This window comes from Lissotriton vulgaris, chromosome 2_1 (genome assembly GCF_964263255.1).
Source record: "Lissotriton vulgaris chromosome 2_1, aLisVul1.2, whole genome shotgun sequence".
Classification (NCBI taxonomy): domain Eukaryota; kingdom Metazoa; phylum Chordata; class Amphibia; order Caudata; family Salamandridae; genus Lissotriton; species Lissotriton vulgaris.
The window spans coordinates 859,626,946-859,699,034 of record NC_141687.1 but is presented as its reverse complement, the minus strand read 5'-3'; positions in this window follow the sequence as shown (position 1 = coordinate 859,699,034).

Sequence of the window (72,089 nt, the reverse complement as noted above, 5' to 3'; positions counted from 1 at the left end):
AAATCTTTGGCAAAACTCAATGTACTATCCTGGTATTCCTGCACGCCAGCAATGCGCATTATTAAGCTGTCCATCAGCTTTTGGAACACGCTGGCAATAGACGTGAGACCGAATGGTCACAGTCAGTACTGGTCACAGGTCTTTCAGCTACTATTAGTCAAGGTGCCTCTAACTGAGAGGAACTGACGGGAAAAGGTCTTGCGTATTGCTTTGTCAATGTTTTTTTTAGTGGTGTGTTCTATTGTGGTGTGATATGTAATGGCCTGTCATTCCCTAGTGTTGTATGGTATGGCCTTTCAATCTATAGTACAGTATGTGAGCAGTGTGCCCATATGAGTGCAGGGTGACTGGTGTATCTGTATGAGTACAGGGTGAGGGGTGTGTCTGTATGACTGTAGGGTGAGTGGTGTGCCTGTATGAGAGTAGGTTGAGCTGTGTGCCTGTATGAGTGCAGGATGAGCAGTGTGCCTGTACAAGAGCAGGGTGAGCGATGTGCCTTTACGAGTGCAGGGAGAGCGGTGTGCCTTTACGAGTGCAGGGAGAGCGGTGTGCCTGTATGAGAGCAGGATGAGTGGTGGGCCTGTATTAGTGCGGGGGACTGGTGTGCCAGTATGAGTGCAGGTTGAGCTCTGTGCCTGTATGAGTGCAGGGGGACTGGTGTGCTTGTATGAGAGCAGGGTGAGCACTGTGTCTGTATGAGTTCAGCGTGAGCACAGTGTCTGTATCAGTTTAGCATGAGCACTGTGCCTGTATGACTGTATGCTGAGTGGTGTGCCTGTATGACAGCAGGCTTAGTGGTGTGGTGCCTGTATGATTGCAGGGTAAGCACTGTGCCTGTATGAATGCAGGGTGAGCACTGTGCCTGTATGAGTGCAGGGGGACTGGTGTGCCTGAATGAGTGCAAGGGGAGCACTGTGTCTGTATGAGTTCTGCTTGAGCACAGTGTCATGTTCGAGTTCAGTGTTAGCAATGTGCCTGTATGACTGCAAACTGAGTGGTGTGCCTGTATGACATCAGACTGAGTGGTGTGTCTGTATTTTTGCAGGGATTCTGCACATATACAGAACTATGCGCAGGAAACCAGGACCTCAGTGAATAGGGGTATACCAAACTACCACATTAGTACCCCAAATCCCAAACCAACTAGCTAGTGTCTCATTTGTTCTCTGACTAACAGCAAAGCTACCAATGAATAGACAACCCAGAGCACGTCACTCCTAACTTGCTCAATCACTCATACTTGTCCTCAATAAGAATAATCAGAGTCACGGTATAGTTTAAAAAGTTCCTTTTAACTAACGCTCTCTATGGTACAGTACACGTGCCATTACTAGCAGCAAAATGCATAAACACAATATAGTCAGCATTGTCACGATTCCATAGAATACAAACAGGGATATCATTTTATAAAGATGGTGCAAAAGGGCTACAATGTCTAACCAGTCTCCCTGTGATTATAAGTAGTTTATTATAACAAAGAAGACCTCTGGGCTTTGTCAGCAGACCTCATACCTCAGGGCCTAGATGAAAGGTTTACATCTCAGGTCAAGCACAGCTCTTCTCTCTGGAAAGATCTCTCTCCAAGTGCATGAACAACATGCTTAGCTTGAAATATTAAAGCATACGATTTTCAGTGGTGCAGCTGCTTGTCATGTCATGTTATGTCTAAGTGCAAGGGACTGACCAGAACAGAATAACAAGGGGCATTGTTTATCGACCTTGTATATTGTGTGCAGACTAAACCTCAGAGCACAGCAGAGAACGCCAAAAGTAGACAGTTATCATGTGAAAAGGGCACAAACAAAGTCTTGCAAAATAAACGCATGTTGTGTTGTGCGCAAAAGCGGCCTCATGGCAGCGAAGCTCTTGCTAACTTAGCAATGTCAACAATGAACCCGCTATCCATACTACACTCTTCCCCTGGTAAGTCCATAGTACATAGGCAGTTTTCCAAAAGAAGTTGCGATGGAGTAGGAGGGAAGTCCGGGGACGCCGCAGATAAGGTAAGGTGTTTTCAATTCTTATTTATAATGTTTTAATACTGCAGGCGGGAGATGGGCGGAAGGCGGGTGGCGCGTAGCAGAGCTACGCGGGGTGTGCAGAGATTAGTTCCGTCTCCGTGGCACTCCCCGTAGCCCCGCTACACCCACTAAGTCCACCCCTAGTCTGAGCATGGCATATTGCAGAGGCATAAATCCAATGCCCATGTGAACGGACATCGCAAGCATGAAAATACTGGTTGCACGCAAGTGAGGTACGCAAAACCGAAGGACAACCCATAAGACACACTGAGAGTAGTCAGTGGTAATGTACCAAAGCATCCATTCATATTGTCACGAAGCAATTTCAGCCGGCCCGGTCTGTGCAGCCAACACAGTAGAAGCAGGATTCCAGCAGCTAATGCCAGTATTAACGCAAATCCTCCAAAGACGCTGGAAAAGATAGAATGAATGCATGCAGGTATTACACCAAATATTGTCTGAAACAAAAACAGAAGGCCCGAGCCGACAGCTTTTCAAAAATGTGCAAGGTCTTGAGTATCGGATGCATTAAATATGTGGTGTATTAGCTCCCCAAAATGCAGTGGGAGGTTAGTGTTTAAAAGTGTTTGAATTTCGCTTGCAGAGCTCGCCACCTGCAGATTGAAAGTAAGCATGGGCGAATTTTGCGAATTTGCGATTCGCGAATTTGTGTATTTACGAATTCGCAATCCGCAAAATTTGCGAACTTTCGCGAATGTGCGGATTTTTTTGTGTTCGCAAGGGTTTCTGCCAGTTCGCGAGGGTTTTTTACCAGTTTGCAAACGCGAACTTACTTGTCGGGTCGCAACGGTCGCGACCATGTTGTTTCTACGTCTGGTTCATCACAGGACCCTCTAATTCACCACTGCCACCCTCTAGTTCACCCATGCCACCCTCTGGTACATCACTGCCACCCTCTGGTTCATCACTGTAGATTATGGGGGGAAAAGCACACCTGCCCTGCCTCAACTGACATGAATAAATTTGAGGCTGATTAATGTGTCACTGAATTTGAGCTGGCACCTGCTTCCTTAGCTGTAAGTGCTTCCTGATTAATGATGAGCTTGAACTTTTGCACCTGCTAAGTGCTTTCAGTTTTGCAAAATTTGTTAGCACACCTGCCCTACCTCAACTGACATGAATGAATTAGGGGCTGATTATTGTGTCACTGAATTTGAACGTCCAGTCTGGCACCTGCTTCCTTATCTGTAATTGCTTTCTGTTGCAGTGTAATTTTTTGTAACAGGACCTTTGTGGCATACTTGTAGCTATTCCCTGAGCCTGCTGTGAGGGTCAGAGCAGGGTCATAGAATAGTTGCAAGTAGGCAACTGAACTCTGGAGGGGCCCCTCAGGAAGCACTACAGGGAATGGTTACTAATGATGAGCTTGAACTTTTGCACCTGCTGAGTGCTTTCAGTTTTGCAAAAATCGTTTTTCTGCAATTTCGCGGGATTCGCGGGGCGCGAATTTGCGCAAGATCGAATTCCGAAGTCGCGAATTTGTGCGAATATGTGATTTGTTTTTTTCCGGCGTGTTAGTTCGCTTGGTTTTTTGCGTTTTCGCAAGCCGCTCATAGCGCAACAACGCGAAGTTACCCTAGCGGTCGTACATGGGCGCGGCCATCTTGTTTGCGTGACGTATTTCCATTTCCGGGCGCTATGTGTAATCTCGCAAAGTGTGCAACTCGCTAGTACAAGTTCGCGTGTGATAGCGGGGGAAATCTCGCACAAACTTACCCACGCGGTCGTGAACGGGCGCGGCCATCTTGTTTTTCATTCATTGCTATGGTTCTGGGCATGCTTTCTGTATCCTCTCTCAATCTCTGCCATCCTTTGCTTGTTTGAAGTTTTTTTGATCTATTTTACTTATTATCTATCCCTCTATTTTTCTAGCTCTATATTTTTGTGTTTTCTGCTCCTTTTGGTTAATTTTAAACTACTTTTCTGAACTCTTTTCTTTTCTTCATCCCTATTCTATTTATTATTTATTATTTACCTACCTTTCTGCCCAGACCATGGTAAAGGGAGCCAGAAAGCAGCCCGAGAAGGGGAAGGGTCCCGCACCCCGTGCCCGGCTCCCGTGCGGGTGTTTGAGGGGGGAGCTAGTGATGCCACGGGAGATCTTTAGCGCGGAGGAGGTGGCCGCACTAGTGTACTATGTACAGCGCCGCCTCCCCAGTCCCATCGCGGCAGGCGGCAGGATCGCAAGCGGCTACGGGCTCCGGGAACGCCGGAAGCCGTGGGAGAAGGTGTGCCGGGCCATGTATGAACACTCTCGGGTCCGGCGCACTACAACCAGGCCACCCACCGTTGGACGGATCTCCTGGACTGGGAACGCGACCTGCTCGACCTGCTCGGCATCGAGATCCCCGGGCTTGGTGAGTAGTAGTAGCTATTTCATCACTACTCTGTTTTCTCCTGCTCTGTGTGTTATTATATTGCAAATTTTTTTTTTTACCAAGAGCAATAATGCTGCCGATTGCATTGTAGGTAAATTATATTTCAAAATCTTCTGTGCATTTCAGGTGCACTGCTCTCCTTCTCAGTAGCGTTGCTACTATGCTTATTTGTTTTCGATTTTGTGTTCATTTCATTGGCCTGAGAAATTATGTATGAGTGTAGTTTACAGAACTGCGTAATGCTAGACACTAAGGGGCAGATTTGCAATTACCGGCGCATCCCTGCAAAGTAGCAGGGATGCGCCAGTAATTGTGCGCCACGCCACCACTACCCATGGTGCGCCGTATTAACAATGCAGCGCACCATGGGCCCAAAACGTCACCGAAGCGTTACCCATCTGTGCCGTAAAGGCGGCGCATTGCTGGAGTTGCGTCGCAACGATGGCGCAGCTCCAGCAATGCTCTGGGGTGCCCTCTCTCCCCAATGCTGCGTCAAGCCGTATGTCTGCTTCAAGCAGGCGCAGGTTTTGAGTGACGCATCATTGTCCTAAAAATGACTGATTGAAATCTTGTGGATTTCCCTCAGCCACTTTTAGGATGCGTTCCTGCGCAGGAACGCCCTCCCTTGCGCCGGAATGCCCCTGATGGCGCAGGGTTTACAACGTGATGCATCTCCCATATGCGTCACGTTGTTAATATACGCCGCACCATGGCGCCTCCTTTGTTCTGCTGCTGCGTCACAAAAGTCACGCAACAACGGAGCAAAAGAGCCGCAAGGGGCTTGTAAATCTGCCCCTACAGACTCAAGTCCAGTCCTTCCTTTGTACACCTGGCAATAAGAAGAAATAGTGGTGGTGGATTGATAGTTTGAGTATTTTAATGACTGGTTAATGTAGTAGGAAACTTTTTAGTGTTGTCACTGATCTGCAATCACAATGGAGTTTGTCTGTCACTTCGCGTGCTGCGGACTGCTGCCTGCCAGTCCTAGGCGAACCTTTTTAGTAGTTTGTTTAGTGAGTTACATAACTTTCCAAGTCGACGGTTCGCAAATCAAGCAATACTAATATATCGTAGTAGACCACATGAGATAGGTCAATATATCCTGTGGAATAGTTGTCTATTTGCTATTTCGCCAAAATATTTTGTTATTGTTCTTTTGAAATGTTTGATTTGGTTGACAACAATCATCCATGTTTTCGGGTCTTTCTTTCTTTCATGTTGTACATCAGCTCCCCCCCAGGGGCAAGAGGACAGAGGAGGAGGTGGTATCGGCTGCTGCTCCTGTAGAAAGTCAGGATCGGTCAGGCGAGGGCTCCTTTGCTGGCCCCGGTAAGTTTTTATTGTAATCTAGAGTACCTATTTTTTCCTAGCGTTCCTCATTCGATTATTTCTAAATTGTCTTTGATCTTCTTGTAGACTGTATCTAAATTCTTATCCTGCCTCTAGTATGACTCCATGTTGTATTACTAGATTATTCTTATTAGTCTGTTTGTGTAGCTAACTAAGATTGCACATTTGGCAAAAGGTGTTAAACGAAACTCCCATTCTAGTCAGCAATACCTCTATGCACTGAGTGCAGTCCTCTGGGATTGTCCATAATCTCTTTTCAAGTCTTTTAAATGTTTATGCTTTGACAATTCCCAACAATAAAATGTGAATGACCACCAAGAAAGAATAAGATACTACTTTACTTTTGGTTTGGATAGGAGGACAATCCATACTACTACTGTAGTGTAGTTCCTATGTTCCCTATTGGCCCTGCGCATTGGAATAACATAAACAGCAGTGTAGACGTAGGACTGAGGTCTTCTAGGTCTCTACTGACTATGTTAGACTTAATTTAGGTTTGCGCCAGCTCGCTCAGAGGTCACTGGGAACTTTCTTGACTGAATAGGAAGTGATCAGCTTCCCTGGCTCAGACAAGAAGGGATTCAGCTTCCGACAACCGCATAAACATGACTACTTTGCTCCCCAGAATAAGAGTCAATCTCTAGAGTCGTGTGAAACAATAGACAGCTATTTCACTCAGTCAGACGTGCGTTCTTAGTTTCACCAGGGTGTAGAGAATAGAGAGACAGGCGTTTTCAATAAAAGATATTATTTATTGAGCAGTCTTCTTTCTCATGCAAGAGAAATGAATTGCCACAATTGCAAGACTTGTTATAATGAAAAGTGTGTACAGTAAAAGGAGTATTACGAAATAATACTGTAAAAGCATTGATATGGTTTCTTAGCCATAAGATAGTTAAAATGATTAAAATATATACATTCATATATACATTGGCTAATGACCTCAACTGGTGCTTCTAACTACGCCTACCCCGGTGTACCTGACCTTAGCCTAATACGTGGGAGGGAGTAAGTAAGTAGCAGTTTAAGTTAAGTTGGTTTTGCCAAGAGTTTGATTCAAGAATTCTCTCTAAGGGTTTAATCAGCACCGTACCTCTGGAATAGAATGTAGGAGGTCTGGTATCTCCCTCTCAGGACCCGATATCCCAGCCACCCGCCAGGGTAGGCTGGAAACCGTGGAACTGGATTTTCTCGGCAGGAGAAAAGACAGCGTCTTTCTCAGCATGTCAAAGCAGAGGGGCAGCGTCCGTGGGCTTCTCGCGTCTGCTGGGCTTTCTGCAAGGGGACAGCTGTTCTGCTCCAGTATTCACCACCACTGTGTGTTTGCTTAAGGCAACGTTGGTATATTTATACCTGAAAGGTGACGAGTTTGACGTAAGTTTTTGGACGTAAGACGTCAATAAAGATGTCACTAAGAACTGGTCATTCTTACAGTGTTCGCAGGAGTTCTATTACTAATCAAAACTAAGCATGCGGGGCTTTCCCAGGTTGCTGGGGGTTTGGTATGTCGAAAGAACTCGGTGTGCTCTCTAGGAATCTAAGGAAGTGGCTTCTGCTGTGTCATGGACTGCAGAGGCGAGTTACTGAAATATGGCTCTGATTATTATGCCATTATAGGGATATGTATTGATTATAGCCGTATAGGGGCATGAGGTCACAATATTGATCGGGTTCCTAGATAAAACACATCACCCACTCCACGAATTTATGTCCATCAATTACTAAAAACTTAAGCAATAAGATGCACATGTATTCCTACCCACCCCAAAAGACATTTTTGCATTTGAAATGGTGTATATGAAATACATGAAAATGATAATAAGTACTGTACGTTTTAAGCAGAGTAATCATTCAAAAAAAGTTGCATATATATTCAGTTGAACGATTTTGCGAAAAAATAAACATGAAATATCTTTTAATACAGAAAAGAAGGGCGAGACTATTTCATCACACATAAATGCAGTTGCTGAAAATGTGCTAGAGGCTGAGGTAAAATTTTGTCTCTAGATGTACTAAAAATAGAAGCTCTGTTCTATATGAATAGTTCTACTTTAAGCAAAGTACTTGTGCCAGAAAAAGGTAAATATTTTCGATTTTTGGAAAAAATAATTTCATGATCAGCGGAGCAAAAATAGTTCCAAAACGCTTTTCGGTAGCTTTTGTTTATCATAGCTGAAGGCCGAATTCAGAGTTCATGAGAACGCTGTGTGCCGGATTGTTTTCCAAAAGTTATTGTTTCTGTTCAGGGGAGAACATCATTTCAGACAGGCTCGCAAAGAATTGGTCTACATATTCAGGTGACAGTTCGACCAAGTTCGATAATGCTGTAACTTGGCAGTTGTGAGAATGATCGCTATCATCAATTTCAGGATCAGCAATGCTCACAGAAGGTCGTACCTGGGTGATGTTGCTTTCATTTCTTGCTTCACTGCCACCACCTAGTCGTAGCGCAGGAGTCTCAACGAATGCCGTCATCAGGATTGGTAACCACTGGGGACAACACGATGCGTGAGCCGTTACTGGACTTAGCAAAGTATCGACATCCATTGGTACTGCTGATTGTAGTGCAAGACAGGTGTCTAACACGCATTCCTCTCCGCATAGCATACATCGAAGCACAGGTAAGATGCAGGTCTGCCATATAGGTCTGAATGAAAGAAACAAGGTCATATTCAGATCTCTTAGTCCAAGGACTTTAGTTATGCGGTCCCGGTAGCGTATTGCTAGGATCGTTTCTTCCATCCTTGCCGGAGTCATGTCTGCATTTTGGCTTGCCATATCAGAGCAGGAGGGTCAAAAATAAAATACCTGCTACGAGTCCCAAAAGTAGTGGGAGGCCGCCAAAGGCCGAATGGACAAAATTGGGAAAGATGCCCAGGACTGCTTCGAAGGGTGTTAACAGTCCCGAAAAAATTGTCTTAATACATTCGAGATACCACTGGCATTCGACATATTTAGGATTTGGCTGAGCATTTCTGTGAAATGCACGGGCCAATTTGTTGATAAAAGTGTATGTATCTCTGCAGTTGTCCTTGCAACTTGGAGATCATATGTCTCTTTTGATGACGTTATGGGCACTGTTGTCTGCAAAAGCACAGACTTCATTCTGCTTAAAGTATCAATTCGTATAGAAGAGATATTCAAAGGAGGCCAAATCGAAGCCACTGAGTCTCCAGGGCCATTTGGATACAATGCTTGCATACAGCAAGTGACCATGGAGCTGACGCTTAAGAGATATGCTTTCCCTGGCACCAAGCCACAACAGCTCTGATCCGTTATTAGAACGTAACTCCCGTTAGAAAGTTGTCTAAAGAATGGCTCTATTTGTGCTGCAGGTGTGCCGTGCTGGTGGCTTGAAAGGTTATTTGAAGTACCCTCACAGGCCCCATGCAAGTTAATACCTTGGCACAAAAGTATACCGCTTAGTGATTGTTTACATTCATTACCACTAAGAATTAAATTTTAGTTGTTGTCACTATAACATGTATGTGTATAAGGTAATTTCCATGATGCCTTAATGTATCCTTTACCCAACCTTTCATACTGGCCTGCCGGTATATACTCAAGGCAATTTTTAAACTGGAAAGTTGTTATCGGAATTGTGATAATCCCGAGTATTATCCATTCAATGACAGGTCTTTCTGACATTGTCAATGGTAATCTCTCAAGTTTTTCGATGCTCAGGATTGTATAGTCTGCTCCTTTTTGTGACAAACTGATTTGTTTATCAGTAAGGTTAAAGATAGAAAACAATGACCTTGTGTTGATTAAACGCCATGGCACATAGCCCGAACTGAGGTTTTGCAACGTCCAGCCTAGCTGTACAATAGAACGTAATTGGGACTGGCCATGTTGTAACATTAGCAAGTCCTGGTCTATTATATCAATAGCAGATGATACAATACTGTCCATTGAATATATTTTGGAGGACAGAGTCATTAACCCATTGTCCACAACAGAAAGTGATTTTTCCAAATTAATACGATCAATTTCTCGTATTTTCTCTGCTGTTTCAATTTGAGTCACTTTCCATGCCTCGTTGTAAGCATCATATATACTGGCCGCTATGAAACGTTTTTGACGCTGCTTGCGTGGTCCCATTATGAAATCTCGCAAGTCAGCACCATCTTTAAGTAAAGACAAGTGTTGCTTAATTTGTGCTAGTGTGGATGTTTGTAGCCATTCAAGGCATAATTTCCCTACACTGTATGTTGTTACTATCCCTGGATGTTGTCTCTGGGAGTATCTAAGGTCTGGTCTGGTCATTTTTAACCCCTGTATTTTGTTCAGGAATCTGTCTTGACAGTTATTCGTGTCTGTAGGCCAGATTAACCACTTTTTCCAATCAGGATGTGTTCTGTTTTCATTTAAAATTTGGGATACGTCTACCTCAATATCTGTGGTTGCATTATCAGGTATTGGCTTTGGAATAGACGGTTTGTTAAGGTCTTTAATCTTGGCTAGGCCAAGACAGGTCGTTTGTTGAATTGTGTCATTCAAGAACATTATTTGTTCTGGGATCATGCAGGCTCAAAATAAAGCTTCCAGGCCTTGTACCTGCCAATGTTTTGTACCCCAGATGGTTTTTGTTTCAATGTTATTCTTCCAGAAATCAAAACCAAATGTAATCATTTTTTCATAAAATGCTTCTGAATATATCAATTTAGCATTTGTCAGCATGGTTTTTGTCCCTGTTTTATCTAACAGTTTATAATAAAATGTTTCTGCATCACTTGTGTTAAACCCTGAGAAGTATTGGAATTTCTCATAGAATGTTTTTGAACTGCTTTTAGGTGGAGTAGCACAATGTTCCCATTGGTTATATTTAAAAACATTTCTAGGTTGAGCAGATTTATGTAAATAGTGGTCTGCATAATGAGTAAAACAGTACATCTGTTCATAATTCGATGAACCTTGCAAATAATCATGTTCTGTCAATTTTGCCGACATAACTAAATCCGTCATCATATTATTTATACTTTCAAAGTCCCAATCATCAGAGAATGTACTTGTTTTTACGAAGTCACTTAATGAAACCTTAAATTGATGAGGATATTTCAAGAGTTCGACCGGGCCATATATTTCGTAGTCTGTCTTGTCCCAAACTACCCGCCGGGTATTGGAATGGCTGACATTTACTGATGATAGTTCTCTTTTCTCGATGTGAGATGATTTGTGAGGCTTCAGAACTAAGTTGATGTTCTGACTTGCTGTGTCCATTGTACTGTATTTTCCCTCAATGAATTTTCCCAAGCAAAGTACCATGACGAGCCAAAGCAGGAGGAAAAATACACCTAGCCCAATCCAAAATTCCAACCATGGAGAAATAAGATAGGTTTCTTTGAGTTGATGAAAGAGTTCTGTTGCTTTTTCCTTAAAAGTCTTTGTTTCTGGCGTCACTTCAGGGTCGCTTTGATCTTCAGAAAAGTTATCGAAATTGATGAAGTAGCCAGATGCAGTTCTGTCGATTGTTAGAATTGTTTTCTCCATTTGGCTTTCATTAGCACATTCTGATGCTACATCATTGTAGACTGGTGTTTCATGACGAACTGTTTCAATTTGGGTTTCAAGAGGCACAAGTACCATAGTATTTCTGCATAGTCCTTTTTTATTCACTGCAGGTTTATCAAAAGTGAATAGTCTTTCAGTTTGAACCTCTTGGATACTAGCAAATTTGGGTATTCTGTTACTTCTTGGGAGTCCACTGGGCCTACTATTTATTATAGGCCACATGATTGTGGTTTCACCAGGTCGATGGATACAACTCGGTTCTCCTTTTTACCAGCAAGGGGCGGTAGTACTACTGACCTTGTTCCGTTGATTGCTAAGACAGGTACTGCTTTTCTATGAGAAGGCCCAAATTCCTTCTTCACCGCTATTTTCTCTCTGACCAGATCCCCAATCTTTGGAATCCAGACAGGTCTTGCTGGGACAGGTGGTGTGTCTTCAGTGGTTGTTGGCTGTTGCTTTAACTTTATGTTGCTCAGGGCTTTTCTTGTTTCATTTAAGTCCTGTAAAACTGCCAAGCGATCTTTGATGTCAAAGTCTTTTTTCTTATCTTCTACCACTGAAGCATGACTATCTAAGTCCTGAACATACATTCTAGTTCCGAACAATAGTTTGTACGGGCTGAAACCTTTTAGAAAATTTCTTGGCAAGTTGTTAAGACTACGTTGGACACTTGTTAAATGTTGGACCCACCCCTCACCCGAACCTAATACCTTTGCCGTTATAGATTGCTTTATGTCTCGGTTTTTTCTTTCCACTACCCCGTTTCCCTCAGGATGGAAGGGACAAGAGAACCGCAATCCAATGCCCATGCTGGTCATGGCCTCCTTATAAGCTCGAGAGCTAAAAGCAGGACCCTGGTCAGAATGAAGCATGGCAATTGCGTATGTGCCAATAAAGACTCGCAAATCTTTTATAACAGTTCTGGCGTCAGCCGAGCGCTGGGGCCACATTTTTAAGTGAATATAGTCTTAAAAAAATTAATAGGACGTTGGATTTCATGGCCATGGCATTACTCCGGTTGACTCGTTACTGCGGTCTCTGTTGCAGTCTGGACAGCTCTTTGCAAATTTATAATGTTGCAGGCTCATCCCTGGCCACCAGTATTCTGATTGTAATTCTGTCAGAGATTCCTTCATCTGTCTGTGCCTCGGACCCAATCCCATGTGTGCGTCTGCTATTAAAAAGATTCTCCGGTTCGTGTTTGGAATTACCCTATCCCCCACTCCAGGGATTCGAGCAAAAGGAACGGAGTTTGCATCAATTACATATGTATAATTGAGTGGATAGTTTACAGGTAGTGCTGCACAGTTGCCTTTTGAAGATGTTTTTACCGCCAGCATGGTTTCCCCGTCTATGTATTTTTCTGAACGCTTTTTTGTGGCTACGGAAGCCGGTTTAGTTGCTTCCGCTCTGGCTGTATCAGCCAATGAATTCCCTGCAACGTGAACGCCATCACGTTGATGACTCAGAGTGTGTATCACGTGAGTCTTTTGTAGTTCTTTCTGTAAGAGAAACTACTTGTTGTGGCGCCTGTGTCATCTTTGTAATCATTTTGAACCCAGTTCTGCAAATCATTATTGTAAGAATTGACGCAAAAATGCGAATCGCACACTATTAGTGTCGGGAATTCCTGTTCGGCATTTTCAAGCTCCATCTTTAAGGATCTGATTTCAGCTCACTGAGCCGAACATTTTCTCAGTGATTCAGTTTTTGTTATTTTCGGTCTGAATTTACAGCAGAGCGCAGGCTGCATCGTAGGATTTATCATCAACATTGTAATGCTGTACAAATCTGTCTGTATAGATTATACAAAGGTACTGTTCTAGAGGAAGAATTTCGATTGGCAGAGGATATTCTTTTTCATATTTTAAATCATTCAGTTTTTTCATGTTCGGGACAAAATAGTATGTCACGTCTTCTGCAGCAAGAGAATTTTCCCACTGTATCCATTTCGGATCCAGTGCCACTGTTTTTAGATTTACTGGGCTGAAAAGCGCCTCAAAGGCTGATTCTGCTGTGTAAACAGTTATTCTTTTGCCTTGGGCTAGTGCTCGTTCTCTTGCTATAGCAGTATGAACTGCCTTTATAGTATTTTCTGTGAGACTGAATGTTTTTTCTGCTTGTGTGTGCAAATGTGATTTGTAAGCTATTGGTACCGTTTCTCCCTCATTAGAGGTCAGGTATGTGAATCCGCATCTTCCTGGGATGACCCGGATTACAAGGTTGCATGTATTGTCACGTGTTTCTAATTTTGTTTTAGCTAACATGTCTGTTTGTAGTGATCTCAAAATTTCTGTGTGTTTTTGAGTCCAGTTGATTGGTTTAAAATCAGGTTTTATTAATTCATAAAGAGGTTTAATCCTTTCTGCATAATTTAGAATGTAAGTTCTTCCGAAATTCAGGAAGCCTAGAATCGATTGTAAGTTCTTCAGCGTTTTTGGTGCTTGGAGTACAGCGCACTTCTCTAAGAAGTTGTCCGCTAGGCTTTTTCCTTCACTTGATAATTCGTATCCTAAAAATAGGACTGTTAGATGGGCAATTCGTGACTTTTTAAAGTTGAATTTGTAACCCTCTGCTGCGAACCCAAGTATTATGGTGTTCACTCTTTTCAAGTGAGTATCCAAGTCGTCGTCTGTGAGATAGATGTCATCGACATAAGATAATGCCTCATCATCATACATTTGTAGTAACTCTGTTACTCTGGCTGAGAATAGTCCTGGGCTGTTCTTGAATCCTTGTGGGAGCCTACAGAAATTTTTCTGTGACCCCATTATTGAAAAAGCAGTCAAGTACCTGCTTTCTGGTGCAATATTTTGACATAAGAACCCATTAGATATGTCTAATGTTGTTTTGTATTTTTTGCGAACTATGTTATTCATTAGTGCCGCAGTGTGCGAATTTTGTACTGCAAATGTTTTGCAACATGAGTTAAGGTGTCTGTAGTCCAAGACTAGACGATTCGAATCGTCTCGTTTGGAGACAGGAAACAAAGGATTGTTCATTTGAGAGGTGCATGTTTTAATTACCCCTTGGTATTCAAGTTGATCTAAAATCTCCCTGACCTGTTTTTTAGCTTCTTGCTTAATTGGGTACTGCCTTTGTGCAGTTGGTTGACATTTTAACTGGATTTTATGAGGAGGAGAGTCCTCATCCCATCCTACATGATTCTTATATAATGCCGGTGCCTTTTCCTTGCATATATATATTTAGTGTGAATTGGAATGTGATTTGAGAAGGCAGGCATAATCATTTCTTCGCCATGAGGGCACTCCCTGACAAACTCTGGGGGCCAATCTTTCTCGGCTAATAGGATGTCATAGCCTTTTGAGAGGTTATCCCAAAACAGACCCCTTATTTTCCTAGTCTTATCTCCCTCTATACGCAGTGTTATTTTGTATATCTTATGAGGTTCGCTAACTCTGGTATCTGCAGTTTCTACTTGAATGTATTCATTCGTGTCCACTGTCTCCAGATTATTCATCAGGATCTTGCGAGCTATGCTTATTTCTGCTGCACTGTCTAGCATTGTCTGTGCCCACTCTCCGTTTTTCAGCTGTGTCCTCAGTATTCTCGGCATGTTCGATTACTCTAATACTGGCTACCTTCTTTCTTGGAAATTGTAATTTTTTACTTTGAGCAGGTTCCTTGTCTTTGGACTTGGTGTGCTCTTCCCTTGGATCTGACCGTCCTCTTCTTTCCGATTTCTGCGAAAAAGATCGAGAGGGACGTGTATCAATACTTTGATATCTATCAGGTTTTTTCAAGTTATCCCTATTTCTAAGGTTATATCTTTTCTCAGAGTGCTCCCTCTGGAAAGACTGGTGTTCTCGATTCGGAGTTCTTTCTCTCTGTCGAGTAGACCTTCCTCTGGACTGGAAAACTTTTTCTTTGGGAGTGGATTGTTTATTTCCATCCCAGCTCTTTTTAGGAGTGTTTAGATTATTTGTAATAAATAATTTTTCAGGATTTTCAAGTAGTTGGGGTTTTACTGGTTTCCCACCCAAACTATCTCTACCTAATTCTTCATAGCATTTTTCAATGATTCTGGCAAGTTCAATTGGTTGTTCTGTTATATCTGTTTCTTTCAATTTCTGGCGGATCGCCACAGATGCTGCTTCTCCCTTTATGTTGGCTAGTAATATAGCCGAGACCTGCTTGAAGTCTTTCAGTAATTTCATACCAAGAGTTAAAGCAGGTTCTGGACCGTATTCATTCTGAATTTGTTTTAGCACATCTGGTATTATCGCCATAGACGGAACACCATGTGTTTTTGTGTAAATGGAAGCAAAGACTGTACCCCAAGTGTCACAGTCCTCCACATGTGGTTCGACCCCCATTGGAAGGCAGATAGTCAGAATTCTGTGTTTCTCAATAGGGGTAGTATTCGGGAATACTGCCTCTATTTGAGTAATTCTCTGTGCTAACCAGAAAGGAATTTGTTCCCGTTTTGCGGTAGTTATTCCAAGACATGATTGTATGTTCTGTGGTGTGATTTTATTTGTGTTCCCCTGATGAGGGGTTAGCTGTGGAATATTAACAGCTGTTTGGACTGTTGCAGTCCGCATTACATATTGGACTAACTGTCTGTGTATTTTAATTAATAATTTTAGCTGTGCTAAAAGTTCTCCTCTTGACATTTTTTCAATGTCTGGATGTGGTGTGTAGCTGGCTAGAACCGGCCACGTTGCTCCTGGTCTACCTAGTGGACCGAGCCTGGTGATGTGATCATTATGTTTTAGGGCGCCTTTAAACCAGAGCAGGTGCTCTTGGTATTTTAATGGGATTTCAATCTCCTCGAAAGGAGCGTACTCTTCCGGTGGTTCCTCTATTTTGTAATAGTGGAACTCGTGTGTTGTAGCGTTTTCCGCTGGAAAGTTTATCCAAGAATAGAATACCTCTGTCTGCCGATATTCGTGAGCCTCTATCACGAAAATGACTGTACCACCTCGTGATGTCAGTCCGTTTTCTATAAGTTTTGAAGTTATAGTTTTTCTTATGTTTGCCGGGATGATAATTGCACCCGGTTCATTAATCCCTGTAACATCGAAACCCGGTTGATTCGCATCTACTGCGACCTCATTGGTTCCGTTGTTATCGCCATGTTCTGACATTGTATTATTGAAAGTTTGCAGAGCAGGTTTCCAAGGAAACAAAGATTAGGTGCACAATATTTTGGAACACTGTATCCTTCAACGTTGACTAAACCAGAAACTCTACATAGGAATCTCTTCCTACTAAGATCCGGCGGATTTTAACCTTTCACCCACTCCAGACGTCTATTGGAGTATTTATGGGAGGAAGGGTCTGTGTGAAAAAGCACGACTGAGTTACTCTAACGTCTTGCGTTAGTTTTATCGCCTTACCAAACGTTGGGCGCCATGTAGTGTAGTGCCTATTTTCCCTATAGGCCCTGCGCATTGGAATAACATAAACAGCAGTGTAGACGTAGGACTGAGGACTTCTAGGTCTCTACTGACTATGTTAGACTTAATTTAGGTTTGTGCCAGCTAGCTCAGAGGTGACTGGAAACTTTCTTGACTGAATAGGAAGTGATCAGCTTCCCTGGCTCAGACAAGACGGGATTCAGCTTCCGACAACCGCATAAACATGACAACTTTGCTCCCCAGAATAAGAGTCAATCTCTAGAGTCGTGTGAAACAATAGACAGCTATTTCACTCAGTCAGACGTGCGTTCTTAGTTTCACCAGGGTGTAGAGAATAGAGAGACGGGTGTTTTCAATAAAAGATATTATTTATTGAGCAGTCTTCTTTCTCATGCAAGAGAAATGAATTGCCACAATTGCAAGACTTGTTATAATGAAAAGTGCGTACAGTAAAAGGAGTATTACGAAATAATACTGTAAAAGCATTGATATGGTTTCTTAGCCATAAGATAGTTAAAATGAATAAAATATATACATTGGCTAACACCTCAACTGGTGCTTCTAACTACGTCTACCCCGGTGTACCTGACCTAAGCCTAATACGTGGGAGGGAGTAAGTAAGTAGCAGTTTAAGTTAAGTTGGTTTTGCCAAGAGTTTGATTCAAGAATTCGCTCTAAGGGTTTAGTCAGCACCGTACCTCTGGAATAGAATGTAGGAGGTCTGGTATCTCCCTCTCAGGACCCGATATCCCAGTCACCCGCAAGGGTAGGCTGGAAACGCCGGAGCTGGATTTTCTCGGCAGGAGAAAAGACAGCGTCTTTCTCAGCGCGTCAAAGAGGAGGGGCAGCGTCCGTGGGCTACTCGCGTCTGCTGGGCTTTCTGCAAGGGGACAGCTGTTTTGCTCCAGTATTCACCACCACCGTGTGTTTGCTTAAGGCAATGTTGGTATATTTATACCTGAAAGGTGACGAGTTTGACGTAGGTTTTTGGACATAAAACGTCAATAAAGATGTCACTAAGAACTGGTCGTTCTTACAGTGCTCGCAGGAGTTCTATTACTAATCAAAACAAAGCAAGCAGGGCTTTCCCAGGTTGCTGGGGGTTTGGTATGTCGAAAGAACTCGGTGTGCTCTCTAGGAATCTAAGGAAGTGACTTCTGCTGTGTCATGGACTGCAGAGGCGAGTTACTGAAATATGGCTCTGATTATTATGCCATTATAGCGATATGTATTGATTATAGCCGTATAGGGGCATGAGGTCACAATATTGATCGGGTTCCTAGATAAAACACATCACTACTGTTGCAGGGACAAATCTGCACAAACAGAACTATGGACACTAAATAGTGCATTGTTTATAAATTATAATAGGCGCAGGTAGACTTTCCACATACCTCAGTGATAACAGACTTTGAAGAACCCCCAATCTCCTTACTGACTAGATAGTGTGGCAGAGTCATTTAGCTCCCGAATTCATTGATGATTGATCCCCAATGATGATTATCCAACGCAGGACAAGAGTACGGAGTCAGAGTCCAGAAGTGTCAGAGGCACGGACTCATGCTTGCAAATTGCAAAACCTTTTGCTCATTCACTCTTGACCAAAAACCACAGAGTCTATTTAAGTTTTAAAGCTTTATTAAAAGTAAAAACATTTATTAAAATCAAGCTTGTCATAAAACATAAACAGTTGATTAAAAATGGAAAAGTGCTTAGTGATTTATTTCACACATTATTGTGGGCGAGCCGAGCCTTCACCTGGTTTGAACTTTAATTTTTCTTTTTGGTGCTGAATCGTTGGTCACTCCGTCCTAGTGATGATGATCTGATCTTGCTCTTGTTCTTAGAAGTGAAGCTTCTGTCTGTTATGAGAAAAATGGTGCGTGTTAAAAAGCAAGCATTCATCAGTTGTGTGAAAAAGTGCAGCAAGACAACACCCTTCCCTGGAAAAAGGGACATTTTTACTTTAGAGTAGACAGTCACAAATTATTAGATTCGTTTCTGTATTCACATTTCTTCATTCCTAGACAAAATACTAGTGAGTGGTGTATGTCTATGACATCTAACATTCTTAAATGTACTTTGTAGGTGGAACATCTGGTGCCGGGCCCAGCGCGGAGGTGGAGGAGGACACTTCTGGGGAGGAGGTGGTGCAAGTGCCGAAGGAAACTGCTGTGAGGGTTGCCACGGTAGTGGCGGGCAGTGGTAAGCTCTTATATTCCTTTCTTATTGAGATTGCAGACTGCAGAGTGTGCTCTCTGGACGAGTGTAGTATATATGTTGTACAGTTAAGTTACTATACTGTTAAGAAGACTTTCAAATTTAGAACAAAGTTTTTATCAACCAGGTAGTAGCCTCCTCTAAATATACTTCAACTCAGCGGTGAAATTCTTTCGAGAATCCAAATCAGATCTGAGATTAACTTGATGGATGGGATGAACGAAAAGCGAAAGAAGGGTGTAAGTAAGTGTGGAAGGACGAGCAAGTTAAAAGTAATGATGACTGACAAAGAAGAATGATACGTGTTTAATTGGTGCCCAAGGTGGCTGGGAAGGAATATGATGCAGGGCTGGTTGAAGGATGAAGCAAGGATGGGTGGAAGAAGAACAGCCTGGGTGGGTGAAACAGAAACTGTATGTGTGCGCAACATATCCTTTGGTTGAAATTCAAATGCAAGTCAAGCCCGGAAGGATGGCTTGCGGTTTCCCAAATAAAATGAAAAGGTTGTATTCGCGTGAGAAAACGTAAGGTTGGTCCAGATGAGCGACATGAAGAAGAATGATTGACATATAGTTTGAATGGATGGATGCCTGGATCATGGTACTATCTGACTCTTAGATAGCATATGTGTATCTAGAGAGAGTAGACGGTCAGTGGATGAACTAAGTGTGACTTTGAAGAGCATATAACACCGCACCCGCAGTCTGTTCCAGTGTAGGAAAGGCAAGGAAAAGAAGTTTTAATTTTGTCCGAATACTACCATGAATAGTAGCAGTAGTTTGTATTGCAAGCACAGCATATATCCGGCTATTACGATGGCCACTCACTACCTCTGTTAATAAGTTTATTAGAACTCGGTCATTCATGTGTGGATGTATCACTGTTCACTCAATAAAAAGCAAAGCATCTAAAGTCATCCCATATGTAAGCAAATACATACCATGTGCAGTGATAGATAATCAGATTATTTATCTTCTTCATTTTCCTTTTCTAGTCTTCATTGGCACTGTAGGGTGAAAGTTAAATTAATTAAGCAGTAGCCCTTGTAACAGAGTATTCTCAGTACCACCCATAATAGAAAAGTAAGAGCATCACCACCTGCATGTACTGGACTGGTACAGTAACGCAAGTCTGTCTCACTCATCATGGCGGGTGTCTGTTTTTCTCGGGTGCAAGTTGACTGCGCTGGCATTATGCCGACTTGCAGAAGTTAACATACCCATTTTGCTAAACAAGAGAGAAGAAGAAGAATAAGACTGGTGTACTGTCATAGTCGACTCTAATGGAGTGAGTCCTTAGTGCTCGTAGAATTGATTCCTTAAACTCTCACTAATGTTAGAGCAAGGATGAAGAAGTGGGAGGTTAGATAGATACTGGCCACAATAGTTATGTACTACGCATGCAAGTTGCTAGTTCTACTGTGACACAACTTTCTGCTGAATTATTTTGTGTTAATCTTAAAGAGCATTGGTTACAGACTATGTCTTTCTTTCTTCATAGATGCTCCTTCCAAACCAACACAGAAGGAGCTGGCTAAAAGGACCTGGCAACGGAGGCTGGAGGCGACTGTCGCCGAATATCGGTGGCTGGTGGCCCAGGAGGAGGGGGACACGCAGTCGACCACAACATCGACCGGGACAGCTGCATCCTCCTCCGCGCTCCCTGGGTCACCCAGTCAGCGCAGCAGGTCTCCAGCGGTACGGAGCCGGGGTACCGCAGCCACCCACCACCTCCGAGCAGCAAAAAAATCAGCTGCCCCCACAGCAGTGCCAAAAAAAGGTTGCACCGCCTTTCACTCAGGGTGTCCTACCTCGAGCAGGAGCTGTTGAACACCAAAACCCTGCTCGAGACCCTCCGCAAGGAGCATGCTGACCTTGCCCGAAAAGTGAACAGCAGCCAGCAGTAGGAGGAGACTGTCCCTTGCCCCTTTTTTAAAGACTTCTGGGGGTGGGAATTGGGAGTTGGGTTTTTTGGACTTTTCACGGACATTCGTTGGGGTTAGGGAGTGGGGGTGGGTTGGGTCTTGCGGCAGATTATTTATGTTAGGTATATAAATATACTTTAAACTTTATCTTAGCATACATGTTTTTTACTGCTTTTGAGGCTGGTGGGCGGGGGTTTAACAGTAAGTTTGCTTTCCTGATACTTAAGTGGCATCTTGAAGTTGTGTAAGTAATTGCCCAAATGTTTTCAAAACTAAGTGCCTCTCACAGAGTAAGTGAATTCAATAGTCCTAGGACTTTACTAGTACTACCGTCTCTCGTCTCTCCTAATACTCCATTATACTACCTCCCCCCAAACGCTTATCTTACCTGTAATTTGTGTTTGGAAATAGGGCTAGGCACAGGGCTGGCTGCACGGGAAATGGCGATTAAGGTTGGCAATCCTGAGCGGATGAAATGTCATCATTGCGGTGGTACTAGTGGTGTTACACAGTGGCAGTTGCAGTATATGAAAAAAAAGAAAATGAAACCTTGTTTGTCCTTACTGTAGCATTAGAACGGTACGATAGAGAATATAGCAGGTGACAGTACCCTAGAACAGTGCCACAATGTAGCCTAACAAATGGTAAAGTATTGAAAGTATAACTACTACTTGCGTTGAATTTCTTTGACATTGGCTACTACTACAAGAAATAGTACTGAAGGTGAAGGACAAAGCAGCGTAATCATTTGCCACGTCTAGGAGGAGGATATTCTTGATGATCAATCAAGTTGATGGCGCACATGAAAATCTGCTTTCATTTGCCAATAGTCATGGGTCTGTGTCAAGCTGAGTAAGAATATATCCTCGGATTCCTTCACCAGCCTGTTTCTATGACCTTATCCTCCCCAGCAAGTGTGTGGAGTTATTGCTGTCATTTAGTCACACATCAATCAAAACCACACAGCCCAGGGGAAGAGGATTAGGGTTTGGAAAATGGATGGGAATGGGGGTTTTTGGGAAAGTTTTGTTGAGAGAAGAAAAAAAAGCACAGCATGGACAAACAATAATTGAAGATAAACAAATCTTTGGGTACAAAGCTATCCATAAATCTTTTAAGTGACATAAAGGAAGTGCATGCACTACTGCATGCATAGTTACTGAAAAGTAAGTAGTACTTTCGACAACCGTGAATGAAAGAATGCGACAGTACAGGGCTGCAGTAATAATTATGCGTTTTCACTTGCCTATCCCTGCACTCAGAGAAACACTTCGTACATTAAATTAGGTTTGAAAAATAGCAGAAGTAAAACCTATACAATGGCTGCAGGGATGAATTTAGAAGCAGAGATCAAAGAAATGCAGAGTCACACTCATAGAAGTTCACAGCAATAACATTACTTAAAAGATAATTAGAAAAGAACGGATACTGTATCTATATGTTGTTGTAGTTGTCCTGTTGAATTTTGGAAGTTGCATGCATCCAACCATTCCTCTTGTTAGCGGGACTTCTCCATTCCATCTGACACTCCATCCATCAATGCCTGGCGGATGCTGAATTGCGGCTTGCTAATGTGAAGCCTGACTTCATCCTTTTTTTCCCATTGCACAGGCTGAAACCCGGCCTGTAATTATTGATGGAAAAACAGTAAGTGATATTAGAACACCACTGACAAATAAATAAAAGGTATGTACGCTGTGTAGTGCAAAAAGTCACACTTTGAGTTTCCTAATAGACAGTACAATATGTTTGAAAGTGCGTACTCTGTCTGAGTCTCCTTTTGAAGGATAAATAAGTATGGGCGAACTAATTTAGCGGATCTTTCTCCTCAAGGTAGGTGTACTGTGAACTGTGTTTTAGAACAAAATTAGACCTTCCCAGCAGTGCTCCTAGACCCTTACTAAACCCAGTCGCAAAAATGTAAAAGACCCCAATCAGATCTCAAAAAACGAGCCTAGTAGAAAATGGTGACAAAACGTACGTTGAAAGTAAAGTAGGCCCAAATCCCCTCTTACCCACCATAGATTATATTCAAACCACTTGCAAGCAAGCAAAAGTATCCATACCCAGCATTGCTCCAAGACTCGCAAACCCCCCCACAAACACCAGGAACCCCCACAAACAGTCCCCCGAAAACGGTAGAGTAAGCGAAATCTCAGAAAATGCAAAAACTTTTTCCCAAGGGATTGCCTCCAAAACACTTTCTTTCGGGTATTAGACCTTCCCAGCAATGGCCCCAGAACTGTCAACCCGGGCGAAAACAAGTTTAACACCTCCAACAAGCCAAAAGGCAAAACCCGGGAAAAGCCACACTTAAAAAACTTTGGGCCTACCTGGAATTCAGTCCAAATGCGATCTGCAGCTAGGCCCCAACTCCCCTTTTCCACCATGGATTTCCTGTAAAACAAATGCAATCAACATTAGAATGTGCCAGCAGTGCTCCCAGACCCCAAATCCCACCCCTAACAACCTAAAAACCCCCCAAACAGCACCTCAAAGACAGGCAAGTGATCAAAAGCGCAAAAACTTTTTCTGCTCCGATTTTCTCCAAACCAGTTCTACCCAGTATTACACCTTCCAAGCAAGGCCCCCAGACCCGTGAACCCGGGCAAAAACAAGTTTCACCCCCCCCCCCCCCCCCAAAAAGCCGAAAAGAAAAACCGGGAAAAGCCACACTTAGGAAACTTTGGGCCTACCTGGAATGAAGTCCAAATGAGCTCTGCAGCTAGGCCCTAACTCCCCTTTTCCACCACGGATTTTCTGAAAAACAAATGCAATCAACATTAGGCTGTGCCAGCAGTGCTCCCAGACCCCAAAACCCACCCACAAAAACCTGGAAGCCCCCCAAACAGCACCCCAAAGACACACAAGTGAGCAAAAACGCAAAAACTTTTTCACTATGGATTTGGTGCAAAACACTGGATTCCGATATTAGACCTTCCGAGCTATGCCCCAGACCCCTGCAGCCACCCGCAAAAAAGCAGAACACCCCCAAACAGGCAAAAAGCAAAAATGGGCATACCTTCAATTCTGTCCAAATGCGCTGTGCAGCTAGGCCCTAACTCCCCTTTTCCACCATGGATTTCCTGAAAAACAAATGCAATCAACATTAGACTGCGCCAGCAGTGCTTCCAGACCCCAAAACCCACCCACAAAAACCTGGAAGCCCCCCAAACAGTACCCCAAAGACAGGCAAGTGAGCATGAACGCAAAAACTTTTTCACCATGGATTTGGTACAAAACACTTGATTCCGATATTAGACCTTCCGAGCTATGCCCCAGATCCCTGCAGACACCCGCAAAAAAGCAGAACACCCCCAAACAGGCAAAAAGCAAAAATGGGCCTACCTTCAATTCTGTCCAAATGCGCTGTGCAGCTAGGCCCTAACTCCCCTTTTCCACCATGGATTTCCTGAAAAACAAATGCAATCAACATTAGACTGTGCCAGCAGTTCTCCCAGACCCCAAAACCCACCCACAAAAACCTGGAAGCCCCCCAAACAGCACCCCAAAGACACACAAGTGAGCAAAAACGCAAAAACTTTTTCACTATGGATTTGGTGCAAAACACTGGATTCCGATATTAGACCTTCCGAGCTATGCCCCAGACCCCTGCAGCCACCCGCAAAAAAGCAGAACACCCCCAAACAGGCAAAAAGCAAAAATGGGCCTACCTTCAATTCTGTCCAAATGCGCTGTGCAGCTAGGCCCTAACTCCCCTTTTCCACCATGGATTTCCTGAAAAACAAATGCAATCAACATTAGACTGTGCCAGCAGTTCTCCCAGACCCCAAAACCCACCCATAAAAACCTGGAAGCCCCCAAACAGCACCCCAAAGACAGGCAAGTGAGCAAAAGCGCAAAAACTTTTTCACCATGGATTTGGTCCAAAACACTTGATTCCGATATTAGACCTTCCGAGCTATGCCCCCAGACCCTTGCAGCCACCGCAAAAAGGCAGAACACCCCCAAAAAGCAAAAATGGGCCTACCTTCAATTCTGTCCAAATGTGCTGTGCAGCTAGGCCCTAACTCCCCTTTTCCACCATGGATTTCCTGAAAAACAAATGCAATCAACATTAGACTGTGCCAGCAGTGCTCCCAGACCCCAAAACCCACCCACAAAAACCTGGAAGCCCCCCACACAGCACCCCAAAGACAGGCAAGTGAGCAAAAACGCAAAAACTTTTTCCCCATGGATTTGGTGCAAAACACTTGATTCCGATATTAGACCTTCCGAGCTATGCCCCCAGACCCCTGCAGCCACCCGCAAAACAGCAGAACACCCACAAACAGGCAAAAAGCAAAAATGGGCCTACCTTCAATTCTGTCCAAATGCGCTGTGCAGCTAGGCCCTAACTCCCCTTTTCCACCATGGTTTTCCTGAAAAACAAATGCAATCAACATTAGACTGTGCCAGCAGTGCTCCCAGACCCCAAAACCCTCCCACAAAAACCTGGAAGCCCCCCAAACAGTACCCCAAAGACAGGCAAGTGAGCAAAAACGCAAAAACTTTTTCTGCTCCGATTTTCTCCAAACCACTTTTATCCGATATTAGACCTTCACGCAATGCCCCAGACCCGTCAACTCACCCGCAAAGAAGTAGAACATCCCCACAAGTGCAGAGTCTTTCTTCATTGGGCGTAATCCAGCCATCTGCTTTGAGGGAAATAGGAGTCTGGAGGAGGAGGGTAGAGGAGCATGTTCTTGTGAACTTGTGAACCTGAGGAATGCAGACTGCGGTACCTTCAAATCAATAAGCACATAAGTGAAGACAGTTCTGCTGACGGGCTTGTTTTTGTGATTAGGTGATTAAAGTTTTTATTTATATAGATTTTGCAAAACAAAGAAAGACAGACACACAGGAATAAAAATGAATAAGGACAAAAAAGAAAGTTAGTGATTCATTGACTCATTTTCAGGGCTCGGTGTCAGGGAAGAAGAGCTCATCCTCAAACTCTACGAATTCAGACGGAAGTAGGTCAGTTAACAGAGAAGAACTTCCCTCACCTAAGTTGGTGTCCTCCTCGTCTTCTTCCTGTGTGCATTCTCGTATTTTGTAATCTGGTGGTATGAAGTGCTGATTCATCTTGATCATTGTTAACCTCTCCACATTTTTGGGTGAGAGGCGGGTCCTTTTGGAAGTTACAATGCCACCAGCAGCACTGAAAACACGTTCAGAAGACAGGCTTGCGAGTGGGCAAGACAAGTAATTTATAGCCAGGTTGGTGATCTCTGGCCGCACATCTCTTTTCCCATGCCAATAGGCCAATGGGTCATCATGAACATAGGCCTCTGTTGAGTCATTCAGATAGGCCTGCACCATCGACTCAAGGTTCTCCAGGGTTCCTCCACTTTGCTTACTTTTTTCTGGGACCTTTTGAGAAGCAAACCCAAGCTGAGTTAGCCAATCCTCTTCTTCACACAATATTACAGTTGTGTCTGGAGCAGATGATACAGTTGCTGGTGGTGTCGTTAACGGCTGAGAGGGAAAATCACTCACTTCTGCCACAGCCACAGATGCAGAAGTGGATTTATTTGACTCCGGATGGCCTGCTGATGCTGATGTACTGCCTTTTCCTTCAATTTCCTGCTGTTCTCTTTCAAACCGAGTGGCTGACACAGGTAGCCAGTGTTTGTACTTTGTAACATCTGCGTCATCAAAAGGAAAGAATACTCTGCCTGCCACTGCCTTTTTGTACCGTGGATCCAGAATAGTAGCAGAAATGTAATGCTGTTCTGTGTGGATCTTTTCAAGACGTTCATCGCGAAGTAGGCGCTGTAATAACTTCTCCGCCAACTCAAATGCTTCTTGCTTTCCATCTTTTTGAAACGTGGAAGACACCGCCTTCAGTTGGTGCTCTAGCATGCGCAACAATGGGATAGCTTTTCCCAGATAACAGTCCTCCCTGCTGGCTGCACGCGTGAAGACCTCAAAAGGACGAAGCATGTCTGTCAGGCTTTTAACTAGCTGCCATTGCTCCACCTGTATCCTCAGGTCAATCATAGGTGTACCCAGTGTACCCAGTGTAAAGAAATACTGATCGACTACCGCATACTGCTCATACAGACGCTCAAGCATGTAGAAGGTTGAGTTCCAACGTGTTACCACCTCCTGGATGAGTGCTTTCACTGGCACTTTACGTTCATATTGCACGCACCTCAGCTGCTTCCGGGCCTTAAAATAATGGTTGAAATGTGTGCACATTCTTCGGCAGGTGGTCAGTAACTCGTAGACTGGACTTTCTTCACTCAAGAATTTTTTAACAACCAGGTTTATACAGTGCACCAAACACGGCACTCTGAAATAGTTACCTTTATCCATGGCCTTAACTACATTGACCTCTCTCGCCTCCGGTACCATAGTTGGTTCCAAGCTTACCACGACTAACTCGAACCTTACAAATGGTACAAATGGCTATGTTTTCCCTTGTTGGGCTAACACTAAAGAAGTCCCAAACTTCGGACTTCAAATGTCTGTGGGGGGCGGAGGAGGCGATACTGGGAATGCTAATGCCAGATGAAGTGGAGGATGTGTGTTGCCGAAATTTACTACGTTGTGCACTTACAGCACCACTAATTGAGGAAATGGAGGTCGAGGTGGATGGAGGTCCCTTCTGGCAAGAAAATATGGAAGCTGTAGGTGGTGGTGTACTAGTTAACTGCATTGGTGGTGGTCCCATTGACACGTCGCCAACATCACGCTCAGCAGCATTTCGGGATAGGGTAAAAATGTCTGTTTGCTGCATGCCCGCTGAGGCTGGAGTGACGTCTATGATGACTGCGTCATCGTCGTGAGAGTCTTCATAAGCAGGAGTATACGCCACTTCTTGTTCAGCGTTATCATCACACTCCATAACTATGAGACTTTCAGGGACCTTCCTTTTACGCTTAGCTACCTTTGTCAGATCATGGTGTGCCTCGCTCTCAGCCGGCGCTGGTAGTTCCGAATTTTCATCCATATCATCAGAAGGAAGGGGGCTTGAAGAAGATGTAGACACCATCCTTGATCTTTTCCTTGCTGGGGATCTGGGAGGCAATGAATCATCAGGAGGAGTGGCTTCCTCAAATGATACCTCGGCTTTAATGTCGATTTCCTGATGGGCCCCTACTTCGGGAGGAACAACTATTGTGGGCACTTGTGCCACTCCATACACCTCTGCTTGCGCCTCTCCTTGTGCCGCCTCTCCTTCCACATGTACTTGGGCTTGTACTTGCACATGTGGTTGTTGTTGCGGCTGTGGTTGTTGAACACTCGTCAGAGGAGTTACAACAACCTGTGTTGATTGAGGGATGCTGCTACTTTCTTGCGATGAGCCAACATCACTGGTCGATGGTGATTAAACAACTATACTGGCTGCCTCTGCTGCACTCAAGGGCTTGGACCAAAGTTGGCGTGGTGGTGGTGGCACTGAGCCCAATGGAGCAGAGGTGCTGCTCCCAGCTTGGTCCCCAGCAGACCCCGCTGCTGCTGCAGGCGTACTTTTTTTTCACCAAAAAATGCAGCGGTCGACACACCAGTCTCCTTGGTAAGTGGCGCCACTTGCTTCTTCTGCTCCTTACTGGCAACTTTTTGCTGCTAGAGGAGCTACGGGCAACTTTTTTTGGGGCCATCTTCTTCAGATGTCAGAACAGAAGGCCGCAGTTGCACAAGTTGCAGAGTTGTCAGTGGCCACACGTGACATTGTGCTACACACACCGCAGCAGGACTTGTTCCTGGCACTGATGAGGAACGATGAGGCTGATGATTCGTCTTTCTGCACCTAAAAGCAAACAAAGCCAGAGGAACATCAGTTAAATAAATGTTGCATATGTAACGCTTCAATTAATAGTTTGCAAGTACGCATTTTTATTATACCCACCCCCCAAAATGGAAAGACCAATAAAATGCAGCACTGACAGAGTAACCCTGGGCATAATGGATGAAAGCATGGCAGACTGGGTGCAGGCCTATAGCACAACAAAGCACACTGCCTGGCTTCAAAATGGCCCCTAGACCCCCACCCACATGGCCAGGCCTTGCCTGGACCAGGCCTCAAAATGGCCCCCACCCACATGGACAGGCCCCAACACCACCCCAAAAAATCGAAAAACACACAAAAATCACCACAATCCAATGCCATCCATGCCCTCAATGATGTTTAAATTCAAGACACCCCACAGAAAGACTAGGCCCATGCACCACTCAGTACCCCTGGGCATTATGGCTGAAAGCAAGGCAAACTGGGTGCAGGCCTGAGCACACTGCCTGGCTTCAAAAAGGCCCCTTGACCCCCACCCACATGGCCAGGCCCTGCCTGGACCAGGCTTCAAAATGGCCCCCACCCACATGGACAGGCCCCAACACCACCCCAAAATATCGACAAACACATAAAAATCACCACAATCCAATGCCATCCATGCTCTCAATGATGATTACATTCAAGACACCCCACAGAAAGACTAGGCCCATGCACCAATGAGTACCCCTGGGCATAATGGATGAAAGCATGGCCGACTGGGTGCAGGCCTATTGCACAACAGGCCCCAACACCACCCCAAAAAATCAAAAAACACACAAAAACCACCACAATCCAATGCCATCCATGCCCTCAATGATGTTTAAATTTAAGACACCCCACAGAAAGACTAGGCCCATGCACCACTCAGTACCCCTGGGCATTATGGCTGGAAGCAAGGCAAACTGGGTGCAGGCCTGAGCACCTACACCCCCACCACATGGCCAGGCCCTGCCTGTACCAGTCCTCAAAATGGCCCCCACCCACATGGCCATGCCCCATCAACACCCCAAAAAATCGAAAAACACACAACAGTCACCACAATCCAATGCCATCCATGCCCTCCATGATGTTTACATTAAAGAGACCCCACAGAAAGACTCAGCCCATGCACCACTGAGTACCCCTGGGCAAAAGGCCCCAACAACAGCCAAAAAATCGAAAAACACACAAAAAATCACCACAATCCAATGCCATCCATGCCCTCCATGATGTTTACATTCAAGAGACCCCACAGAAAGACTCAGTCCATGCACCACTGACTACCCCTGGGCAAAAGGCCCCAACAACAGCCAAAAAATCGAAAAACACACAAAAATCACCACAATCCAATGCCATCCATGCCCTCCATGATGTTTGCATTCAAGAGACCCCACAGAAAGACTCAGTCCATGCAACACTGAGTACCCCTGGGCAAAAGACCCCAACAACAGCCTAAAAATCAAAGAAACACACAAAAATCACCACAATCCAATGCCATCCATGCCCTCAATGATGTTTAAATTCAAGACACTACGGACTGTGTGAGACCAGATGAGATCTGGTGTCATCCCTAATCGGCACACACTTTGATTGCGTTCCCTTGGTTCAGGAAAACACTTTCATTCAATGTTCATTTTGATCATCGTTTATTTCATATTTTTCATGATTTACGTTGCATTTTATGTTGTTTCATTTCAATGTTCATCAAACTGATCTACATTTCAAAATTCAGGCAAATATCAAGGCGTGTCCAATGCATTTCGGGCACTAACATAATGTGCCCTTCATCAGGGAATTGACACTAAAAATAACAGTAAAACAAAATATCAGTATTTGTAGTCATATATCATTGTCATTACAATGCAGTTCACAAAATAAAACATGCAAAATAAAGATCATGTGTTTCCTTGACATGTATGTCATGCAATTTACAAACAACGGGCGGTGCTGTGGGGAAAAGGTAGGTTGGGGTTTGTGATGGGGTGTGGGGGTAGGCAGATCCGACATTTACTTACATGCCTGGTGTAACGGTCTGGCGGTTAGTCTGTAATAATAGGGAGGTTTGTTTTAGAAAATTGTCGAGTTTACGAAGAAAAAGATACGTGCGCAATGTGGAGTTACGATACGGGCGTTTAGACTAACCTGCAAGATGTTAGAAACGTGACTTGTCATCCAGTCTGCCTATCTCCGATATGCCGGTGAAGCAGTTTGCTTCCGGCATTCATTATTTCAAATGGTTCGTGCGGTCATGTGGTTGGTCACATGTGATAGAGAGTAAGAAAAGACTATCGTGTCCAGTATCGGGTTGTAAACAATTTGGGAGTGGGGGTAAAATCTTACTCAGGCTCTTATTAATCCTAGTGTGAGGTGAAATATATGAAGCGAAAAAAATATAGAAAAATACGCACATAATGATGAAACGTGCTGGGAAAAAAATAAAAAATAATCGATGCGGAGATTCGATCTAGGGGAGGGGGGTGTGGTGAATAGTTGATGGAGCTAACGTCAGTGGTATGCGATGTGGTGGAAATTTTGGGTTGAGACAGTGTCAAGGTGTGGGGAACCTGCACAATAACAACTCAGTCAATTTACAGAGCAATGTCATTACAGATAACAAGAAAATTCTATCCTTTCATTTAAACCAGCTGGTTTCTGGGTAGATAATTTGTGGATCCAATAATTTTCTCTTCTTAATAATTGCTTGTTGTTATTTACACCCTCATATTTCGGAACAGTCTCTAATACAATGAACTTGACTTGGGAAACATTGTGCTGTGATTCAACAAAATGAGCCGAAAGAGCTGATTTCATGTTCTTTAGTCTAATGTTTGACTTATGTTCAGTCAAGCGTACTTTTATGCGTCTCTCGGTTTTCCCAACATAAATCTTCCCACATGGGCATTTGATCCCGTATATTAGGTTGCTAGAATCACAGGTAGCATTGACATGTAGTTTTATTGGGTAGCCTTGTGTTGGGTGATTGATAGTATGTCCTTTGATTATGCTATTGCAGTTGCCGCAGTTCAGGCAAGGTTTGGTACCATGGTATGTGGTGATATCTTTAGGTTTGTTTTGCAAAATTTCCCCTAGGTTCTTGGCTCTGGTATAAGCAAATAACGGGGGTTGGTCGAATGCTCTGTTGAAGTCCGGTTCTATGTTCAATATGGTCCAGTGTTTCATTATTATCTGTTTGAATTTTCTACTGTTTGTAGAATATTTAGAAACTACTACCATACGAGTTTGTTCAGTTTTAACTGTTGGTGTCAGAAGTTTAGTTCTTTCCATGTTGGCAATTCTCTCTTTGGTTTCTTCCATTAAATGTTTGGGGTAACCTCTTTTCAAAAATTTGGTTGACATCTCGTTTAATCTTAAGTTTAGAGTAGTTTGGTCTGAAGTAATTCGTTTAACTCTTGCCATTTGTGAATACGGTAAGTTTCTGATTAAATTTGGTTCGTGGAAGCTGGAATACAATAGCATATTGTTCCTGTCAGTAGGTTTGACGAAAAGGTCTGTTTCAAACCCGTTTGGTGTTACGGTTACTTTGACATCCAAAAAGTTTACTGATGTGTCAGAGATGTCCCACGTTAATTGAATCCTTTGGTCAATGTTATTGAATTTATTCAGTTGGTCTTTTAGTTTATCCTCTGATTCCGTCCATATGATGAAATAATCATCAATATACCTTGATATCATTTTCAAGTGGTCTGTCCAGTTCTTGTCATTCAAAATGTGTTGGGTCTCGTACCAGTGCATGAACATGTTCGCGTATACCGGTGCGGCCGAATTGCCCATGGCCATTCCCGTTAGTTGTTGGTACCACTTATCTTTAACTCTGAAATAGCTATGGTATAGCGTAAATTGCATCAGTTCCATTAAAAACAATTGGAAGTCCTGATCTATATCCATGTTTAGGATGGCTGCTTCTATTGCTTCAATGCCCATGCTGTGTGGTATGCTTGTATATAAGCTACAAACATCTGCCGTACATAGCAATATTTTGTCATTGGGATGGAGTTCAATTTGTTGAAGTTTTAACAGAAATTGTGAGGTATCTTTTATGTATGTTAGGGTTGATTGTACAGATGGTTGTAAATACTTATCAATTAGTTGACCAATTGGTTGGTGTATGCTTCCTCTGGTAGAGACTATTGGTCTCATGGGAGGGTTTCTCAGATTTTTATGAATCTTGGGTGTCATTCTTAGGGTTGGACTTTTCGGGTCGATGGTTATGAGAAAGTTCTTCGTTCTCTCTGTAATAGTTCCCTGTTGATATGCATGATCAATGATCGTTTTTAATGTTTTGGTATATTCCATGGTAGGGTTTGAGCCCAATTCGTTATATGTTGACTTATCCATGATGTGTTCAGTGACTTTTTCATTATACATTGACATATTCATAATGACAATCGCCCCTCCTTTGTCAGCTTTGGTGAAGATTATTTGGTCATTGGTTGCTATTCTCTTGATGGTATCTAGATCCTTTTGTGTGATATTTTTGTTTTTGGGTTTGGGAAATTTGAGTTTGTTAAGATCTTGTTTAACTAGACTTTCAAAAAGATCCAGAGTCTTGTGGCTGGAAGGTGCCTGGAATGTGCTTTGTGGGCGTAGTCCAAGTAATTGGTCTTTGTCTTGAGGTGGACGTTCCGGTAAGGTGTTGTCAAAAAAATGCCTCAATTTAAGTTTACGCATTAATTTAAAAAAACTCACTTCTTCTTCCAGGAGGTCCGTTCGAGTAGTCGGTACAAATGAAGTTCCTTTCTCCAATAGTTTAAGTTCATAAGTGGTGAAGTGATGGTCACTTATATTGATGACTAGATTGTCTTTGGTTAGTTCTTCTTCGGTTTTTTGTCCAACATCTTGGTGATGGCTGTTGTGCTCCGGGTTGTAGGCGGGTCCCTTTCTTTCTCCTTTTCTTTTTCTTTTTCCTTGCCCTCTCCTGGGTCTCCTTTTTGCGCTTGGCCCTGGTCTAAAAAAGGGCTACTATCTTGTGGTTGACTAGTGGTGGCTTCCTCAGATGGAGTTGATTCTTGTGGTGCTCTTGTAGGATGGCTTTTGCGAGGTCTCGTAGTGGATTCACTATCTGTCGAAGAGGTATCCGTATTTGAATTGTAGGGGCGGTTTCTACGTTTCTGAGCATATACATCGGCCCATGTATATACTTCACCCAACTTATAATCCAAGGTGTCCCGCTTAAACTTACGGATTTTCCGTTCATTAATTTCCTTGGTATGTCGGTCGACTTGTACTTTGATGTCTTCTAAGATTGTGTTCAGTTCCTCTTCGGTCATCATTTTCGACAATTCCGTGGCCGTTTCCTGAATTTCTGCAGAGATTTCCTCCAAAATAGTAGATAGTTCTTGAATGATAAGGAGAATTAAGTCCAGTGAGCATTTATTTAGTATCTCATACCACCGTTCCTGAAACTTTTTGGAATGTTTGCATAGAGATGGTTTAAGTGCAATTCTTAATCCGCGTGGTATACGGAGGTTCCTATGATACTTTATGAGGGTGCTGGCGTGCAAAAGTTGGTTTGTTTTTCTTTTGGATAAATATAGTAATTGTTTTATGTTTTGCTCCTTTGATCGGCTGGTTGTTTCTTGTGCTAGCTCCTCCCTGATTAAGGAGTAGATTTGGTCCACGTCTTTCTCCTCATATGCAAAGGTGGAGGCTCTAGCCTCAGTGCTTTTTGATATTTCCTCGTAGTTGGACATTCTTTGGTTTTTGTTTCTGATCCTTGTTTAGGTGCGTGCTATCTGTCCCTTTGGGCGCTGCGAGGAACAATATGGTTGAGTTGGGTAGATGCACTGCTTGTTTTAATGTTCTATGTACGTTGTTCTGGTTTGGTGGTGCTCAATTAGGAGGCGTCGAGTGCCCTACGACGTCAAGAAAACTACGGACTGTGTGAGACCAGATGAGATCTGGTGTCATCCCTAATCGGCACACACTTTGATTGCGTTCCCTTGGTTCAGGAAAACACTTTCATTCAATGTTCATTTTGATCATCGTTTATTTCATATTTTTCATGATTTACGTTGCATTTTATGTTGTTTCATTTCAATGTTCATCAAACTGATCTACATTTCAAAATTCAGGCAAATATCAAGGCGTGTCCAATGCATTTCGGGCACTAACATAATGTGCCCTTCATCAGGGAATTGACACTAAAAATAACAGTAAAACAAAATATCAGTATTTGTAGTCATATATCATTGTCATTACAATGCAGTTCACAAAATAAAACATGCAAAATAAAGATCATGTGTTTCCTTGACATGTATGTCATGCAATTTACAAACAACGGGCGGTGCTGTGGGGAAAAGGTAGGTTGGGGTTTGTGATGGGGTGTGGGGGTAGGAAGATCCGACATTTACTTACATGCCTGGTGTAACGGTCTGGCGGTTAGTCTGTAATAATAGGGAGGTTTGTTTTAGAAAATTGTCGAGTTTACGAAGAAAAAGATACGTGCGCAATGTGGAGTTACGATACGGGCGTTTAGACTAACCTGCAAGATGTTAGAAACGTGACTTGTCATCCAGTCTGCCTATCTCCGATATACCGGTGAAGCAGTTTGCTTCCGGCATTCATTATTTCAAATGGTTCGCGCGGTCATGTGGTTGGTCACGTGTGATAGAGAGTAAGAAAAGACTATTGTGTCCAGTATCGGGTTGTAAACAATTTGGGAGTGGGGGTAAAATCTTACTCAGGCTCTTATTAATCCTAGTGTGAGGTGAAATATATGAAGCGAAAAAAATATAGAAAAATACGCACATAATGATGAAACGTGCTGGGAAAAAAATAAAAAATAATCGATGCGGAGATTCGATCTAGGGGAGGGGGGTGTGGTGAATAGTTGATGGAGCTAACGTCAGTGGTATGCGATGTGGTGGAAATTTTGGGTTGAGACAGTGTCAAGGTGTGGGGAAAGAACTAAACTTCTGACACCAACAGTTAAAACTGAACAAACTTCATATATTTCACCTCACACTAGGATTAATAAGAGCCTGAGTAAGATTTTACCCCCACTCCCAAATTGTTTACAACCCGATACTGGACACGATAGTCTTTTCTTACTCTCTATCACACGTGACCAACCACATGACCGCGCGAACCATTTGAAATAATGAATGCCGGAAGCAAACTGCTTCACCGGCATATCGGAGATAGGCAGACTGGATGACAAGTCACGTTTCTAACATCTTGCAGGTTAGTCTAAACGCCCGTATCGTAACTCCACATTGCGCACGTATCTTTTTCTTCGTAAACTCGACAATTTTCTAAAACAAACCTCCCTATTATTACAGACTAACCGCCAGACCGTTACACCAGGCATATAAGTAAATGTCGGATCTTCCTACCCCCACACCCCATCACAAACCCCAACCTACCTTTTCCCCACAGCACCGCCCGTTGTTTGTAAATTGCATGACATACATGTCAAGGAAACACATGATCTTTATTTTGCATGTTTTATTTTGTGAACTGCATTGTAATGACAATGATATATGACTACAAATACTGATATTTTGTTTTACTGTTATTTTTAGTGTCAATTCCCTGATGAAGGGCACATTATGTTAGTGCCCGAAATGCATTGGACACGCCTTGATATTTGCCTGAATTTTGAAATGTAGATCAGTTTGATGAACATTGAAATGAAACAACATAAAATGCAACGTAAATCATGAAAAATATGAAATAAACGATGATCAAAATGAACATTGAATGAAAGTGTTTTCCTGAACCAAGGGAACGCAATCAAAGTGTGTGCCGATTAGGGATGACACCAGATCTCATCTGGTCTCACACAGTCCGTAGTTTTCTTGACGTCGTAGGGCACTCGACGCCTCCTAATTGAGCACCACCAAACCAGAACAACGTACATAGAACATTAAAACAAGCAGTGCATCTACCCAACTCAACCATATTGTTCCTCGCAGCGCCCAAAGGGACAGATAGCACGCACCTAAACAAGGATCAGAAACAAAAACCAAAGAATGTCCAACTACGAGGAAATATCAAAAAGCACTGAGGCTAGAGCCTCCACCTTTGCATATGAGGAGAAAGACGTGGACCAAATCTACTCCTTAATCAGGGAGGAGCTAGCACAAGAAACAACCAGCCGATCAAAGGAGCAAAACATAAAACAATTACTATATTTATCCAAAAGAAAAACAAACCAACTTTTGCACGCCAGCACCCTCATAAAGTATCATAGGAACCTCCGTATACCACGCGGATTAAGAATTGCACTTAAACCATCTCTATGCAAACATTCCAAAAAGTTTCAGGAACGGTGGTATGAGATACTAAATAAATGCTCACTGGACTTAATTCTCCTTATCATTCAAGAACTATCTACTATTTTGGAGGAAATCTCTGCAGAAATTCAGGAAACGGCCACGGAATTGTCGAAAATGATGACCGAAGAGGAACTGAACACAATCTTAGAAGACATCAAAGTACAAGTCGACCGACATACCAAGGAAATTAATGAACGGAAAATCCGTAAGTTTAAGCGGGACACCTTGGATTATAAGTTGGGTGAAGTATATACATGGGCCGATGTATATGCTCAGAAACGTAGAAACCGCCCCTACAATTCAAATACGGATACCTCTTCGACAGATAGTGAATCCACTACGAGACCTCGCAAAAGCCATCCTACAAGAGCACCACAAGAATCAACTCCATCTGAGGAAGCCACCACTAGTCAACCACAAGATAGTAGCCCTTTTTTAGACCAGGGCCAAGCGCAAAAAGGAGACCCAGGAGAGGGCAAGGAAAAAGAAAAAGAAAAGGAGAAAGAAAGGGACCCGCCTACAACCCGGAGCACAACAGCCATTACCAAGATGTTGGACAAAAAACCGAAGAAGAACTAACCAAAGACAATCTAGTCATCAATATAAGTGACCATCACTTCACCACTTATGAACTTAAACTATTGGAGAAAGGAACTTCATTTGTACCGACTACTCGAACGGACCTCCTGGAAGAAGAAGTGAGTTTTTTTAAATTAATGCGTAAACTTAAATTGAGGCATTTTTTTGACAACACCTTACCGGAACGTCCACCTCAAGACAAAGACCATTTACTTGGACTACGCCCACAAAGCACATTCCAGGCACCTTCCAGCCACAAGACTCTGGATCTTTTTGAAAGTCTAGTTAAACAAGATCTTAACAAACTCAAATTTCCCAAACCCAAAAACAAAAATATCACACAAAAGGATCTAGATACCATCAAGAGAATAGCAACCAATGACCAAATAATCTTCACCAAAGCTGACAAAGGAGGGGCGATTGTCATTATGAATATGTCAATGTATAATGAAAAAGTCACTGAACACATCATGGATAAGTCAACATATAACGAATTGGGCTCAAACACTACCATGGAATATACCAAAACATTAAAAACGATCATTGATCATGCATATCAACAGGGAACTATTACAGAGAGAACGAAGAACTTTCTCATAACCATCGACCCGAAAAGTCCAACCCTAAGAATGACACCCAAGATTCATAAAAATCTGAGAAACCCTCCCATGAGACCAATAGTCTCTACCAGAGGAAGCATACACCAACCAATTGGTCAACTAATTGATAAGTATTTACAACCATCTGTACAATCAACCCTAACATACATAAAAGATACCTCACAATTTCTGTTAAAACTTCAACAAATTGAACTCCATCCCAATGACAAAATATTGCTATGTACGGCAGATGTTTGTAGCTTATATACAATCATACCACACAGCATGGGCATTGAAGCAATAGAAGCAGCCATCCTAAACATGGATATAGATCAGGACTTCCAATTGTTTTTAATGGAACTGATGCAATTTACGCTATACCATAGCTATTTCAGAGTTAAAGATAAGTGGTACCAACAACTAACGGGAATGGCCATGGGCAATTCGGCCGCACCGGTATACGCGAACATGTTCATGCACTGGTACGAGACCCAACACATTTTGAATGACAAGAACTGGACAGACCACTTGAAAATGATATCAAGGTATATTGATGATTATTTCATCATATGGACGGAATCAGAGGATAAACTAAAATACCAACTGAATAAATTCAATAACATTGACCAAAGGATTCAATTAACGTGGGACATCTCTGACACATCAGTAAACTTTTTGGATGTCAAAGTAACCGTAACACCAAACGGGTTTGAAACAGACCTTTTCGTCAAACCTACTGACAGGAACAATATGCTATTGTATTCCAGCTTCCACGAACCAAATTTAATCAGAAACTTACCGTATTCACAAATGGCAAGAGTTAAACGAATTACTTCAGACCAAACTACTCTAAACTTAAAATTAAACGAGATGTCAACCAAATTTTTGAAAAGAGGTTACCCCAAACATTTAATGGAAGAAACCAAAGAGAGAATTGCCAACATGGAAAGAACTAAACTTCTGACACCAAGAGTTAAAACTGAACAAACTCGTATGGTAGTAGTTTCTAAATATTCTACAAACAGTAGAAAATTCAAACAGATAATAATGAAACACTGGACCATATTGAACATAGAACCGGACTTCAACAGAGCATTCGACCAACCCCCGTTATTTGCTTATACCAGAGCCAAGAACCTAGGGGAAATTTTGCAAAACAAACCTAAAGATATCACCACATACCATGGTACCAAACCTTGCCTGAACTGCGGCAACTGCAATAGCATAATCAAAGGACATACTATCAATCACCCAACACAAGGCTACCCAATAAAACTACATGTCAATGCTACCTGTGATTCTAGCAACCTAATATACGGGATCAAATGCCCGTGTGGGAAGATTTATGTTGGGAAATCCGAGAGACGCATAAAAGTACGCTTGACTGAACATAAGTCAAACATTAGACTAAAGAACATGAAATCAGCTCTTTCGGCTCATTTTGTTGAATCACAGCACAATGTTTCCCAAGTCAAGTTCATTGTATTAGAGACTGTTCCGAAATATGAGGGTGTAAATAACAACAAGCAATTATTAAGAAGAGAAAATTATTGGATCCACAAATTATCTACCCAGAAACCAGCTGGTTTAAATGAAAGGATAGAATTTTCTTGTTATCTGTAATGACATTGCTCTGTAAATTGACTGAGTTGTTATTGTGCAGGTTCCCCACACCTTGACACTGTCTCAACCCAAAATTTCCACCACATCGCATACCACTGACGTTAGCTCCATCAACTATTCACCACACCCCCCTCCCCTAGATCGAATCTCCGCATCGATTATTTTTTATTTTTTCCCAGCACGTTTCATCATTATGTGCGTATTTTTCTATATTTTTTTCGCTTCATATATTTCACCTCACACTAGGATTAATAAGAGCCTGAGTAAGATTTTACCCCCACTCCCAAATTGTTTACAACCCGATACTGGACACGATAGTCTTTTCTTACTCTCTATCACACGTTACCAACCACATGACCGCGCGAACCATTTGAAATAATGAATGCCGGAAGCAAACTGCTTCACCGGCATATCGGAGATAGGCAGACTGGATGACAAGTCACGTTTCTAACATCTTGCAGGTTAGTCTAAACGCCCGTATCGTAACTCCACATTGCGCACGTATCTTTTTCTTCGTAAACTCGACAATTTTCTAAAACAAACCTCCCTATTATTACAGACTAACCGCCAGACCGTTACACCAGGCATGTAAGTAAATGTCGGATCTTCCTACCCCCACACCCCATCACAAACCCCAACCTACCTTTTCCCCACAGCACCGCCCGTTGTTTGTAAATTGCATGACATACATGTCAAGGAAACACATGATCTTTATTTTGCATGTTTTATTTTGTGAACTGCATTGTAATGACAATGATATATGACTACAAATACTGATATTTTGTTTTACTGTTATTTTTAGTGTCAATTCCCTGATGAAGGGCACATTATGTTAGTGCCCGAAATGCATTGGACACGCCTTGATATTTGCCTGAATTTTGAAATGTAGATCAGTTTGATGAACATTGAAATGAAACAACATAAAATGCAACGTAAATCATGAAAAATATGAAATAAACGATGATCAAAATGAACATTGAATGAAAGTGTTTTCCTGAACCAAGGGAACGCAATCAAAGTGTGTGCCGATTAGGGATGACACCAGATCTCATCTGGTCTCACACAGTCCGTAGTTTTCTTGACGTCGTAGGGCACTCGACGCCTCCTAATTGAGCACCACCAAACCAGAACAACGTACATAGAACATTAAAACAAGCAGTGCATCTACCCAACTCAACCATAAATTCAAGACACCCCACAGAAAGACTAGGCCCATGCACCACTCAGTACCCCTGGGCATTATGGTTGAAAGCAAGGCAAACTGGGTGCAGGCCTGAGCACACGGCCTGGCTTCAAAATGGCCCCTTGACCCCCACCCACATGGCCAGGCCCTGCCTGGACCAGGCCTCAAAATGGCCCCCACCCACATGGACAGGCCCCAACACCACCACAAAAAATCGAAAAACACATAAAAATCACCACAATCCAATGCCATCCATGCCCTCAATGATGTTTACGTTCAAGACACCCCACAGAAAGACTAGGCCCATGCACCACTGAGTAACCCTGGGCATAATGGATGAAAGCAAGGCACATTGGATGCAGGCCTACGGCAAAAAGTACACTGTCTGGCTTCAAAATGGCCCCTTGACCCCCACCACATGGCCAGGCCCTGCCTGTATCAGTCCTCAAAATTGCCCCCACCCACATGGCCATGCCCCATCAACACCCCAAAAAATCGAAAAACACATAAAAATCACCACAATCCAATGCCATCCATGCCCTCAATGATGTTTACATTCAAGACACCCCACAGAAAGACTAGGCCCATGCACCACTGAGTACCCCTGGGCATAATGGATGAAAGCATGGCAGACTGGGTGCAGGCCTATGGCACAACAAAGCATACTGCCTGGCTTCAAAATGGCCCCTAGACCCCCACCAGATGGCAAGGCCCTGCCTGTACCAGTCCTCAAAATGGCCCCCACCCACATGGCCATGCCCCATCAACACCCCAAAAAATCAAAAAACACACAAAAATCACCACAATCCAATGCCATCCATGCCCTCCATGATGTTTTTATTAAAGAGACCCCACAGAAAGACTCAGTCCATGCACCACTGAGTACCCCTGGGCAAAAGGCCCCAACAACAGCCAAAAAATCGAAAAACACCCAAAAATCACCACAATCCAATGCCATCCATGCCCTCCATGATGTTTACATTCAAGAGACCCCACAGAAAGACTCAGTCCATGCACCACTGAGTACCCCTGGGCAAAAGGCCCCAACAACAGCCAAAAAATCGAAAAACACACAAAAATCACTCCAATCCGATGCCATCCATGCCCTAAATGATGTTGAAATTCAACAAAACAGTTGTATCATGCACCCATAACTAACCCTTGTCCTACTGGATACTGTGGCTACCCACAATATATTTTATTTAATGTTCTGAAAAAGTTCCAAAATTGTAGTTGCAGCAACTGTAATGCCCCAAACAAACAACATCAACTTACTTGTGAAATTTCTAATCCAAAAGTGATCCAAAGAAAGTCAAAAAGGCCTCAAATCCAAATATCCAGCAGCATCCACAAAAAGTAATCCTTCCAGGTCAAGATCCAAATCAAAGTGACCAGGACATGAACAAAGCACTGGGAGGAGCCTGCTGGACAGGAACAGGAAGTTGGAGACTGTGGGGCACTTCCTTCCTCCCCCCCCCCAAAATGGACTCCTTGCAAAAAAAAGTGCAGGCAAATGTCAACCTGAGGAGTTATTCTGATAAAAATCATCATTTTCAGAAGGTTTTTGCTGCCTGTTGGTGGATTTCTTGTGCAGAATTGCAAATTTTGCAATGTCACGAGGGCGATATTGTTGCTGCCCGCCGCATCTACGTGTTCGCAATTGTTTACTCCCGCAATACGTGATCACGAGCCTTTATGACGTACTCGCAATGACATTCTCTTGCTGTGCAAGGTGGCGGGCTGCGATGACGTAATCGCGGTCGACAAACTCCCACGGGATCACGCAGCAAGATCCAAAATGGCGCAGCACACGCAAATATGGAGAAAAACAACTCTTCAAATGCTGAATGACGGTAAGTGAACGCCGCGTGCCGCAATATTGTATTTGTCAAGCGCGACCAAGCAAAAAAATCCGCTGCGCGCAAATTTAAGAATTCGCGGATTGCGAATTTGCCGAAAATCCGCAAATTCCGCGAGGGAACGGATTTTACGCTCATACTTAATTGAAAGTCTGGCGGGTGGAAGTAAGGGCCAATTCTTGTTGGAATAAAAGCGCTTTTAATCTGCTTAACTTGTTGAAATCTGCTTTCAAAGGTGGTATGGAATGCAACATTAAGCTATCGAGCTTCCCACGCGAGGAAGGAAAAAGCAAATTTTTATAGCAAATCATGTGCCGTGAAACTGTTACAATGTTCGTTATTCCAGCAAGCAAACCAAAGCATTCTTTGTTATTTAAAATAAAATAACTACCATTAGCAAGCAGAGTGAATTTGGGGGTTATTGCAGGAACTGGTTTACCTTTTAAAACACAAACAAGGTTCAGATCGGACACATTACAAGCCCTGTGCAATTTTACATTTTTACAAACAAGGGAATGACCTACTGTAGAATCACAGTCTTCTCCTGTTAGGCATACTTCCTTCTCAACCCCAAACATCTGTATGTGAAAGGCAGGTTCAAAGCGGCCTAGCGGATAATGTTTCATGCAAGAGCTGAATTCAAGCAAAGAGAAAGGTGGAAATATAACTCCATGGATTATCCAAACAGCAGAGTCAGTCTCCAACACAGAGAAGGGTAAAGGGTATATTTTTTCTATGTGTAGAAGAGTGTAGGTTGCATCTTTCATGGACATGAGCTGCTGTTTGTCTGTCAAATTAAATGGCAAAAACAAAGCAGATGCATTCAAATAATCCCATGCGGGGTGCGTGGCCAAGATGGCGGCGGAGTAGGACGTGTTATTCAGTCCCTGCGGCACCGCATCTGCTTAGCGTTGTATCTAGGCCTGAAAGGTGCCCATCCAAGCCCGGAACGGCAGTGCATGTTGCCCTGGGGCTGCCCGACGGCGATTATCGGCGCTATTTTTGGCATTGGAGCCGAGAGTTGGGGGAAAAGCACGGGTCAGCCTGGACGAGCTGCGAGCTGAGCGGGCCTCGTGGCAGGCGGAGAGCGGCGGCCTACACAGCCGCGGAGCAGACCGGGCTGTCCTGCAGTGGCCGTGGAGCGGTTGAGGATGTGGCAGTGAAGCAGGTGAAGATTGCCGGGCGTCCCTAGCTGGGTGCTGCGAGAGCGACGCCTGAATTAGCAGTAGCGGTGGGGACCTGTTGCGACGTGACGGCGGTGCCAGAAGCTGAGGAGAGGCGAGTCAGAGTTCCGGAGCTGTCTGGAGCCCATCGGAGGTGTTGTGCTTCCCTGCTCCGGCTCCTGCACAGACTGCAGAGGTGAGGAGAGGGAGCGGGGCCCCCGGATGCCTGAGAACCGGTCCGCAGATCGGCGGACAACGCTGGGTCCCAGAGGCCGGCTACTGGCGGGCGTTTGCAAATGGTGGGCAGCGCGGCGGAACTTGAGGCTTGATCTATCGCCTGTTGCTCGGGGACCTCGGGGAGGGCACCTGGAGTCCTGGTGAGGCCCCCTGCCCGCCTCTGGCCTAGCTTCAGACGGTGCCCGGTGACATATAGAGGATCTGTGGGCCCTGGGCACCCTAGCCTCTTCCCGCCTACACAAGGAGCCCTTTCCCGCCTGGGGCATACGGGTGGCGGCGCTGCATTCACCTGCTGTGGCCCAGTGCCTTGCTTACTGGCGACACTTTGGGACGGTCCCAGCTATCTCGTGTGCCCGATGGGGGGATTGGCCTGGAGAGAAGGAGCGTTGAGGAGAGGCGGGGCCTTCTTCCCTAGTCCTAGCGCTGCTTGCTGTGGAGTGTGGAACTCGGGGGGTCGGCGGGCCCTCGCACCACCCCTACAACCGGCAATGCATGAGATGAGGTGCTGGAATGGGACCGCCTGAGCAGCCGGTAGATCGGTCCGCAGGTCGCCGGCCAGCAGCAAAGGTCGGTGGTCGATAGGCGCTGCAGAGGGCGCCTGGCCTGGAGGTGAGCTGTGCGGCTTGGTTTTGCGTGTATGCCCGTACCTGCAGCCTGGGGGCCTTAGCAGGACTACATCATGAGGAGCATCGCGGTGGCCTGGTGGGCACATCAAGGCCCTGGTCCCTGCACTATAGCCAAACGCAGCGGTGGATGGAAGCGATTGACCGGGAGCGGCGCTAACACGCTGGCCGTTGTGTGTGGACCGGAGCAGAGCGGCCTTGGCGTCGGCAGACTGGACGGGGTGTATGGTCATTGGCTGACGCTCCCTTCATTACTGCCCTGCCTGTGAGCTCCCTCGAGTGACAAGATGGCGGCGAACAGGATCAAGAAAGAAAAGCTGCCAAAGGAGAGCGCTCAGAAAGCCGCTCTCCAGTCTGCCTCGCCGACTGCCGACAAGTCCCCACGGCGGAATGACACTGAAGCGCCTGCTACCAAAGCTTTCATGTTGGAATTATTTGCCGCGATTAAGGAGGACATAACTGAACTGCGCTCCTAGCTGGCGTCTGACCGGAGAGAGATGGGGTGGGATGTGGATGGCGTGGGGGAGTGAGTCGCGACACTGGAGGAGCATGATCTGGGGACGGCGGAAGACATCCATCGGCTTCAGCAGGACGTAATACGCCTTACGGAGCAGAACCTGGACCTGCAAGCCCATACCGAGGACTTAGAGAATAGATCTAGGCGGAATAACATCCAGATTCTGGCGGTCCCATGAACACACGCTGCTGAGGTTACCACATTCCAAATCTTTTCCTTTGCGCTCTCTTAGAGGCAGGTAGATTGCTTTGGCTTTGCTAGCTGCGCGACAGGTCCTTTTGGCTCAGTGGGGTTCCCCGGCGATACCTGATTCCCGAGATTGGATCCAACGATTGTGGCACACCCTTTTCTGCGACTTCTGTCCAAAGATCTACAGGAAGTGACATGCCTGAAGTACTTGCAAATCTTACAACTTATACCAGTGGAACACGTGGGGGCCACGCCGGGCTCTTGAAAGACCATTGCATGCGGTCGGACTGATGGGTTGGATCAATAGGATATTTAGGACGTAGAATAGCTGATGCAGAGCGGGGTGGGTCTGCGAGGTGGGGAGGAGGGGAGTTTCGGGTGGGTGCGGGGTCCGGTAGGGGGGGGGGGGGCTGTTTCTTTTTTTTTTTTCCTTCCCTATTTTCTGCTGTTTTTTCTTATAAAATGGTGGCTATGATCCAGGTGTGGCGGTGGAGTTTCTCCATTTACGCGGGGTCGACATCCGGGGTGTAGACCCAATCGCTGTGTCTTTGATCTGTGTATCCGCCCTGCCGGCAGGTTGATGTAGGCAGCTGGGCTGTGTTCTGCGATGTCCTTGCTGCTTAATAAAAATGATTGATTCTAAATAATCCCATGGGACTTTTACCATTTTTAGAGTTTGCAACGTCCACGCAAATTGCATCACAGAACGCATGAATCTCTTTGTTCTAGGAACCCTGGATCCCAATACAAAGTTGGCCAAATTGATGTTATTGAATAACAACAATGAGTTGTTTAAAGGATGATAGAGTTGAGTGCTGCAACCACTGTTGACATAATTTACCCACAGAATAGGTGGTTACTGAATGTGTATCTGAAAATATCAGGTCGGGTCTATCTTGTGTATAACCCGAAGCAGTGTTATAAAAACGGAACTGGCAGGCATTTGAACTTGTCTGCCAAACTAAACAACCCAAAGGATCCATTTCAGATACATTAAAGGAACAAAGCTTGTAAGGCATCAATGGTATAATTTGTGTATGAGCGCCAATTATTATACTCAGCTAAAGAGGGAATGGTAGGGGCATTCAACTTATTTGCAGTTGCCAACCCAAAACAAGTTGCCTGGTACACTGTTTCATTTAAAACAAAATCTGTGCAGGGATGAGGCCGGCACAATGTAGGGCTACAGTGCCTCACACCTGCCAGGTCTTGGAACCCCAGATTGATTTCAAATCAATGCTGGCCATCCAGAGGTCATAATCCCTGACTAACAGATCATGTCTGAAAGAATTTGAATACATTCATTTTGTATGGGCCAACATGACTTTGGCAGTTGAAGGAACATTTAACTTAAAATAATAGGACTCAGGTGATGACCTATCAAAATCAGTGAAGTATGTAAATGTATTTCTAAGTGTTTTCGAACTTCCTTTTAATGGTGTAGGGCAATGTTCCTACTGTGTATAATTAACAGAAAGCCGCTCTCCAGTCTGCCTCGCCGACTGCCGACAAGTCCCCATGGCGGGATGACACTGAAGCGCCTGCTACCAAAGCTTTCATGTTGGAATTATTTGCCGCGATTAAGGAGGACATAACTGAACTGCGCTCCCAGCTGGCGTCTGACCTGAGAGAGATGCGGCGGGATGTGGATGGCGTGGGGGAGCGAGTCGCAACACTGGAGGCGCATGATCTGGGGACGGCGGAAGACATCCATCGGCTTTAGCAGGATGTAATACGCCGTACGGAGCAGAACCTGGACTTGCAAGCCCATACTGAGGACTTAGAGAATAGATCTAGGCGGAATAACATCCGGATTCTGGCGGTCCCATGGAAGGGCGAGGTAGCGGACCTGTGAGAATATGTTGAGGCCCTCTTTCGTCTTGAATGAGGACGACCTACAGGAGCTTCAAATGGACCGAGTGCACCGTGTTGGCCTGTCGAGGGGTCCCAAGGCCCTGCCGCCAGATATCTTGGTGTGTGTGCACGATTTTCAACTCAAAGAACGGATCCTCAGAAAAGCCTATGCTCGCATTCCCCTTCAGTTTCGCGATCACCACCCCCTGCTGTTTCAGGATCCGGGGGCCTCCACTCTGGTCAAACGGAGAGATTTCAAGCTTGTCACTAACTATCTTAGGGAGCAGGGTGTTCCCTACTCGTGGGTGCATCCCATAAGGCTTATTTTCAAATGGAAGGCCAAGCTGATTCAAGTCCGGTCTCTAGAGGCGGCCCTTGACATCTTGGGTCTGGATCGGCCCACTACCCCGAACGAGCCCGGCGGCTCCCCTAACAGGCGACGGCGGCGTTCCACGGAGTGGCAAAGGGTCGGCAGGCCGGTGGCAGCGGCGACAAAACCCGACCTGTCAGTAAGACTGCGGGAGAGAGGAGCGGCGGTGGCTTCTGTGGCGTTGGTGACGGACACTCCAGGGGGCTCGTGAGACTCAAACCCTTCACTTGGCCCTTACGGGGCCTATAGCTGGCGCCGGAGGAAACTACTCACAGGATCCAGATGGGTAGTATGTTGGTGTTCTTATGTGGGGGGGTGTCCTGTATCAGGAACTGGGTGCGAGCTGGGTTGGTGCCACGTTCCCTTGCTGTTGGGGCCTGTTTAACGGACTATCGGTTACTCCTTTTGCTTACACTGTTGGGACTTGTGTTGCTGGGGTTTCTTTTATTGTTGGGTAGGGGGTGTTGTGGGCAGGGAGGTCTGGGGGGGTGGGGGGGGTCCGCATCAGCTAAGAGGACTCTGAGTAGACCTCTGAATGTCCCACATCCACGTGTAGGGGGTCTGAGGGCGATCCTTTGGAGGCTTGTCATGCTTTTGCCGTGTAATGTTGGTCTAGGCATGGTATTAGGGGTTAGCGCTGTGCCTTTGATGTATGAAAGATGACCAGGACTTTGAAAGTAGTGAGTCTCAATGTTCGGTGACTCAATAATCCGGTGAAGCGAGCTGCGATTCTGTCCCTCTTAGAGGGCACGGATAGTGATGTGTGCCTCTTACAAGAAACGCATCTTCTTTCTAAGGATGTCCGATGCATGCAAGATAAGCGTTTCCCTCTGCAGCTTTGGTCCTCTGGCCCGAACAAGAAACATGGGGTTGCGTTATTGTTTAGTGCCCGTATGCATTGTAAAGTGCTGTCCCAGGTAGTTGACATCAGAGGGAGGTTCCTGGCTGTGCGGGTACAGTGGGGGGGGGGAACGATCTTTACGATGGGGTCCATTTATGCCCCTAATGTCCAACAAGAAGCCTTCCTGCGTTCAGCCCTCGCTCAGGTACTTACGTCCCCGGTTGCGCTGATTTTGGTGGGTGGTGATCTCAACCTTGTGATGGAGGATGGAATAGATAGATCGGAGCAGCGGTCCCGTCATACAGGTGCTTGGTCGCAGGACGGGAAGCAGTGGCTTTCAGAGGGGGGACTGCATGATGTGTGGTGCACCCAGCAACCCCAAGAGCGCGATTACACCTACTACTCTGCTGCTCACAAGACCTATGCACGCCTAGATCACTTCTTAGCCTCATCCTCCTTTTTACCCCACTTGTCTGCTGCAGAAATCACGCTGCGTTCCCTCTCCGATCACGCGCTCATATCCATGGAAGTATCGCTTAACGGTGCCCGGCCGCCCTCAGCTCGCTGGCGCCTCCGTGACTCCATGCTACATTCTGACTCCGTAGTGACGAAGATTCGGGACACGATTACTCACTATCTGGAGGAAAATAGGGTGGAGGACACTCCGCTGGCCTCGATCTGGGAAGCTGTAAAATTGGTGGTAAGGGGCTATTTGATATCGCTCTCGGCAACGTACGCTAAGCTGCGCAGGGAGAAGCGAGCGGAGCTAGAGGGGGATGTGCGTGGCCTGGAGGCAATACACAAGAGAACTGGGGTGCCTTGGGTATGGAGAGAGCTTGAGACGAAAAGACGTATGCTCAAACACCTGGACCTTGACAGAGCGGCACATGCGTTACTGCGCTTGCAGCACAAGTTCTTCCTCTGCGCGGATAAATGGGGTAGGATGCTCGCACATAGGCTCCGAGCGCAGGCACACACAATTCACGCAATCAAGGATCGTCAGGCACATACTCACACCACGGATTCCGACATTCTTGACACCTTTCGTCACTTTTATCAAACACTCTACCAGAAGGAGGGAACTGCCCCGGAGAGCATACAGGAGTATCTTGCATCCTCGGGTATTACACCTTTATATTGAGACTCGGCTGAGGCGCTGGACGCTGATATACGAGTGGAGGAGGTTATTTCGGCCATTGCGCGGCTGAAGCTGGCCAAATCGCCCGGGCCGGACGGGTTCTCAGCTATCTTTTACAAAACATATTGTAGGGAGCTGGCTCCTGTCTTAACTCGCCTCTTCAATTCTTTCCTCAACACACGAGTGGTCACTCCCTCCATGACTAAAGCGGCCATAACGGTCATTCCCAAACCAGGGAAGGACCCTACGGAATGCGGCTCTTATAGGCCGATCTCACTCCTCAACATTGACGCCAAACTATTTGCGGGGGTGTTGGCTGCGAGGCTCAGCCTTTTGATGGATAGAGTGATTGACCCTGATCAGGCGGGGTTTATACCAACTAGACAGGGGGGTGATAACACTAAGAGGTTGCTCCACCTACTGGACTTAGTACACCGCTCTGGGTCGCAAGCCTTCATGCTTTCTATCGATGCAGAGAAAGCATTTGACCGCGCCGACTGGGGCTACATGTTCGAGGTACTACAGGCGTTTGGGATAGGCGATAACTCCCGGAGGTGGATTCAGTGCCTCTATGCGGCTCCTACAGCAGTGGTACGGGTAAATGGATGTCGGTCCAGCGCCTTCTCTATCACTAGGGGGACGCGGCAGGGGTGCCCCCTATCCCCGCTGCTCTTTGCGCTCTATATGGAGCCTTTCGCCCAGTGCGCCCGCTCCCATGCTGATATTTCGGGGATCCATTTCAGGGCTGATTTCCATAAAGTCAGTCTATATGCAGACAACGTCATCTTGGCTCTAACTAACCCCACCCTTTTCTGCGGTGTCTGTCTGCTGAACTTTTGGGCTTCCAAAACGCAGCAGGATTTAAAGTAAATTTTCTAAATCACAAATTCCCAGTGTCTCGGTCCCCGACGCCGATGTAGTGGACCTGCAGAGGGACTTCCCTTTTCAGTGGCTCCAATCGGATATCACGTATCTGGGTGTACGGCTGGCTCCGACCCTCTCTAAGACTCTCTCCTTGAATTATTCAATTTTGGCTGCACAGGTCGCTAAGAACTTGGCGGACTGGTCCCGCCTTAAGTTGGCCTGGTTCAAGAGGCTGGCCTCTATCAAAATGACGTCACTGCCCCGCATTCTTTATCTTTTTCAGATGTTGCCTCTGAGCCCACCGCCGGTCATGCTGCGGAGACTCCAGGGCCTCCTTAACCAGTTCTTATGGAATCACAAGAGGCCTTGCTTTGCCTTTACTGTGACTACTGCTCCGAAAGCCGCGGGTGGGCTGGGTTTTCCGCTACTTGCTGCATACTTCCAGGTATCCTGTCTTAGATAAATAGTCGAATGGAATAGGCCTGTGTCCAGCAAACACTGGAACTTTATGGACCAGTCAGTTTCTGGATGTAATATTTGGCGGGAGGTTTGGCTGCCACGTAAACATAGAGCGTGGGGTCTGTATTCTTCCCTGGTGACTTCCCCGACACTCAAAGCCTGGGATCAGTTGGTGCTGCATAAGGGATCGGCGTCCTTCCCTTCTCCAAAGACACCCATAGTGGATAATCCTGACTTTCCGCCGGGCTGTGCATCACTGATCTTCCATCGCTGGCGAGAGGAGGGCTGTAAGCGGGTGGGTTCGCTCTTTGACCTGGACGGGCTGATTCCGTTTTCCACATTGCGCTCGGAGTACTTTCAGTTGCACAAGGAGGACGAGTTTTATCATGCGCAAGTCGCACACTGGGTGACCCAATCGGCCAATGTAGCACTCATGTCGAGCCCCCTCACAACCTTTGAACGTTGGCTGGTCTGCAAAAAGGATGACCAGAGTCTTATCTCAGAGCTTTATGCGATGATTCTACGCTGCCCGCGGAAGCACCGTACCAAAGCTCAGGTCCGCTTGGTGGTGGAGTTAGGGCGTCCTCTGTCGCCCAAAGAATGGGAGCATGTGTTCTATAGGGCGCACCACACGACATCTAACACTGCTGGGACCGAATCGGCGTACAAAACAGCAACCTATTGGTATTACACACCAGCGCGCATTAAGATGTGGGACAAAGCGAAGTCAGGCTTCTGCTGGAGGGGTTGTGGGATGGCCGGGACCTTGACCCATTTGTTATGGTGATGCCCGAAGCTGGAATGCTATTGGGCTGCTGTCCTTGATGAGCTAGATTCTGCTTTTCAGATTACACTTCCTCGTCTACCTGAACACACGCTGCTGGGGTTACCACATTCCAAATCTTTTCCTTTGCGCTCTCTTAGGGGCAGGTAGATTGCTTTGGCTTTGCTAGCTGCACGACAGGTCCTTTTGGCTCAGTGGGGTTCCCCGGCGATACATGATTCCCGAGATTGGATCCAACGATTGTGGCACACCCTTGCCATGGAGCATCTCTCCTTGGGTATAGACCGAAAGGGCTCGGAGTATGCTAGGCTCTGGGGTCCTTTTCTGCGACTTCTGTTCAAAGATCTACAGGAAGTGACATGCCTGAAGTACTTGCAAATCTTACAACTTATACCAGTGGAACCCGTGGGGGCCACGCCGGGCTCTTGAAAGACCATTGCATGAGGTCGGACTGATGGGTTGGATCAATAGGATATTTAGGACGTAGAAAAGCTGATGCAGAGCGGGGTGGGTCTGGGAGGTGGGGAGGAGGGGAGTTTTGGGTGGGTGCGGGGTCAGGTAGGGGGGGGCTGTTTCTTTTTTTTTTTCCTTCCCTATTTTCTGCTGTTTTTCCTTAAAAAATGGTGGCTATGATCCAGGTGTGGCGGTGGAGTTTCTCCATTTACGCGGGGTCGACATCCGGGGTGTAGACCCAATCGCTGTGTCTTTGATCTGTGTATCCGCCCTGCCGGCAGGTTGATGTAGGCAGCTGGGCTGTGTGTTCTGCGATGTCCTTGCCGCTTAATAAAAATGATTGATTCTAAATAATCCCATGGGACTTTTCCCATTTTTAGAGTTTGCAATGTCCACGCAAATTGCATCACAGAACGCAATTGATTTTCACCATGGTATAACAATGACACATCTTCTTGTACAATATCAATAACAGATGACACAATATTATCCAACATGTAGATGCGGGAAGACAGTGTGTTAATACTATTGTCAACAACCGCAAGAACCTTTTCTAAGTTCACTTGGTCAATTTCCCACAGACCGGACACGGCTTCAATCTGTAAAACGTTCCATATTTCATTGTAAGCTATGTAAGCAGCATAAATGAATCTCTTTGTTCTAGGAACCCTGGATCCCAATACAAAGTTGGCCAAATTGATGTTATTGAATAACAACAATGAGTTGTTTAAAGGACGATAGAGTTGAGTGCTGCAACCACTGTTGACATAATTTACCCACAGAATAGGTGGTTACTGAATGTGTATCTGAAAATATCGGGTCGGGTCTATCTTGTGTATAACCCGAAGCAGTGTTATAAAAACGGAACTGGCAGGCATTTGAACTTGTCTGCTAAGCTAACCAACCCAAAGGATCCATTTCAGATACATTAAAGGAACAAAGCTTGTAAGGCATCAATGGTATAATTTGTGTATGAGCGCCAATTATTATACTCAGCTAAAGAGGAAATGGTAGGAGCGTTCAACTTATTTGCAGTTGCCAACCCAAAACAAGTTGTCTGGTACACTGTTTCATTTAAAACAAAATGCGTGCAGGGATGAGGCAGGCACAATGTAGGGCTTCAGTGCCTCACACCTGCCAGGTCTTGGATCCCCAGATTGATTTCAAATCAATGCTGGCCATCCAGAGGTCATAATCCCTGACTGACAGATCATGTCTGAAAGAATTTGAATACATTCATTTTGTATGGGCCAACATGACTTTGGGAGTTGAAGGAACATTTAACTTAAAATAATAGGACTCAGGTGATGACCTATCAAAATCAGTGAAGTATGTAAATGTATTTCTAAGTGTTTTCGAACTTCCTTTTAATGGTGTAGGGCAATGTTCCTACTGTGTATAATTAACGACAGGTCAGAGTGTATTCGTTTTATGTAGGAAATTATGCCCATAATGTTGATAAAAGAATAAATCAGCATAATTGGCAGAATTTAAATACACATTTTCAGCATTAAAAGCAGCATAATACTTTAAATCTGAAAACAATGATTGTATTACATGCACATCCCAGTCGTCTGAACGTATGTCCTGTGTTACCAAATCACCCATGGAGCCACAAAAGACGTATATGGTCGTTAATTATTTCTGTCGGGCCATGGACCTGAAAATCCACTTTATTCCAAACTATGCCATCCACAACTGGGAATGCTGAAATGTTAACAAGAGTCTGGTCACGCTTCATGACGTGGGAAGATGAGTGGGGGCCAGAATACCATCCACCAACTTCACAGCAGAGCGTTCTGGTAAATAGTGACCATTGATGAGTAGGAAAAACACTGTTACAAAACCAATTGACATGAATAGAAAAATGAAGATGAGGACCAACCAGATGTAAGTCCAGGGAGGGACTTAATAATTCAGTTTAAACCAGGAAACAAAAATAGTCAATTTGGAAGAGCTAATTAAGGCGGAGGAAGACGAGTCACAAGAAAAAATGCCATTGTGTAAAAGACTTTTAGACAATCAGTGCAAAGACTCACTTGTGGATAAGCATATTCCACTTCCTCTTTGCAGGAGGAAGCAGGAGGGACAGGCAAATGGTCAACAATAGGATCCATCTTGATGACAGTGTCAGATGGTGAGTTGAAAGATGCGTCAACCCCAGGATTCCTCGAAATTGTGAGGCACGATCCAGCAGGCGTCACACTATTAATAATTGGCCAGATGTTGTAGCTTGACATTGTCAAATGAGATGTACCTGTTGTCTTTGCGACCAGGAATCAGTGGTAAAATGAATGTACTGGTACCCTTCAAGCCAAGCACTGGAACCGGTGCACAATAAGAGGGACCAAATTCTATTTTCTTCTCCTACTGCTCTCGGACCAGATCACCAATTTTCAGGAGCCAGCCGGGCACCGGAATCAGCAGTGCAGCATCAGCGGCAGAGGGCAAATGTTTAGTTGCAAGACTGTCACAGGTCTCTTGTAGGCATTGTAACATAACAGAACAATTATGTTAAAGGTTGTGACAGCCATTGCAACGTCTAGACCATCAAGGTCTGACACAAACATCTTGATGCCAAAGAGCATCTCGTATGGGGTCTGCCCACCCAGAGGTCTTCTAGGGAGATTATTTATACAAATGGGCTAGCCAGTTCCTGCCAGTAACTAAGACTCTAGCTATCAAGGATTGCTTTAAGTCACGGATCATCAGTACCACAACCAAATTGCCCTCAGGCCTGTATGGAGACGAAAATTGCAGCAGCACCCCCAAAGACCTAATTGCGTCCTTGTACACCTTAAAGGCGAACGCTGGACCTTGGTCTGAAATAAAGGGGCCACAGGCAAAGATCCCTACAAAGAAACACAAATCCCTGATGACATTTCGAGCATCAGCACTGCGTTGTGGCCATACTCAAAGGAATCTAGTGCACAAATCAACTGCAAATAAAATGTATTTATATGCAGTATCTGTAGAAAATGGACCACAGTGATCAAGATGGACACAACCAAAAGGCCTATTAGAAATGCATAGCTGTGTTGGTGGTGGGTGTGTCACCGTAGAAGGCTTAATTTGTTGACAGGTGTCATAAAAAAGTGCATAATTACAGGTCTGTTTATATAAACCATGCCATCAATAACGTTGCTGCATGATAGAAACTGTTGCAGACACGCCGGCATGGGCCAAAGCCTAGCCCTCATTTGCGGCTTTGATAAAAGAGTATCTACGGTCCGCGTTAGGAATCAGCCGATCACCAACGTCCGGTATTCTTGCACAGGGAACTTGTTCGGGAGTTAACTGATAAGAATACTTTGAAGGGAAACCCTGTGGGTAATTAGTGCCCTTCGTTGTAGCAGCTATAGCTGCCAAAATCTCATTATCAATCTTAGTTTTGGACCTTGTACAGGCTGTTATGGAACATGTGGCTACTGCAGATTTGGCTGCTTCATCAGCCAAAGAATTTCTGAGAGCATGTGCTCCCACATGCTGATGGCCAAGAGTATTTATAACATGTGTAAGGGGCAGACGTTGTTTAAGATCTGCCACTGGAACCCAAAGCGTTTTATGCTTAATTGTAATGTCTTTAGAATCTTGATAATCATTTTGAGACCAAAATAATAAGTTGTCATTGAAAGATTGAACACAGTAATAAGAGTCACACACAATGAGAGTAGACACATTCGGATCTCCAAACTCGAGAGAAAGAACTACTACACGCAGCTTGGCCAATTGGGCGGTACAGTCTCCTAGTGCCTGTGTATGCACTATATTAAACTTGAACTCTTCATTTACCATTGTACCAGGCACAATGGCAAAAGCTGCTGAATAAGCATGCTTAGAATCCGTGGCCAATTGTGCCGAACCATCGGTGTAGGTACTCCTCCAAAGGGAGCAAAGACAGAGGAGGTGGATGAACGTGTTCATACTGGAAGAACTCCTGTGTCTGAAGAGAAGGGCCAAAGATAATTGTGACATTAGGAGACATCAAAGATGTAGCCCATTGTATCCAACAGGGATGTAATGCTTTTGAGTTTGGTACACTCACCTTTGTCACTTCTTCTAAGGCAGGGTAAGGTATAACCACCAAAATGTGTTTCTCCTGCGCTAGTGCGCGTTCCTTCAGGGCCTCCATGTGCACAGCTGTCAAAACGTTTTCAACAGTGGAAAATCGTCTCTCAGCTGAAGTGTACATATGAGATTTGTATGCAATAGCAACTGTGTCACCTTCATTGTACGTCAAGTAATTGAAACCCACTCCACCAGGCACGATTCGTATCACCAGGTTTGAGGTGTTATCACGTGTCAACAATTACTTAGATTCAAGTAAATCAGACTGCAAAGATTGCAGAATAGCATAAATTTCCGGAAGTCAGCTGGCTTTTGAAAACGTAGGTTGTATCAAAGCATAAAGAGGCTTGATACGCTGGGTGTAATCGGGAATATAAGTCTGCACTAAATTTAAAAATTCCAGCAAAGACTGAAGTTTTTTCAGAGTAGTTGGAGAGCGAAGACTTGCGCATTTCTCCAGAAAGTGGGGAGCCAAGCCCCTACCTTCATTATTGAACTTGTAGCCCAAAAAGAGCACCGCATAACAAGTGATGTGTGATTTAGCAAAGTTACATTTGTAACCGTAGTTCGCAAACATAAGAATGATGCGGTCAACATGGCATAGATGCAGCCATAGTTTGTCGTCTGTCAGATAAATATAATCAATGTACAAGTATGCATCAGGATCAATGGTGTCTAACAAAGAGACAACACGGGCGGCGAAGACCCAGGGGATATTCTTATACCCTATAGCCCAGCTTTCCAAACTTTCCACGTCGGTGACACACCTTTTCGTCAATCTTCATCTTGTGACACGGTAATGCGAGCCGAACCTTTTACAGGGGATTCTGGGGGGTACTCCTGCAAGAAAATTTTGAAACAATAGTGGGCCAATGGTAAAGTTTCAAGCAAATTTGAGAAAGCAGGAAGGTTCTAACAAAGACAGTGACTAGCAAAACTGGGTGTAAGTAAGCATGGGCGTAAAATCCGTTCCGCTCGCGGATTTTGCGGATTTTCGGTAAATTCGCAATCCGCGAGATTTGCGAATTTCCCGCAAAATCCGCAAATTCGCACGCAGCTGATTTTTTTTAACTTGGTGATACAATTTTGCGGCGCGCGGCGTTTACTTACCGTCATTCATCGTTTGCCGAGTTATTTTTCTTGATATTTTGCGAGTGCTGCACCATTTTGGATCTTGCTGCGGGATCCCGCGGGAATTTGGCAAGCGCGATTACGTAATCGCGGCTTGCCAACTGGTACAGCGAGAGTTTGTCAACGCGAGTACGCCGTGATCACGTATCGCGGTACTTCGCAATTGCGAGCTTGGAGATGCGGCGAGCAGCAATAATCTTGCACTCGCGAAAATACAAAATTTGCAATTCTGCACAAGAAATCCACCAGCAAGCAGCATAAACCTTCTGGAAAGAATGATTTTGATCTGAATAACTCCTCAGGTTGATATTTGCCTGCACTTTTTTTGCGAGGAGTCCATTTTGGGGAGGGGGCGGTGGGAGGAAGGAAGTGCCCCACAGTCTTCAACTTCCTGTTCCTGTCCAGCAGGCTCCTCCCAGTGCTTTGTCCATCTCCTGGTCACTTTTCATTTGGATCTGGAGCTGGAAGGATTACTTTTTGTGGATGCTGCTGGATATTTGGATTTGAGGCCTTTTTTACTTTCTTTGGATTACTTTTGGATTAGAAATTTCACAAGTAAGTTTGTTTGGGGCATTACAGTTGCTGCAACTACAATTTTGGAATTTTCGATTTTTGGGCTGTTTTGGGGCCTTTTGCCCAGGGGTACTAAGTGGTGGGTGGACTGAGTCTTTCTGTGGGGTGTCTTGAACTTAAACATCATGGAGGGCATGGATGGAATGGGATTGCGCTGATTTTTCAGTGATTTTCGTTTTTTTGGGCTGTACTTGTGGCCTTTTCACCAGGGGTAGTGAGTCTTGCATGGGCCTAGTCTTTCTGTGGGGTGTCTTGAACTTAAACATCATGGAGGGCATGGATGGCATGGGATTGTGCTGATTTTTCTGTTTTTCGATTTTTGGGGGTATTCATGGGGAGGGACAGGCCATGTGGCTGGGGGCCATTTTGAGTGCTGCAACAGGCCCTGGCCATGTGCTGGGAGGCAAGTGGCCATTTTGAATGCAGGCAGTGTTGTTAGGCCTGTAACCATTTTGCCTAGTTTTCAACCTTTATGCCCAGGGGTAGTGAGTCTTGCATGGGCCTAGTCTTTCTGTGGGGTGTCTTGAATTTAAACATCATGGAGGGCATGGATGGCATGGGATTGTGCTGATTTTTCTGTGATTTTCGATTTTTGGGGGTGTTCATGGGGAGGGACAGGCCATGTGGCTGGGGGCCATTTTGAGTGCTGCTACAGGCCCTGTCCATGTGCTGGGAGGCAAGTGGCCATTTTGAATGCAGGCAGTGTTGTTAGGCCTGCAACCATTTTGCCTAGTTTTCAACCTTTATGCCCAGGGGTAGTGAGTCTTGCATGGGCCTAGTCTTTCTGTGGGGTGTCTTGAATTTAAACATCATGGAGGGCATGGATGGAATGGGATTGTGCTGATTTTTCTGTGATTTTCGTTTTTTTGGGCTGTACTTGTGGCCTTTTCACCAGGGTAGTGAGTCTTGCATGGGCCTAGTCTTTCTGTGGGGTGTCTTGAACTTAAACATCATGGAGGGCAAGGATGGAATGGGATTGTGCTGATTTTTTCTGTTTTTTTTCGATTTTTGGGGGTGTTCATGGGGAGGGACATGCCATGTGGCTGGGGGCCATTTTGAGTGCTGCTACAGGCCCTGGCCATGTGCTGGGAGGCAAGTGGCCATTTTAAATGCAGGCAGTGTTGTTAGGCCTGCAACCATTTTGCCTAGTTTTCAACCTTTATGCCCAGGGGTATTGAGTCTTGCATGGGCCTAGTCTTTCTGTGGGGTGTCTTGAATTTAAACATCATGGAGGGCATGGATGGATGGGATTGTGCTGATTTTTCAGTGATTTTCGTTTTTTTGGGCTGTACTTGTGGCCTTTTCACCAGGGGTAGTGAGTCTTGCATGGGCCTAGTCTTTCTGTGGGGTGTCTTGAACTTAAACATCATGGAGGGCATGGATGGCATGGGATTGTGCTGATTTTCCTGTGTTTTTCGATTTTTGGGGGTGTTCATGGGGAGGGACAGGCCATGTGGCTGGGGGCCATTTTGAGTGCTGCTACAGGCCCTGGCCATGTGCTGGGAGGCAAGTGGCCATTTTGAATGCAGGCAGTGTTGTTAGGCCTGCAACCATTTTGCCTAGTTTTCAACCTTTATGCCCAGGGGTAGTGAGTCTTGCATGGGCCTAGTCTTTCTGTGGGGTGTCTTGAATTTAAACATCATGGAGGGCATGGATGGAATGGGATTGTGCTGATTTTTCAGTGATTTTCGTTTTTTTGGGCTGTACTTGTGGCCTTTTCACCAGGGGTAGTGAGTCTTGCATGGGCCTAGTCTTTCTGTGGGGTGTCTTGAACTTAAACATCATGGAGGGCATGGATGGAATGGGATTGTGCTGATTTTTCTATGTTTTTCGATTTTTGGGGGTGTTCATGGGGAGGGACAGGCCATGTGGCTGGGGGCCATTTTGAGTGCTGCTACAGGCCCTGGCCATGTGCTGGGAGGCAAGTAGCCATTTTGAATGCAGGCAGTGTTGTTAGACCTGCAACCATTTTGCCTAGTTTTCAACCTTTATGCCCAGGGGTAGCGAGTCTTGCATGGGCCTAGTCTTTCTGTGGGGTGTCTTGAACTTAAACATCATGGAGGGCATGGATGGAATGGGATTGTGCTGATTTTGCAGTGATTTCGTTTTTTTGGGCTGTACTTGTGGCCTTTTCACCAGGGGTAGTGAGTCTTGCATGGGCCTAGTCTTTCTGTGGGGTGTCTTGAATTTAAACATCATGGAGGGGCTGGATGGCTTGGGATTGTGCTGATTTTTCTGTGATTTTATTTTTTTTGGCCTGTTGTTGTGGCCTTTTCACCATGGGTAATGACTAGTGAGTGTTGCATGGGCCTAGTCTTTCTGTGGGGTGTCTTGAATGTAAGCATCATGGAGGGCATGGGATTGTGCTGATTTTTCTGGTTTTTTTCCCATTTTTTTGGGGGTGTATAACTGAACTGATGTTCCTCTGTCTTCCATTGCTTTTAGGTGCACAAGACTCAAGAGAACCACCAGTGCCAGCGGTGTGTGTGCAGCATAACGTCACGCGACGTCACGTCTGGCCTCAGACAACTCTGCAACTCGTGCAACTGCGGCCTGCTGTTCTGACCTGCTCTGAAGAAGATGGCCCCAAAAAAAGGTCTCCGTAGCTCCTCTAGCAAGAAAGTTGCTAGTAAGGAGCAGAAGAAGCAAGTTACCAAGGAGGCTGGTGAGCCGGCCGCCGCGTTTTTTGGGAGTAAAAAAAAAAGTACGCCTGCAGCAGCAGCGGGATCTGCTGGGGACCAAGCTGGGAGAAGCACCCCCGCTCCATTGGGCTCAGTGCCTCCACCACCACGCCAACTTAAGTCAAAGCCCTTGAGTGCTTCAGAGGCAGTCAGTGTACTTCTTCAATCACCATCGACCAGTGATGTTGGCTCATCGGAAGAAAGTAGCAGCAATGTCCCTGAATCAACACAGGTTGTTGTAACTCATCTGACAAGTGTTGAACAACCACAGCCGCAACAACAACAACCATGTGCAAGTACAAGCCCAAGTACATGTGGAAGGAGAGGCAGCGCAAGGAGATGCACAAGCAGAGGTGCATGGAGGGTCACAAGTGCCCACAATAGTTGTTCCTCCCGAAGTAGGGGCACATCAGGATATTGACAATCAAACCGAGGTATCATTTGAGGAAGCCACTCCTGATGATCATTCATTGTCTTCCACATCCCTAGCAAGGAAAAGATCAAGGGGGGTGTCTACATCTTCTTCAAGCCCACCTCCTTCTGATGATCCCATTCTGGATGAAGATTGGGAACCATCATCACGGCAGTCTGAGAGTGAGGCACACCATGATCTGACAAAGATACCTAAGCGTAAAAGGAAGGTCGTCGAAAAACTCATAGCTATGGAGTGTGATGAGGCTCAACAAGAAGTGACGGATACTGCTGCTGATGAAGCCTCTCACGACGATGAGCCAGTCATCATAAAGGTCACTGCAGCCCCAGCGGGCATGCAGCAAAGAGACATTTTGACCCTATGCTGAGAAGCTGCTGAGCGTGATGATGATGTAGACGAGGAGGCAATGGAAGAAACACCACAATCATTGGAGTTAACTAGTACACCAACACCTACCGCTTCCATATTTCTTAGTCCCCAGAAGGGACCTCCATCCACCTCGACCTCAATTAGTGGTGGTGAAAGTGCAAAACGTACTGAAGTTCGGCAATCCACATCCTCCACTTCATCTGGCATTAGCAGCAGGACCACCACCACCAGTATCGCCGCCTCCTCCGGCCCCCAAAGACATTTCAAGTCTGCAGTTTGGGACTTCTTTAGTGTTTGCCCAAAAAATGAAAACGTAGCCATTTGTAGCATGTGTAAGCTTCGAGTTAGTCGTGGTAAGTTTGGTTCCAACTATGGTACCGGAGGCCAGAGAGGTCATCTTGAAAGAAAGCTCGCTGTCAAATGGTTTGCGCACCTACAGGCGATCAAGGAAGCCCGAATTGCACGTAATGCTGTTTCATCTGATGATGACGAGGAGGAAGAAGACGCGTCAAACCCTTCACTTACACCCAGTACCCCTGTCAGCAGCACACCCCATGTGAGCCACACTAAGAGTGTGGGAGAGAGTGATACACCAATGCGAAAAAGTTCATCAGCGAGCGTAACTGGGTCGAAGATATCATCATCATCATCCCGTAAATCCTTGGTCCAGGACAACATTAAAAAGATGTTGTTTACAGAAGCGCAATATGAACGCAACCACCCACTGACGCGTATGTATAACACTAAGCTGGCTAAAATGCTAGCTCTGGACCTTCTCCCTTTTTCTTTTGTAGAAGGGGTTGGTTTTCTAGAATTAGCGGCAGCGCTCTGCCCTAAATGGAAGGTTCCTAGCCGGTTCTATTTTGCCCGAGTTGCGGTTCCAGCACTACATGAAGATGTTCTGGAGGTGATTGGGGCAGCTTTGCAGAAGAGTGCTGTTCACACTATACATCTGACAACAGACATGTGGACCAGTGGCGCAGGCGCTGATTACATGTGCATCACTGCACACTGGGTCTCTTTTTCAGGGGTTAAAGCAAAGCTAAACGCAGGTGTTGACGCGAACAAAGTTTTTAAAGCTGCTCGGAAACATGCAACACTAGCCATGTTTGGTTTGGAGAAACGTCACACAGCAGAAAACATTTTGGATGTGTTTAAAACAAAGGTCCTTGACTGGCTGTCCCCAAAAAAGCGCCAGGTTGGTTATGTTTCCATGGATAATGGCTCCAATGTAGTTAAGGCCATGCAACTGGGTGACTATTTCAGAGTGCCGTGTTTGGCGCACTGTATAAACCTGGTTGTCAAAAAATTCTTGAGTGATAAAGGCAGTGCAGCGTACAGGGTAGTGGACACCTGCCGGAAAATGTGCAACCATTTCAGCCATTCTTTTAAGGCCCGGAAGCATCTGAGGAGCCTGCTATATGAACGTCAAATGCCAGTGAAAGCACTCATCCAGGAGGTGGCATTACGTTGGAACTCAACCTTCTACATGCTTGAGCGTCTGTATGAGCAGTATTCGGTACTCGATCACTATTTCTTAACACAGGGTACAGCTCAGAAGGATGACCTGAGGATGGGTGCGGCGCAATGGGACATAGTTAAAAGCCTGACACGCATGCTTCGTCCTTTTGAGTTCTTCAAGCGTGCAGTCAGCAAGGAGGACTGTAATTTGGCAAAAGCTATCCCATTGTTGTACATGCTGGAGCACCAACTGAAGGAGGTGTGTTCTGTGTTTCAAAAATATGAAGAAAACCAAGACCCTTTTGTTCTGGCGGAGAAATTATTAGAGCACCTACAAGGTGATGAACGTCTTAAAATGATCCACTCAAACCAGCATTACATTTGTGCTACTATTCTGGATCCACGCTACATAAAGGCGCTGGCAGGCCAAGCATTCTTTCCTTTTGCTGATGAAGATGTTACAAAGTACAAACAGTGGCTAGCCTCCTCAGCCAAGAGGTTTGAAAGAGAACGGCAGCAAATTGAAGGAAAAGGAAGTACATCAGCATCAGCAGGCCATCCCCAGTCACAACAATCCACTTCTGCACCTGTGGCTGCGGCACATGTGACCTCTCAGCCATTAAAGAGACCGGCAACCTGATCATCTGCACCACCAGACACAACAGTAACATGGGAGGCTGAAGAGGATTGGCTAGCTCGGCTTGGGTTTGGTTCTCAAAAGGTTACAGCAACAGCTAAGCAAAGTGGAGGAACCTTGGATGAGGACCTTGAGTCGATGGTGAAGGACTATCTGAATGACTCAACAGAGGTCTATGTTAATGCTGACCCATTGGCGTATTGGCATGGGAAAAAAGAATTGTGGCCACAGCTCTCCAACCTGGCTGTAAACTACTTGTCTTGCCCACTCGCAAGCGTGTCTTCTGAACGTGTTTTCAGTGCTGCTGGTTGCATTGTAACTTCCAAACGGAGCCGCCTCTCGCCCAAAAATGTGGAGAGGTTAACAATGATCAAGATGAATCAGCACCTCATACCACCAGATTACAGAGTACGAGAAAGCACGCCGGATGAAGACGAGGTGGACAGCAACATAGATGAGGGAATTTCTTCTCTGTCAGGTGACACTGAGCTCACCCTGCCTGAATTCGCAGAGTATGATGACGAAGCCTTATTCTTATTCGTGGACAGTGACACCGAGCCCTGAAAATGAGACAATGAATCAATAACTTTCTTTTTCGTCCTTATTCACTTTTATTCCTGTGTGTCTGTCTTTCTTTGTTGTGCACAGTTAATATAATTCAAACTTTAATCACCTAATCACAAAAACAAGCCCATCAGCAGAACTGTCTTCACTTGTTTGCTTATTGATTTGAAGGTGCCACAGTCTGCATTCCTCAAGTTCACAAGTTCAGAAGAACATGCTCCTCTATCCTCCTCCTCCAGACTCCTATTTCCATCAAAGCAGAGGGCTGGTTTACGCCCAATGAAGAAAGACTCAGCACTTGTGGGGGTGTTGTTCTACCTCTTTGCGGGTGAGTTGACGGCTCTGGGGCCATTGCTGGGAAGCTCTAATACCGGATAAAAGTGGTTTGGACCAAATACGAGGCGGAACTTTTTTTTGTGTTTTTTCTGACTTGCTTGCCTTTGAGGTGCTCTTTGGGGGGCTTCCGTCTGTTTGTGGGTGAGTTTCGGGGTCTGTGAGCACTGCTGGGACACTCTAATCTTGATTGCATTTGCTTTTCAGGAAATCCGTGGTGGTAAACCGAACTTATGGCCTAGCTACACAGCGCGTTTGGACCGAAGGCCGAGAAATATTGTAAGTATGAGAGTTTGCTTTTGGCCTGTTTGGGGGTGTTATGCTTTTTGGCGGGTGGGTTGGCGGGTCTTGGGGCATTCCTGGGAAGGTCTAATACCGGATGGAAGTGGTTGGGACAAAATCCATGCTGATTTTTTTTTTGGCTATTTCTGACATTTTGCTCAATGTAGCGTTTTCGGGGGCCTGTTTGGGGGGCTTCCTGGTGTTTGTGGGTGGGTTTCGGGGTCTGTGAGCACTGCTGGGACACTCTAATCTTGATTGCATTTGCTTTTCAGGAAATCCGTGGTGGTAAACCGGACTTATGGCCTAGCTACACAGCGCGTTTGGACCGAAGGCCGAGAAATATTGTAAGTATGAGATTTTGCTTTTGGCCTGTTTGGGGGTGTTATGCTTTTTGGCGGGTGGGTTGGCGGGTCTTGGGGCATTCCTGGGAAGGTCTAATACCGGGTAGAAGTGGTTGGGACAAAATCCACGCGGAAAAGCCTTTTGGCACTTTTTGTAACTTAGGGTTCGTTAGGGTTAGCCCTAGCAGCAGGATTGCATGTGTTTCGGGGTGTTCTAGATTTTTGCAACTGAGTTCTGGGGTCTTAGAGCACTCGTGAGAATGTGTAATTTTGGTTGCAAGTCATTTGAAGAAAATCCATGGTGGGAAAGGGGGGATTTGGCATAGTTAAAGAAAGCCTTTGCCACTATTCTTAACTTAGGGTTCGTTAGGGTTAGCAGTATTTCTATTGCATGTGTTTGGGTGGGGGGGTTTTCGAGTCTTGGAGCGATGCTGGCTATGGATACTTTTGCTTGGTTGCTTGCAAGTGGTTTGAATGCAATCCACGGTGGGTAAGGGGGTATTTGGGCCTACTTTTACTTTCAAAGTACGTTTTGTCACCAGTTTTCTGCTAGGCCTCGTTTTTTGAGATTTGATTGGGGGTCTTCTACATTTTTGCGACTGGCTTTAGTAAGGGTCTGGGTGGGAGCACTGCTGGGAAGATCTAATTTTGTTCTAAAACACAGTTTACAGTACACCTAGCCTGAGGGGAAAGATCCGCTACATTAATTTGCCCATACTTATTTATCCTTCAAAAGGTGACTCAGACAGAGTACGCACTTTCAAAAATATTGTACTGTCTACTAGGAAAATCAAAGTGTGACTTTTTGCACTCCACAGCCTACATACCTTATATTTATTTATCAGTGGTGTTGTAATATTATATCACTTCCTGTTTTTCGTTGAATAATTACAGGACGACTTTCAGTCTGTGCAATGGGGAAAAAAGGATGGAGTCAGGCTTCACATTAGCGAGCCGCATTTCAGCATCCGCCAGGCAGGCAGTGGACAGGGTGTCTTCTGGTCACCAACATTGATGGACGAAGCGTCAGATGGAATGGAGGAGAGCCGCTAATAAGAGGAATTTTTTTCTGCATGCAACTTACTTACCAAATTCAACAGGACAATTACAACAACATACAGATACAGTATCCATTGTGTTTTTCTATGACTGTGACTGCATTTCTTGGATCTCTCTCTGCTTCTAAATTGATCCCTTAACACATCACTTAGTCCACTCCACTATCATATCTGCACCACACATAGTCATTTGTAAGTGCTCCTACGTATTTCGCAAGTCGCAGCCACCCCAGCCCGTAGAGGACTGGGATGGCCCCAATGATGAAGCATGTCACCAAGGGGCAACCCTGGTGAGTGAGGGGACACCTAGAAAAAGAGCAATTTCTCAGTTTCTATCTACTATACCTTCCAGACCAACCCCATTGAGTGTTGTGAATGGATTTATAGTGACCAGCAAGGCTCTCAGGTATCTGGCAACAGAGACCTTATGTTGAATATAGTTATCAATATTTCCACACACGCCCTGTACTGTCGCATTCTTTCTTCCACAGTTGTCGAAAGTAGTACTTACTTTTCACTGACATGCATGCAGTAGTGCATGCACTTTCAAAGATTGATGGATAGGTTTGTACCCAAAGATTTGTTTATGTTCAATTGTTTGTCCATGCTGTGCTTTTTTTACAGGGTGTCTTCTGGTCACCAACATTGATGGATAAAGCGTCAGCTGCAATGGAGGAGTGCCGCTAATAAGAGGAATTTTTTTCTGCATGCAACTTACTTACCAAATTCAACAGGACAACTACAACAACATACAGATACAGTATCCATTGTGTTTTTCTATGACTGTGACTGCATTTCTTGGATCTCTCTCTGCTTCTAAATTGATCCCTTAACACATCACTTAGTCCACTCCACTATCACATCAGCACCACACATAGTCATTTGTAAGTGCTTCTACGTAATTCGCAAGTCGCAGCACGCCCCAGCCCGTAGAGGACTGGGATGGCGACAATGATGAAGCATGTCACCAAAGGGGCAACCCTGGTGAGTGAGGGGACATCTAGAAAAAGAGCAATTTCTCTGTTTCTATCTACTATACCTTCCAGACCAACCCCATTGAGTGTTGTGAATGGATTTATAGTGACCAGCAAGGCTCTCAGGTATCTGGCAACAGAGACCTTATGTTGAATATAGTTATCAATATTTCCACACACGCCCAGTACTGTCGCATTCTTTCTTCCACAGACTACTTACTTTTCACTGACATGCATGCAGTAGTGCATGCACTTTCAAAGATTGATGGATAGGTTTGTACCCAAAGATTTGTTTATGTTCACAATTGTTTGTCCATGCTGTGCTATTTTTTCTTGTCTCCCAAAACCTTTCCCAAACACCCCCGTATCCATCCATTTTTCAAACCCTAACCCTCTTCCCCCGGGCTGTGTGGTTTTGATTGATGTGTGACTAAATTACAGCAATACATCCACACACTTGCTGGGGAGGATAAGGTGATAGCAACAGGCTGGTGAAGAAACCCGAGGATATATTCTTACTCTGCTTGACAAAGACCCATGGCTAATGTCAAAGAACTTCAACCGAATTAGTAGTTATACTTTACCATTTGTTAGGCTACAATGTGGCACTGTTCTAGTGTACTGTCACCTGCTATATTCTCTATTGTACCGTTGTATTGCTCAGGAGGACAAACCAGATTTAATTTTCTTTTTTTTCATAGGCATGCAACTGCCACTGTGTCACACCACTAGTACCACCGCTATGAGGAAATTTCATCCGCCCAGGATTGCCAACCTTAATCGCCATTTCCCGTGGAGCCAGCCCTGTGCCTAGCCCTACTTTGAAACACAAATTACAGGTAAGATAAGCGTTTGGTGGGGGGGAGTATAATGGAGTATTAGGAGAGACGAGAGACTGACGGTAGTACTACTAAAGTCCTAGGACTCTTGTTTGGGCATTTACACTTAAAGGAAGAAAATGGAACTAAACTTTCAGGAAAACAAAGTTACTGTTAAACCCCCACCCACCAGGCAAGCAGTAAAAACAGGTATGGTCAGATAAAGTTTCAAAAAGTATATTTTTATAGCCCTAACAAAATAATCTCCAGCAAGACCCTCCCTAACCCCAATGGTTGTCCTTTAAAAGTCCCAAACCCAACTCCCGATTCCCACCCCCCAAAAGTCTCTAAAAAAGGGGCAAGGGACACTATGGGTGGATGCTGTTTACTTTTTGGGCCAGGGCATCATGCTCCTCGCGGAGCAAGGCGTGCTCTAAGCAGAGCCCCTCCAACACGTTGGTAACGTGGTGGAGCTCCTGCTGAAGGCGGGACACCCTCAGGGTACTGCTGCGCTGGCGTGCCTTGCAGTGGCTGTGAGAGGCAGCTGTTGTCCTTGCTGCTCGGCGTCGGCGTTTGGCTTTGGCAGCCCGGCTCAGTCTGGCTGGAGCACTGTGCTGGGTGGCAGCCCGTGGGGGCACGGAGGACGATGCAGCCGACGTTGTTGTCGTGGTCGACTGCACACTTTCGTCGTCCTCCAGGGCCACCAGCCGCCGATATTCTGCAACAGTGGCATCGATCCTCCGTTGCCGGGCCGCTCTAGCCAGCTCCTTCCTCCTTGTTCGTTTGGAAGGAGCATCTATATGAAGAAAGAAAGACATAGTCTGTAACCAATGCTCTTTAAGATTAATTCAATCATTCAGCAGAAATTTGTGTTGCAGTACAACTAGCAACTTGCAAGCGCATTACATAACTATTGAGGCCAGTATCTATCTAACCTCCCACTTCTTCGTGCTTGCTCTAACATTAGTGGGAGTTTAAGGAACAAATTCTACGAGCACTATGGACTTCCATTGGAGTCGACTATGAAAGTACACCAGTCTTATTCTTCTTCTTGTCTCTTGTTTAGGAAAATTGGTACGTTATCTTCTGCAAGCCGGCATAATGCCAGCGCAGTGAACTTGCACAAGAGAAAAAGAGACGCACGCCATGATGAGTGACCTAGACTTGTGTTACTGTACCGGTCCAGTACATGCAGGTGGTGAAGCTCTTACTTTTCAATTACGGGTGGCACTGAGAATACTCTGTTACAAGGGCTACTGCTTAATTAATTTAACTTTCACCCTACAGTGCAGATGAGTACTAGAAATGGAAAATGAAGAAGATAAATAATCTGATTATCTATCACTTCACATGGGATGTTTTTGCTTACATATGGGATGACTTTAGGTGCTTTGCTTTTTATTGAGTGACCAGTGATACATCCACACATGAATGACTGAGTACTACTAAACTTATTAAGAGAGGTAGGGAGTGGCCACCGTAATAACCGGATCTATGCTGTGCTTGCAATACAAACTACTGCTACTATTTATGGTAGTATTTGGACAAAATTACAACTTATTTTCCTTGCCTTTCCTACACTGGAACGGACGTGCGGGTGCAGTGTTACATGCTCTTCAAAGTTACACTTAGTTCATCCACTGACCGTCTAATCTCTCTAGATCATGGGTACTCACAAACTTTCTCTCAGGGGCTAAATTTACAGGCCCTTATTTATGAGGCCTTGCGTCAGTTTTGCGCCGCAGGTGCGTCACTTTTTGTGACGCACCAGCGGCGTAAAATATGCGCCTTGTTGCGCCAAATTTAAAAAGTGATGCATCTAGGTAGATGCCTCACTTTTTAAACCCCTGTGCCACATTATACCTGCGTCAGGTATAATGTATGCAGAGGGGGCGTTCCCCCGCAAAAAGCCTCGTAATAGTGACGCAGTGAAATCTATGAGATTTCACTGCGTCACTTTTAGGATGCTGTTGCGTCAAAATCTTGCGCCTGCCTCACAGCAGGCATAAGACTGACGCAAGCCCTTTCACATGGGGCTTTCCCCATGTGAAAGGATGCATTGCTGGAGTTGCGTCACTTTTGTGACACACTCCAACAATGCGTCACTTTTGCGCTTTCAGATCCGTCAGAAATACTGACGTATCTGTAAGTCCTTGCGACATGATGCGTCATACATTAAATATGACGCATCATTGGTGTCGCAAGGAGTGCGCAGTGAAAAGTGACGCATCGCTGTTTTCACGCAGCGATGCATCACTTTTCATAAATGAGGCCCACAGTGTAGTTTGTGGCCGAGGGCCGCACTAGTGGGGGCGGAGTCAGAGGGGGCGGGGCTAAAGCAAAACGAAAACTTGTGACCATGAGGTTGCACACAGGTCCCTGCAGCAGATGCCTTCATCCACTGAGCCACCAGACCCAGCATTTACATACATCTCTCTCCCTCCTGCTCTCCCTCCTGCCCTCCCTCTCCATCTCTCTCTCCCTCCTGCCCTCCCTCTCCCTCCACCTCTGTCATCTCACTGTGTGTGTGTGTGTCTGTCTGTGTCAGCCTTCAGCCCGGGCTGAGACAGCTTCCTCAACGCGCACACACAGACAGCCACACCAAAGTACTTAACAGGTCTTTAAAAGAACATTAACATATTATTGAGGCTTTGTTTGTTGTAGCGCCCCTGCATCTCCACCCTGACAATCACTGCTTGCCCCGCCCCACAGAGCAGAGGCTTTGTTCTATTTCACCTCTTTGTGGCCCTGCATCTCCACTCTGCTCTGTAGGGGCCAGGGGAGCAGTGATTGTCAGAGTGGAGATGCTGGGGCACTAACGGGTGAAATACAACAAATCCTCTGCTCTGTGGGGGCCGGGGGAGCAGTGGTTGTCTGCAAGGTCTGCGCACCGCCAAGGAAGGCTTGCCGGGCCGCCACCGGCCCGCGGGCCGTACTATGAGTACCCCTGTTCTAGATACACATATGCTATCTAAGAGTCAGATAGTAGCATGATCCAGGTATATTATGGACACATACAGTTTCTGTGTCACCCACCCAGGCTGTTGTCCTTCCACCAATCATTGCTTCATCATTCACCCAGCCATGCATCTCATATTCTTTCCTTCCCAGCCATTTCTTCAATCTCAATAAGTAAGGAATATATAAGAGCTTACCTCTGCCCACCACCACCACCGTCTCAACTCTCACAGCCGGCACTGGAGCCGCCGCCTCCTCCCCTGAAGAATTGCCCTCCGCCTCCGTGTCGAGCACCACCAACGCCACGCTGGCCCCGCCACCAGATGTTCCACCTACAAAGTACATTTAAGAATGTTAGAATAAACCACTCACTAGTATTTGGTCTAGGAATGAAGACATGTGAAAACAATGTAATTTGTGACTGTCTACTCGAAAGTAAAAAAAAATGTCCCTTTTTCCAGGGAAGGGTGTTGTCTTGCTGCACTTTTTGGCACAACTGATGAAGGCTGGCTTTTTAACACGCACCATTTTTCTCCACACAGACAGAAGATGGACTTCTAACAACAAGATCAAGTTGAAACCAGGTGAGAGCTCGGCCCGACCACAAGAAATGTCTCCAATTAATCGTCAGCACTAACCACTTTTCCATTCTCAGTTAAACGTTTAGTTTTTTTTATTATGACTTCATTTTAATAAATGTGTTTACTTTTAATAAAGCTTTTAAACTTAAATAGACTCTGTGTTTTTTGGTCCAGACTAGAGTGACTGAGCGAAAGGTTTTGCAATTTTTGCAAGCATGAGTCCGTGCCTCTGACACTTCTTGACTCTGACTCTGAGTCCGTACTCTTGAGCTACGTTGGATAATCATGATTGGGGATCAATCATCGATGAATTCGGGAGGTAAATGACTGTGCCACACTATGTAGTCAGTCAGTAAGGACATTGGGGGTTCAAAGTCTGTTATCACAGAGGTATGTGGAAACTCTAACAGCGCCTATTATAATTGATAAGCAATGCACTATTTATTGTCCATAGGTCTGTTTCTGCAGAAGAATTGTCCCCGCAACAGTAGTGGTATGGATTGTCCTCCTATCCAAACCAAAAGGTAGTATCTTATTCTTTCTTGGTGGTCATTCACATTTTATAGTTGGGAATTTTCAAAGCAGATAGAACACTTCAAAAGACATTATGGACAATCCCAGAGG